This window comes from Electrona antarctica (genome assembly GCF_951216825.1).
Source record: "Electrona antarctica genome assembly, chromosome: 9".
NCBI classification, from domain to species: domain Eukaryota; kingdom Metazoa; phylum Chordata; class Actinopteri; order Myctophiformes; family Myctophidae; genus Electrona; species Electrona antarctica.
The window spans coordinates 6,718,799-6,790,887 of NC_136790.1; the positions used below are offsets into that span (position 1 = coordinate 6,718,799).

The 72,089-nt window shown below is 42.1% G+C and overlaps 2 protein-coding genes and 3 long non-coding RNA genes across 5 annotated transcripts; 4 read left to right on the forward strand and 1 right to left on the reverse strand.

Annotated features, from left to right (window-relative positions):
• The first annotated feature begins 4,307 nt into the window (after positions 1-4,307).
• Positions 4,308-6,279, forward strand: LOC306929447 (E3 ubiquitin-protein ligase TRIM35-like). Its single transcript, XM_079509988.1, has one exon. It carries the CDS (start codon positions 4,521-4,523, stop codon positions 5,511-5,513), a length of 993 nt encoding a protein of 330 aa, XP_079366114.1. The 5' UTR covers positions 4,308-4,520; the 3' UTR covers positions 5,514-6,279.
• A 14,800-nt stretch (positions 6,280-21,079) lies between these two features.
• On the forward strand, positions 21,080-22,007 carry LOC306929144. Its single transcript, XR_013790752.1, has 3 exons — positions 21,080-21,155; positions 21,379-21,488; positions 21,916-22,007. It is a non-coding gene; the product is annotated as an uncharacterized lncRNA (long non-coding RNA).
• A 12,905-nt stretch (positions 22,008-34,912) lies between these two features.
• Positions 34,913-36,017, forward strand: LOC306929677. The gene is made up of 3 exons (XR_013790827.1): positions 34,913-35,520; positions 35,679-35,724; positions 35,979-36,017. It is a non-coding gene; the product is annotated as an uncharacterized lncRNA (long non-coding RNA).
• An 817-nt stretch (positions 36,018-36,834) lies between these two features.
• LOC306929678 lies at positions 36,835-37,904 on the forward strand. The gene is made up of 3 exons (XR_013790828.1): positions 36,835-36,923; positions 37,024-37,309; positions 37,755-37,904. It is a non-coding gene; the product is annotated as an uncharacterized lncRNA (long non-coding RNA).
• Positions 37,905-42,099: 4,195 nt separating this feature from the next.
• On the reverse strand, positions 42,100-59,768 carry LOC306929080 (FYVE, RhoGEF and PH domain-containing protein 4-like). Its single transcript, XM_079509470.1, has 13 exons — positions 59,683-59,768; positions 59,063-59,208; positions 58,314-58,470; positions 52,435-52,573; positions 51,897-51,955; positions 50,820-50,966; positions 50,320-50,492; positions 49,065-49,095; positions 48,627-48,689; positions 46,584-46,709; positions 45,714-45,851; positions 45,161-45,304; positions 42,100-44,590 (listed from the first exon to the last, which is right to left on the reverse strand). The coding sequence occupies exons 2-13, from the start codon at positions 59,188-59,190 to the stop codon at positions 44,306-44,308; spliced, it is 1,590 nt and encodes a 529-aa protein (XP_079365596.1). The 5' UTR covers positions 59,191-59,208; positions 59,683-59,768; the 3' UTR covers positions 42,100-44,305.
• Between the last annotated feature and the right edge of the window lie 12,321 nt (positions 59,769-72,089).

Consider the following 72,089-nt stretch of genomic DNA (forward strand, 5'->3'; position numbering starts at 1 on the left):
TCTGAATATTTTTTTTTTGCTATTTTTGAGGGGCGCTAGCCCCTCCTATATACAGGTTTTGTCACTGTTTGTTTTACATCACCTAATCAACATGAGTTAGACTTTAATATATTAGCACCCCCCCCTCCCGCATTTAGTTATAGTTATGTTAACTTTATGAACTAAATACAAATATATTGGACATAAAAAAGACAATAACATTTTAATACTAGTACTCAGCTGAAATCAATAATATATCAATGTTCGGATATTAGCCTGCAGGCCGCATTAAAGGGGAATTCCACTCATTTTCAACATTTTACTATGTCATTAATATACCTTAGAGCTGTTGTGTGGAAATAATACAAAACATCCCCCCATTCTGTGTTTCCTAGAACACAGAAAAAAGAAGAAATATTAACATGGTGAATCACATCTTGATGACATCATCAAGATGTGATTCACCATGTTAATGATTTTTTTCAGCCCTCCAGTTCTAGGAAACACAGAATGGGGGGACCTTTTTATTATTTCCACACAACAGCTCTAAGGTATAATTAATGACATAGTAAAATGTTGAAAATGAGTGGAATGCCCCTTTAAGTGATGGTGCGGCCCATGTGGTCCCCAGTTGCCCATGCATGGCATTCCATAGATAGACGTACGGTTGTTAAAGTCATCAATGGTGCAAAAGTATATATATATATGTGATGGCCCCTGGCCATATTTATTATTATTAGAGTTCTACTTTTGGTAGTAAGAGGTGATATTAGTAGGAGGGTATTGTGTTGGTCTTGTCTTCAGTCCAGGTGGTGAGCTGCAGTGTTCTGTGAAAGAGGCTTGGGTGGTGGCTTCATTGCCAATCAGCACAAATTATTGATGCTCTGGTCACGGAGGCGTGGCCAGGTTTCTTCTCACCTGTGATGAACTGATCACCCTCCCAGGATTGGTGGCTGCTCTCGTCTCCATGGCAACGCTGAGGTGGCAGGCTCAGCCCTCACTATAAAAGCCAGTCTGAGCCTGACCGTGACGGTAGCTGGAGAAGGAGGCAATCCTCCTTCCCCAACCAACTACCTTAACCAGTGACTTTGATTATGATTTGATCCCTTCGGAAAGGATCCCTTTTGGGTTTAGTCGTAGTGTTACAGTGTTGTTTGTTAGCCTAAGTTTTGTTGTTTTGCCAATTCAATTAATTGATTCGTGTTATGTAAATATTCATTCATTTATCCACATTTTTGTTAATAAATTCTATTTTTGCACAAGCTGCTCATTTTCAACATGTTGCTGGTCTTTGCCCCCTAGACACTAAGGGTCGTAACAATATATTTCATTTACGAGATACTGATAAATGCTAACTTCTGTCAGCGGCAGTAGCAGATCAAAACACTGAGTTGGCGTCACAGTCAGCCACTCTGTGTTCTGGATCGAATCAGCTCAGTTGACTCGTTTTCTCCAGGTAGCGTGCCTTTGCGTCTGTGTTTAGCTTCTCTGTGTGGTATTTCTCTGCCATGCACTGCCCAATCCATCTTTCCACCCATCTTTACCGATAACCGATATACCCTAGATACATTTTTGACATTTGAAAATATCAGATCTACATTGTAGATCTGCTATTGTCAACAAAAAATATATATATATTATATATATATATATATATATATACCTGACTGTTAGAAATAGTTAACAACCGCCGGGAGAACAACGCTCCACGCGTCCTAAACTCTTCTCCCTCCCAATCTTCCACCGTAGTCTGAAAACTAACCTTGAGACTCCATCTTAGCCCGTAGCACTTGCCCTAGCCTCTGTGTTTGTCCCATTTTTCGAGTTCTTAGTTGTCAGGCAGACCTCAAATCTCGCAGCCATAGAGAAATTGGTTCTATAACAGAGTTTAAATGTCTATCAATCACACATTGGCAACATACTCAAATGAAAACAAAATAAAACTAGAAAAGGTGACCCACAGGGCACAGGTCTCCACCAGGATAATAGTGTTTGTGATGTTTGGACAAAATGTGTAGGAGTAATATATGAAAAATCAAACAGAACTGTGTTGAACACATGACTATAGAGATAGTGTATACCAATTTGTGTGATGTATGGCTAAAATCTGTAAAGAAATGTGTTTAGTAAAAATTGGCGTCATGATGGCGATATAACAGGCAGATGTGGAAAATGTTTTTTTCCTTGGCCTCTGGGGAGTGCGCATACAAAGTTGTACACAGATCAGTTATAGGTAAAAACATGAATTGACCTGTTATAGCGCCACCATGAGGCTGCTTTGAAATTTTTTAAGTGACATTTCTTCCTCGGCCAAGTGGAAATCATGCTGTGTTCATGATTTGAGGCATTTTATTCAAATCTGACCAATCCTGCAAACTTTGAAAGGCAATCTTAGCCCATGGGGATGGAATATGGGGAAGCGGAGAGGTCTGTGTCGATCACATGACTATAGAGATAGTGTATACCGATTTGCGTGATGTATTGATAAAATGTGTATGAATAATATAAAGAAATGTGTTTTGCAAAAATCACCCTCATGGTGGCACTATAACTGGGCATTGTGGATAAATTGGGGCAGAGTTTCGTTGTTGGCATCCAGGGAGTGTGTGTGCACAGTTTGGTATCGACCGGGCCAACGGTGCCGGAGATTAGCTGTACACAGACGGACGGACGGACGCACACACAGACAAGTGTGTGCCGTAAACAGTGCAAAACATACTCTCTCCCCATGCCTTTGGCCTGGTGAAGACAATAAAAATAAATATATTAAAATTCATAAAAGGCATCAGATTTTGGGTAAATTATCTTGATTCCAAATATAGGCAATTCTAATTGCATGGTCTATATGCATTCCACTGATGCAGGTAACTGTTTGTACTGTGAAACAGTCCATATCTCTATGGTCCATATTTAGCATACACTGCATAAGTTTGCATAAGACAATTGAGAAGATATACATTTGTAGGCTAATTTAAAAGATGGCACTGTATTGAGGTGAATTATTTTAAGTCAGTGATGTGATGTTTTCATTTAAGACCATACAAAATGCATGCGCTTTAACATAATCCAGCACTGATCTGTTTCAAGTATTGGCCTTTCTCTCACTTAAAGTCAGTACCAGTATGGCCCTCTGGACTGAAATACTGCCCACCTGTGGACAGCATAAAATGCCCTTCTTGCCTTGCCTCTCAGGTCGTTCACAGCTTTGTTGAGGTTACCTGTGTTGCTGATGTTCCATTGTGTCAATGAAGGCGCTTCTTCACACCAATGACACCATAGATACTGTATTCATTTCATAGACATATAAAAGCAATGAGCCACCTCTGTAGAAAGCTCACGACCATTGAGTGTTTTTACCCGCTAATGTGCTGCCATTCAAATGGAAACAGCTGGTTTCAGTGTAGATTTCCAAATGTGTTCTCAATGTGAATGTGGGGTTTGGGGGTCTCCAACATGACACGATACAAATACAATGTTGTTAATGGGTGTGTCAGAATTTGTACACTCTCGGGCAAGGCAAGAAAAGCTTTTATACCATCAAACATCAGCTAGATGGGTGGGTGTGGGCATTTCACTCCAGAGACCCATCCTGACTTTGATAAAGCGAGCGAAAGGCTGAAACTTGACACATAGTGCTGAATTATGTTAAAACTGCATGGATTTTGTACAGTCCCAATGAAAACAACACAGACATGATCCACCTCAATGCAGTATCAACTTTTAAATTAGCCTACTAATTTCTACCTTGCCACTTGCAAAACTTCACAGGTCACTGATATGGCCATTGCAGTATGCTAACTATGGACTCAAGTCAGACATTTGTTATTTACCATTTTCTCGGAAATCGGTGACTGATCAAAAACAGCCAGTTTTTCATAGTTGCAATGTGACATAGCTCGATGCTGTAGTGGCCCCACCAAGTCCAACTACATGCTTTCCCCAGTTTTAGTTTTTTGCAGTGAAACACAGTAGAAGCTGTGCCTGTGACAAACCCTGGCAACCTTTCTATTTATTCTCTTTTTGTTCTATATACCCAGGCGGTTTGATTTCATTATACAAATCTTTAACGGTTATTTTGTTAGGGGGGTATTGTACTCACACCGGAGGACAACAATTTGATTCAATCACGACTGCTCAAGTGCTCATTCTTTTATTCCATAACTTCCAATCTCACTTGTTTATCCTGTATGAGTTGTATCTCTGTGTGTGTGTGTGTGTGTGTGTGTGTGTGTGATTTGCATGTTAAAGAACAGCTCCGCCCTCCAGACTCATCTGAGACAATAAAAGTTTCACCCAATCACCCTCAGTTCAGCAGACCAAACACAACTTCCAGTGAGGGACTGTCTTTCCACAGCTACAGGAGGGAATACTAACCAGGAGACTGCTGCTGACTCTGTCAGATGAATGATTTAACAAGAACCAGGATACACTGTGAAAGTCAACTTCAGGGAACATTGTATCTGGAGCAGGGGGTGTTTCTACCATTGACTGGCTGATTTTCTGTCTTGATCAGAGTGATTGTAGCTTCACAGAGAGACGCAATGGCATCTCAGTCGTGTCTTTCAGAAAAAGATTTTTACTGTACTGTGTGTTTGGACATTTTCAAAGATCCTGTTGTCCTGTTATGCAGCCACAGCTTCTGCAAAAGCTGCCTGCAGTGGGGAGAGAAGAAAATCAAGGAATGTCCAGTTTGTAAGAAAATATCTTCAATCAATCATCCACCCCGTAACCTGGCTCTGAAGAAGTTGTGTGAGGCCTTCGTACAGGATAGACGTCAGCATGCTGAGAAATGTACAAACCACAGTTACAGACCTATCGCTGCACTGGACTACAAGAAGGAGGACCTCCAGAAATCTCAGAAGACTTTTCAGAAGAAACTGAAGGTATTTAATGCAGTCAGGCAGAAATGTGTCCAAACAGCAGCATACATTAAAGTTCAGGCCCAGAACACAAAGGGGGAGATCAAGGAACAATTTCAAAAGCTCCATCAGTTTCTACATGAGGAAGAGGAGGCTAGCATCACTGCACTGAGAGAGGAAGAGGAACACAAGAGTCAATTGATGAACAAGATTATTGAGGGCCTGAGCAGAGATATATCATACATTTCAGACGCAAGCAGAGCCATCCAGACACAGCTGAGAGCTGAACACAGCGTATTCCGAGACAGCTCATTCCTACAGGATGACTACAAGATGATGAAGGAAAAATGCGAAGGAATCCAGTGCACAGCTTTTGGCCCCACACATGATCTGCCCTCAGGAGCACTGATAGATGTGGCCAAACACCTGGGCAACCTGGCATACAGAGCCTGGAACAAGATGAAGGACATTGTATTCTGGACTCCTGTCATCCTGGACCCCAAGACTGCTTATCCAGAGCCTGTCATGCTGTCTGATGATCTGACCAGTGTGAATGGGTCCTATCAGCCCGATTATCCATTCATGGAGAAGGTTCCTGACGTCCCAAAGAGGACGCTCTCTCTCTTACGCTACCCTGAAGATCTTACCGAATCTTACCTCTGTACATGTCTCTGAATATAATTGAAGGACCTGTACTTATTGTATTGCAGACTGTGTTGGCATGCAATCTTTCACTTAAACAGGTGTGTAGTAGTTATTTGCCCCACACATGATCTGCCCACAGGAGCACTGATAGATGTGACACCCTATTAAGTCTAATTGTTCATCTACTTCCTCATACAATATAGTCACTACTGTATTTTACCATTTCATCTACCGGTATATACTTTTGAAATATCCTGCCATGCTACAACATAAATTAAGCTATAGGATATGATTTATTTATTTTGATCTTGTGTTATTTGAGTTTAGTTGTTTAGTACTGTTTTAACCAACATTAAATCAATCCGAGGCAATATAGTAAAACACTATTCGTTTAACATTGATGTTTTTCTAAATGCATCAAGTCAGTCTTTAACAAAAAGTTACTGATGGACCAGAGCGAGTGAACAACATGCACACAGAGAGACAGATGCATTCTATCAGCCTTTTGTTCATTCTCACAAACAACACAAATTTGATTCAAATATGAATTAATTGATCTCCACAACAAGCTGCAAGGTGTATTTTAATTTTTGTATTTTAGTTGGACGGTTAATTGGGCTGTTTTTCTACTTACTTTATGAACTTGTAGATTTATATTTTCTCCTCATTTCTGGGCCCACATCTGTTTGATTTATTGATGTATGGATACATTAACACTATATTTTATTTTACTGTGTGGATTGAACAAGATGCTTTTCTGTTTCATTTGATTGAAATAAAAAAATATTGAGCTACAGAGATTGTTTTCCTTCTAGTCTATGAGCCATGTTATATTTCCCATTGTGGTTTTGATTATGAAACAATGAATCCCATCGAATACTGGACAACTCACCCCGGTGAGTTGTCTTCACTTTCTGACATGTCGGGGTGAGTTGTCTGTACTTTCCGCTGGGGTGAGTTGGGCGAGAAAGTACGGACAGCTCACCCCGAAAGTCCAGACAACTCACCCCGGTGGTTGTCTTCACTTTCTGACATTGCGGGGTGAGTTGTCTGTACTTTCCGTGGCACCCATTACAGTAGGCCTAATGCAATTTCGGATCTAACTATCGGTTCCTACAGACGTGCGCACACTGCGCAGTCACGGCTAATTATTTATTTACTTAACACTTTGATTGCTACAAGATCTCGACAGGCCTATTTGGATGTTGCTACCGTTTAACATTGCACAAAGGCCTTGTTCGGGGGCCCACAGCAAAATGTTCTCTTATAGCGAGAATCACACGCATACATCAAAAGAAAGCTGAACTTGTCCACTTCAATTTAAAAAATACATTTTGATTTTACCATGTTCCATTCTGGAGATATTGACCTTTTTGCAACACCTGCATTTGCCTGGAAGTGGTTATCTTGAACAGCGAGCAGAGTTATGGATGGTTTAAAGTCAGAGACATTGACAGGCAGATATAAAATTGAACCCAATAAATATCCTATACATCCTATACACCGAATGAAAGCCCTGAATGTGTACTTTTACGAGGAAAAGAGTAAACATTGATCCCATGTACAGTTAGACAGTAATTGGTTATTGAATGCAGCTTGTGCCCACCAGATAACTTCAGAGAAGACATGGACGTGAACTCCTCAATATTCACAAAATAAGGCCTATAGCGACATATAAATACTATATACCGTATGAAACAGAAGACTCTGCTTTCATAAGAAAAAAACTTCTACTGTAGTAATAATAAAAATCACACCCATGTGAAGTGAGTGGTGCAACTCTGTCCCATATTCTGTTCTCTGCTTATTCAATACAGCTCGCTATATACGGACTGAGGCAGAAAGTCATGTAAACCTTTTATTTACAGTTTGGTCTGTAAACTTCTACTGTAATAATAAAAATCACCCCCCTGTGAAGTGAGCGTTGCAACTGTTCTGTACTTATTCACTACAGCTCGCTATATACGGACTGAGACAGAAAGTCATGTAAACCTTTTATTTACAGTTTGGTCTGTAAACTTCTACTGTAATAATAAAAATCACACCCCTGTGAAGTGAGCGGTGCAACTGTTCTCTACAGTTGCACCGCTCACTTCACAGGGGTGTGATTTTTATTATAAAACGTTTGTTTTAAAAACACCATTAACAATGAAGGGAACATTTATCATCTCATCACATCATATTGTCCCTCATTACATCATTAACACCTGTCCCCTGTCAAAAACTAAAAAATAATAATTCAAAAACAAATTAACTAAGCATAAACTGCTATTTGAATTCCAATCTGGCTTCAGAACATCCACTCCACTGACACATACATACTACTGTATGAAAACATCAGGGAAGCCTTGCTCCTGTGTTTGAAACAGTTAGACTAATTTATCTCATGCACTGTTGTTGCACTATGGCAAATGCTATATATATATATATATATATATATATATATATATATATACACACTCTATTGGTAAAACAATGTTTGCAGATGGTACACAAATAGTAGGTCCTACCATAAGCAGTATTCAAACCTATATGAGATATGGATTAAAAGTCAAGTCAACTACACCACTATGCCACATGGCAATTGGTGAGACTGCTTCATCCCGCACCTGATTTCCCATTCATTCTCTATGGTATTACTGAACCACTACTGATGTAATAACATTCTATTATGCTTCTACAGAACTGATCTGCGTTGAACAGCAAAATGGTATTATAAATATGCATACTACTTTAATGATTTACTCATATATTTATAAATGGATCAAAGCTGAAATTAGGCAAATCAGTAACATTCATTCAGAACATGTGTCCAAAATTGAATTCAGATTTTTGTGCAATGGAAAGGAAAAGATATATAACTACAACCATTATTTATAAAGCATTATTGTTTGATATAGCCTACATGAAACCTTTCTCCCCAGACAGTCAGAAGATCAAGTCATCTTTATAGCACATATAACCCAAAGTACTTTCCAATGGGTCATGACAAAAATGATAGGCCTATTATACTGTAGGCCAGGGCCGGTTCTAGGGGAGGGCAGGGGTGGGCATAGCTCACCCAAACGTGCGTCTTGCTCACCAATGTGGGTTTGACACCCCACCCGCCCCAGCGGAGTCGCCCCCCCTTACAATTCTGTCTGCCCACCTGAGTGGGGCTGGCTAAATCCCCCTGCTGTAGGCCTACATAATAGCACACAAAGAAACATGTGACACAGATAAAATACAATAATATAGCCCATAGGCTATATTTGAACAATCTAAATTGTGATTATACTAATATTGACTTATTCTTCTTATTACATTATTGATATATATTATAATATGTAACAGGCAGCAATGGTGATTTTCACTGTGTAGCATTATTTGGATGATCAAACCAGGCCAGCCTAAACGGCTATAAGTGAACATGTGCCCAAAGACGTTGCTCACCCGATTTAATTTGATTTATGATTAATTTGGAGCAGACAGCAGCAGAGCTTTTCCAGTTATCACTGGAAACATAGCGTTCTGACTACAGTCTTTGGAATCACCACTAGATGGCAGAAGCGGCAGCGCTGCCGCCATCTTGGTGTGATTACGTCAAGTCATCGCACCAGCGTCGCCTCTTTATATAGAATCTCTTCTTTGGTGCTGATGTTAGTCTAGCCACAACGTAGAAGTCAATGTGCTGTTCTAAATGTCACTGCCAACTGAGGAAACTGTGTTTTCTTTTTTTTCTCTGACTGCTAGGGCAGAGTAATCTAGTAAGAGAGTGGCGACACGCTTTGATCTCGCCGCAAAGCGGGTGCCTATGGGCTATAGTTCCAAACGTTGGAACTATCCTATTGCGGTAGGACTTCCGCATTCCATTGTTACAGTGGGAATCAACACTATTGTCGCCACTCTCTTACTCTGTGTTACACCGTCTCCACACCTTAGCGCAAAACGGTCTTAAGCTGCGCACTTCTTAAGCTGCGCGCAGCTTAAATTCTGAGTTTTTAGACAGCTGGTGGATGGAAAAGAAGCTCCACCTTCGCTGACTTTTTGGGCGGAGGAGAGCGTTTCCGGGAATCTGGCCGTCGCGCAAGTATTCCGCGGAGGTGGAGCTTAATTTCCATCCACCAGCTGTCTAAAAACTCAAGCTTTAAGCTGCGCGCAGCCGAGAACGTGCGCAGCTCTTTCGACCGTGTGGCAGCACCTTGTGTGGTCGTATTTTTTTCATCTGCTGTTCATCATCACCTTTTTGTTTCTTTATCACAACGAACAATTAAATCAAGGTCTTTGAAATACTTTGTAATGATTGTTGACTATCTTGCAATTTCGGCGGTTGTGCCAAACGAGTCACGAGTTACATAAACCACGTGACAGAGGTGTTTTCTGCTCCATCAATGTCGTAACTCTGTTTTACTCTATGACACTGGTTAGCATATAGTCATCATTTGGGCTCCATCTTTTTGGCAAATCTAGAACTTGAGAGCTAGCAAATTTAGGACATCCGGTTGCTTTCAGAATAAAAGTGCCATTAATTAAATAATTATTACATTACATTATTAGTATTATTATTACAGTTATTGTAAAGACACACATTATGTTTCTGTGTAAAAATAAGTAATTAAATAACGTAAAAAAGGTATCTAAATGCTAAAATCTAAATCTAAATAAAAATGCTATTCACTGGAGTGCATGGACTTTATAAAGTGGACACTGGACAAAAGACGGCTCCGCGAGGCAACTGTTGTGACATATGCACGCGTTCAGGGAGATGTCCTCTACCACACCCCACTCTCCGCTAAGCGGGAGAGGTGTAAAATTCCGAGCAGCAGACCTTCTACTGCTGTCAAATGTAAAAAATGTGCCGTTTCCAGACCCAGAGTGGACACTGGACAAAAGACGGCTCCGCGAGGCAACTGTTGTGACATATGCAATGTGCATATGCATGTGCATGACAGAAACACCCAGGGACAGGCTACAGACCATAGTCAGATAACAGAAACACCCAGAGACAGGCTACAGACCATAGTCAGATAACAGAAACACCCAGGGACAGGCTACAGACCATAGTCAGATAACAGAAACACCCAGAGACAGGCTACAGACCATAGTCAGATAACAGAAACACCCAGACAGGCTACAGACCATAGTCAGATAACAGAAACACCCAGAGACAGGCTACAGACCATAGTCAGATAACAGAAACACCCATAGACAGGCTACAGACCATAGTCAGATAACAGAAACACCCAGAGACAGGCTACAGACCATAGTCAGATAACAGAAACACCCAGAGACAGGCTACAGACCATAGTCAGATAACAGAAACACCCAGAGACAGGCTACAGACCATAGTCAGATAACAGAAACACCCATAGACAGGCTACAGACCATAGTCAGATAACAGAAACACCCAGAGACAGGCTACAGACCATAGTCAGATAACAGAAACACCCAGAGACAGGCTACAGACCATAGTCAGATAACAGAAACACCCAGAGACAGGCTACAGACCATAGTCAGATAACAGAAACACCCATAGACAGGCTACAGACCATAGTCAGATAACAGAAACACCCAGAGACAGGCTACAGACCATAGTCAGATAACAGAAACACCCATAGACAGGCTACAGACCATAGTCAGATAACAGAAACACCCAGAGACAGGCTACAGACCATAGTCAGATAACAGAAACACCCATAGACAGGCTACAGACCATAGTCAGATAACAGAAACACCCAGAGACAGGCTACAGACCATAGTCAGATAACAGAAACACCCAGAGACAGGCTACAGACCATAGTCAGATAACAGAAACACCCATAGACAGGCTACAGACCATAGTCAGATAACAGAAACACCCAGAGACAGGCTACAGACCATAGTCAGATAACAGAAACACCCATAGACAGGCTACAGACCATAGTCAGATAACAGAAACACCCAGAGACAGGCTACAGACCATAGTCAGATAACAGAAACACCCATAGACAGGCTACAGACCATAGTCAGATAACAGAAACACCCAGGGACAGGCTACAGACCATAGTCAGATAACAGAAACACCCATAGACAGGCTACAGACCATAGTCAGATAACAGAAACACCCAGAGACAGGCTACAGACCATAGTCAGATAACAGAAACACCCATAGACAGGCTACAGACCATAGTCAGATAACAGAAACACCCAGGGACAGGCTACAGACCATAGTCAGATAACAGAAACACCCATAGACAGGCTACAGACCATAGTCAGATAACAGAAACACCCAGGGACAGGCTACAGACCATAGTCAGATAACAGAAACACCCAGAGACAGGCTACAGACCATAGTCAGATAACAGAAACACCCAGAGACAGGCTACAGACCATAGTCAGATAACAGAAACACCCATAGACAGGCTACAGACCATAGTCAGATAACAGAAACACCCAGAGACAGGCTACAGACCATAGTCAGATAACAGAAACACCCAGAGACAGGCTACAGACCATAGTCAGATAACAGAAACACCCAGAGACAGGCTACAGACCATAGTCAGATAACAGAAACACCCAGGGACAGGCTACAGACCATAGTCAGATAACAGAAACACCCAGAGACAGGCTACAGACCATAGTCAGATAACAGAAACACCCATAGACAGGCTACAGACCATAGTCAGATAACAGAAACACCCAGAGACAGGCTACAGACCATAGTCAGATAACAGAAACACCCAGAGACAGGCTACAGACCATAGTCAGATAACAGAAACACCCAGAGACAGGCTACAGACCATAGTCAGATAACAGAAACACCCAGAGACAGGCTACAGACCATAGTCAGATAACAGAAACACCCAGGGACAGGCTACAGACCATAGTCAGATAACAGAAACACCCAGAGACAGGCTACAGACCATAGTCAGATAACAGAAACACCCAGAGACAGGCTACAGACCATAGTCAGATAACAGAAACACCCAGAGACAGGCTACAGACCATAGTCAGATAACAGAAACACCCAGAGACAGGCTACAGACCATAGTCAGATAACAGAAACACCCATAGACAGGCTACAGACCATAGTCAGATAACAGAAACACCCATAGACAGGCTACAGACCATAGTCAGATAACAGAAACACCCAGGGACAGGCTACAGACCATAGTCAGATAACAGAAACACCCATAGACAGGCTACAGACCATAGTCAGATAACAGAAACACCCAGAGACAGGCTACAGACCATAGTCAGATAACAGAAACACCCAGAGACAGGCTACAGACCATAGTCAGATAACAGAAACACCCAGAGACAGGCTACAGACCATAGTCAGATAACAGAAACACCCAGAGACAGGCTACAGACCATAGTCAGATAACAGAAACACCCATAGACAGGCTACAGACCATAGTCAGATAACAGAAACACCCATAGACAGGCTACAGACCATAGTCAGATAACAGAAACACCCAGGGACAGGCTACAGACCATAGTCAGATAACAGAAACACCCATAGACAGGCTACAGACCATAGTCAGATAACAGAAACACCCAGAGACAGGCTACAGACCATAGTCAGATAACAGAAACACCCAGAGACAGGCTACAGACCATAGTCAGATAACAGAAACACCCAGAGACAGGCTACAGACCATAGTCAGATAACAGAAACACCCAGAGACAGGCTACAGACCATAGTCAGATAACAGAAACACCCAGAGACAGGCTACAGACCATAGTCAGATAACAGAAAAACCCATAGACAGGCTACAGACCATAGTCAGATAACAGAAACACCCAGAGACAGGCTACAGACCATAGTCAGATAACAGAAACACCCAGGGACAGGCTACAGACCATAGTCAGATAACAGAAACACCCATAGACAGGCTACAGACCATAGTCAGATAACAGAAACACCCATAGACAGGCTACAGACCATAGTCAGATAACAGAAACACCCAGGGACAGGCTACAGACCATAGTCAGATAACAGAAACACCCAGACAGGCTACAGACCATAGTCAGATAACAGAAACACCCAGGGACAGGCTACAGACCATAGTCAGATAACAGAAACACCCAGACAGGCTACAGACCATAGTCAGATAACAGAAACACCCAGGGACAGGCTACAGACCATAGTCAGAATACAGAAACACCCATAGACAGGCTACAGACCATAGTCAGATAACAGAAACACCCAGAGACAGGCTACAGACCATAGTCAGATAACAGAAACACCCATAGACAGGCTACAGACCATAGTCAGATAACAGAAACACCCAGAGACAGGCTACAGACCATAGTCAGATAACAGAAACACCCAGGGACAGGCTACAGACCATAGTCAGATAACAGAAACACCCAGAGACAGGCTACAGACCATAGTCAGATAACAGAAACACCCATAGACAGGCTACAGACCATAGTCAGATAACAGAAACACCCAGAGACAGGCTACAGACCATAGTCAGATAACAGAAACACCCAGAGACAGGCTACAGACCATAGTCAGATAACAGAAACACCCAGACAGGCTACAGACCATAGTCAGATAACAGAAAAACCCATAGACAGGCTACAGACCATAGTCAGATAACAGAAACACCCAGAGACAGGCTACAGACCATAGTCAGATAACAGAAACACCCAGAGACAGGCTACAGACCATAGTCAGATAACAGAAACACCCAGAGACAGGCTACAGACCATAGTCAGATAACAGAAACACCCAGAGACAGGCTACAGACCATAGTCAGATAACAGAAAAACCCATAGACAGGCTACAGACCATAGTCAGATAACAGAAACACCCAGGGACAGGCTACAGACCATAGTCAGATAACAGAAACACCCATAGACAGGCTACAGACCATAGTCAGATAACAGAAAAACCCATAGACAGGCTACAGACCATAGTCAGATAACAGAAACACCCAGGGACAGGCTACAGACCATAGTCAGATAACAGAAACACCCAGGGACAGGCTACAGACCATAGTCAGAATACAGAAACACCCATAGACAGGCTACAGACCATAGTCAGATAACAGAAACACCCAGGGACAGGCTACAGACCATAGTCAGATAACAGAAACACCCATAGACAGGCTACAGACCATAGTCAGATAACAGAAACACCCATAGACAGGCTACAGACCATAGTCAGATAACAGAAACACCCATAGACAGGCTACAGACCATAGTCAGATAACAGAAACACCCAGAGACAGGCTACAGACCATAGTCAGATAACAGAAACACCCAGAGACAGGCTACAGACCATAGTCAGAATACAGAAACACCCATAGACAGGCTACAGACCATAGTCAGATAACAGAAACACCCAGAGACAGGCTACAGACCATAGTCAGATAACAGAAACACCCATAGACAGGCTACAGACCATAGTCAGATAACAGAAACACCCATAGACAGGCTACAGACCATAGTCAGATAACAGAAACACCCAGAGACAGGCTACAGACCATAGTCAGATAACAGAAACACCCAGAGACAGGCTACAGACCATAGTCAGATAACAGAAACACCCATAGACAGGCTACAGACCATAGTCAGATATACGGCAGGAGCCAAAATGTTTGTTTCACAATGAAAAGTCCCTCAGTATTTTCAGACACCACAAGATCAAAATCTGCCCAAAACTTAAAATACCAATTTTTTATTACAGACATATTTTTCCCTCATAGGAATGTTTTTGAAGCTTTTGACCACTTTTTGAAGCTTCCCTCAAGGCAACATTTCTCTAACCCATTCTGGGCGGGAACCCCTTTTGGTGTTTTAAAGCATTATGTTATACTTTTAGCTATTGAAAAATAGCAGATCTACAAGCTCATAGCGCGGCACCGAGTGCCGCGCTACGAGCTTGTAGATCTGCTATTTTTGAAAAATCGTCAAAATGTGCCTCAAATCTTTGAATATATATTGGTCCCTGGAACAACATATTTTCAGATGGGGATCGGCAGCCAATTTCATATATTTTTGAAATATTACCCAGCCATAACATGAACACAGCATGCACACACAGTACAAAGAGGCCAATATAGCAATGACTTTTACATGCATTGACCCTTTTAGACCTGAGGACGATTCTACAAATGCTAGTTCTAAATCCTGACAAGTTTTTTGAAAATCCTGTGTTTCTGTGTCCGTCGTTCTCAAACATTTTAATGTCAAGGACACCCAAAAATATATGTAATTGGCCGCCGACCCCCCCATCTGAAAAAGATGTTGTTCCAGAGACTTCCCCAGAAGCAAAGATTTGAGTTAAAAACATTCAAAGATTTGCGCCACATTTTCACGATTTTTCAAAAAGAGCAGACCTACAAGCTCGTAGCGCAGCACTCGGTGCCGCGCTATGAGCTTGTAGATTTGCTATTTTTCAACAGCTAAAGCATTTCAACATAATGCTTAAAACACCAAAAGGGGTTCCTGCCCAGAATGGATTAAACACCACTGTTGTAAGGAGATGTATAGAGCAGTAAACCACTGTTGTAAGGAGATGTATAGAGCAGTAAACCACTGTTGTAAGGAGATGTATAGAGCAGTAAACCACTGTTGTAAGGAGATGTATAGAGCAGCTGAGGGAGTATACAGCAGATGCATGTCTCTCAGTGCAGTGACATTCTGTGAATTTTTGCCATAATCATATTAAAATATGTATCATTTTCGGCCAAATTTGAGACTTGGGGGGTGCGTCAGCTAGGTCAGGAGGTAACAGGGTGTATGGCCAAACAAGTTTAGGGACCGCTGGCCTAGAAGAATATGCCATAAATGATGCATATTTGAGGGTATTTAAAGTCTGTCTGCGTTTTACAGTGGTCTCCCTCGTCATCTGTTTTTACTTTGGACCTTTGGACCTTTGCCTGGTTGGAAATCCCAGAATTCTACACTTTCATGTTGTAAGGAGATGTATAGAGTCAGTAAAACACTGTTGTAAGGAGATAGTCAGTAAAACACTGTTGTAAGGAGATGTATAGAGTCAGTAAAACACTGTTGTAAGGAGATAGTCAGTAAAACACTGTTGTAAGGAGATGTATAGAGTCAGTAAAACACTGTTGTAAGGAGATAGTCAGTAAAACACTGTTGTAAGGAGATGTATAGAGTCAGTAAAACACTGTTGTAAGGAGATAGTCAGTAAAACACTGTTGTAAGGAGATGTATAGAGTCAGTAAAACACTGTTGTAAGGAGATAGTCAGTAAAACACTGTTGTAAGGAGATGTATAGAGTCAGTAAAACACTGTTGTAAGGAGATAGTCAGTAAAACACTGTTGTAAGGAGATGTATAGAGTCAGTAAAACACTGTTGTAAGGAGATAGTCAGTAAAACACTGTTGTAAGGAGATGTATAGAGTCAGTAAAACACTGTTGTAAGGAGATAGTCAGTAAAACACTGTTGTAAGGAGATGTATAGAGTCAGTAAAACACTGTTGTAAGGAGATAGTCAGTAAAACACTGTTGTAAGGAGATGTATAGAGTCAGTAAAACACTGTTGTAAGGAGATAGTCAGTAAAACACTGTTGTAAGGAGATATAGTCAGTAAAACACTGTTGTAAGGAGATAGTCAGTAAAACACTGATGTGTGGTGACTCTCCTATTGGCCTTCACTGATGTGTGGAGACTCTCCTATTGGCCTTCACTGATGTGTGGAGACTCTCCTATTGGCCTTCACTGATGTGTGAATCAGGATGGTGACTCTCCTATTGGCCTTCACTGATGTGTGACTCTCCTATTGGCCTTCACTGATGTGTGACTCTCCTATTGGCCTTCACTGATGTGTGGAGACTCTCCTATTGGCCTTCACTGATGTGTGGAGACTCTCCTATTGGCCTTCACTGATGTGTGACTCTCCTATTGGCCTTCACTGATGTGTGACTCTCCTATTGGCCTTCACTGATGTGTGACTCTCCTATTGGCCTTCACTGATGTGTGACTCTCCTATTGGCCTTCACTGATGTGTGGTGACTCTCCTATTGGCCTTCACTGATGTGTGGTGACTTTCCTATTGGCCTTCACTGATGTGTGCCTAGGATTACTATACAATATCCATATTGATTTCCATAAAAATATGATAGCTAAGACATCACATCACAAATTATTAAAATAGTCAATCCCTCTAATCACTCACCAGTGGATCTCTCTCTCTCTCTCTCTCTCTCCCCCTGATGTGTTGCGTACGTGTGAATTGGGTCAGTATGTGTGTCTCACAGACAGTTAGCAGTGCTGCAATTGACAACGTCTCCCCTGTGGGTTCCTGTCTCTCCCTTGATTCTGACAGTAAGACTCTCTCAATAATGCCACAATATCAACTTCTCTATTCTTCTCTCTCTCACAGACATGTCTTCATCAATAATGCCACTATGCCAACTTCTCTATTCTCTCTCTCACACAAGAAACTATAAAGGTCATTGACCCTTTCAGTTCAACTAGGCCTTTCTGAAGGGTTCTATCTGGTGCAGCTGTCCTTCAGAGGGTCACCACTTATACAAACTACCCTGACCTCGACCTTGACCTCGACCCTGACCTCGACCTTGACCCCGACCTTGACCCCAACAGCCTACAGTCCAATAAATTGTCTTAGTATAAAAGTGTGAAAAGAGACTATTCAAATACTTCAATACAATTAAAACAGCCTTTCTTTCACACCATCAGAATTAAACAATACAAGGAAGAATCATTTAGGAATCCTTAAACATTCTGCTGAGAAATAGCCTTCCTGCCCAGGTTCAAATCACTCGGAAACATCAAAGTATGAAATTCAAATGACTATAGTTGGGACTTCTTTAAAGTGACTGACGTTTGGAGTCCAATGCTCTTCCTCAGTGTCTGTTATAGTCACTCAACATCACAATGTTCTTCCTCAGTGTCTGTTATAGTCACTCAACACCACAATGCTCTTCCTCAGTGTCTGTTATAGTCACTCAACATCACAATGTTCTTCCTCAGTGTCTGTTATAGTCACTCAACACCACAATGCTCTTCCTCAGTGTCTGTTATAGTCGCTCAACACCTGCCCAAGTTTGGGTTGGGGATGTGCATGCATGTCTTGTTGTGAATTTCCTCAGCAATGATGCCGGTGGTGGATTGACTCATATTATGGGTCAATCCACCGGCATCATTGCTGAGGAAATTCACACCACAGTAGCTGCTTTCTGATTGGCTAGAAGCAGTGCAATTTTACCACATCGCTGTTCTCTCAAAGAGTCCATCATCAACGTCCTCTCTTGTGACTTCTGTTCCATCAAGCTGTACAAGGAGAGCAGTCTGAAAACCCACTACAATATCTGAAGACGTGTACACCTCAACTGGAGTCAATTCAACTCAGAAACTCAACTCAACTCAATTCAACTCAGAAATTCAACTGAACTCAACCTAAAATGTCTGAAGACATCTACACCACACCAGAGCCGACCGACGACACTTATGAAACCCTCAGTGTTTCTGACCCTGAGAACACAGCACGGCATGGAGGTATAGAACTAACCGTCTACGAAAACCTCCGAGGTTCTGACCCTGGGAACACAGCACAGCATGGAGGTAAAAACAAAGAATACTATTACTACTACTACTACTACTACTAATAATAATAATACAATGATTTAAGTAACACATCTATCGATCTTACGCAATAGCAGTTGTATAGTGTCGGCGAAGCCAAATCACAGTGCCTCTCTTTAATATCAATGCTTTATTGGATGTGTTTAATGGTACACTAACATGTATTCACATGCAATCATATCACTGTAGCAACACAATACATGTGCTCTGCCTTAATGTATACAATAATAGTGAAAATGTGTCTGATGTTTACATTCAGGATTTAAGAAGAATGTCTTCAAAGCTGTTGCAGCGTGTGTGGGGCTGCTCCTATTGGCTGGCATCATTGTCCTGGTCATACTCAGTGAGTAGCATTTTATAAACACTACTGTATCATTATGTCTCATATTTGAGTCAGGAATAGTTTGATTGATTGATTGAATGAATACTTTAACAGTTTGCCAAAAAGAACACATGCGGGAAAGTTCAATACAAAGTCTGATATTTGAAGATTTGGTGTGTGTGTGTGTGTGTGTGTGTGTGCGCGCGTGTGTGCGTGCGTGCAATAAGTCAAAACATGAGCTTTAGGAGTGCATTGACGCAGAGAATATACCGCCCAAATTATAGACATTTGTCCGACAACACCAAAATAAATGACTGCAGTGTGGACCTTTAGGACCTGGTCCTGTCTGTCCTTGTGGACACATAGATACTTTACAATGACAAACGCTACATGCAGGCACGGAGATACTGGGGGGGAAGGGGGGTTGGTCTCCCCCCGGCCTGGACCTCTTGGGGGCCCGGGCTGTCAGATGATCGATGGATGATTTTTTACACAGTCACTCACGACAGATAAAACCAGCGGGCCCCCGCGAATCCCGCATCCTCCCGCAATTAACCAGATACAGAGATTATAGCTATAGCCTATAATAGCCTATAATAGCAAAATATGAATGTCTGATGAGAATGTATAATTTCCCTACTGCGCTGGACAAGCACTGTGGAGTCTGTCTCACTCTCTCCAACAGACATCCTCAGCCACGCTCCCAAAGTGGCAGCACCTGTCAATCATTAGTAGGCTAATCACTCTCTGTGAGAAGTGCAGACTTTTTCGCTTCTAAACCACTTGTTGCTCTGTGTGCGTCACTCAGCAATAAGGTGAAACAGAGAACACAAGGCTATTTGTTTTTTTTAACACGCAGCACCTCTCTCTCTCTCTCTCTCTCTCTGTGATTGTGAGACTATGGTTTAGCGTATATGAAACGATAAAATTGCGGGATGGTGCAGGACTAAATGGGACTTATTTTTTTGTTGCGGACGGGAGCGGCGGACAGGTGCTTGCAAAGTTGCACAGCAGCAGCAGCATAAAAATAAATATTATTTGTATTAGCTTGTCCGACACCTTGTCTGACAAGGTTCGGCAAGGCCCGGTCGTGTGGTCAACCCCATGGCCCGGTACCGGGTTGTTCCGCCTCTGGCTACATGACAGATTAAAATCTGAAAATCTAAAACTAGAACTTCAACCGGACACCTATTTGTCTCATTGTCAAATGCAATAAAGTTGGATGTAAAACTAATCAGTGTGTTGATTATCCTTCTTGCAGATTTGGACCTGACTGAACAGAGAGGCCAGTGGAAGACCAGTTATGATGAGTTAGAGACCAGACTTAACAACATGACTGACCAGAGAGGCCAGTTACTGACCAGACTTAACAACATGACTGACCAGAGAGGCCAGTTACTGACCAGACTTAACAACATGACTGAACAGAGAGGCCAGTTACTGACCAGACTTAACAACATGACTGAACAGAGAGACCAGTGGAAAACCAGTTTTGACAAGTTACTGACCAGACTTAACGACATGACTGACAAACCAGATGACCTGAAGATACGTTGTGGTCAGTGAGACAATGTTTTTTATTCATTCTAATACCATGTAGAATGTAGATCATCATGTCATTAATCTGAGCACATGAAAACAGTGTCTAACATTATATTTTGTGGTTAGAATCACATGGATTTACATTTGGTGGTGATGGGTGTTACTACATCTCTACTGCGACGACGAACTGGGAGGACAGCAGAGCATTCTGTACAGCCAGACAATCTGACCTGATGACCATAAAGAGCAAAGAGAAGCAGGTGCAGTGTGTGTGTGTGTGTGTGTGTGTGTGTGTGTGTGTGTGTGTGTGTGTGTGTGTGTGTGTGTGTGTGTGTGTGTGTGTGTGTGTGTGTGTGTGTGTGTGTGTGTGTGTGTGTGTACGCGCGCGCGCGCGTGCGTGCTGTATTAAATGTACATCTAGTTGAGACACACATCTAGTATTGTACACATTGTACTTCAGTAACCAGCTGCTTGTCTGTCCAGGACTTTGTTGACAGACTCGTTGGCAAAAACAAGTGGGTGTGGCTTGGATTGACCGACAGCGAGACAGAAGGAGTGTGGAAGTGGGTGGATGGAACACCACTGACCACAACGTAAGACTTTACCTTCATTATTCTACTGAGGCCGATTCTAAAAACGCCTTCTAAATACTGACCTAAGTTTCCTGAAAAACTTCAAATATTTATATAGCAGCATCACATTTCTTTAATACTGTACATACTGTACAGAACCCCAAAAGGGATTCCCGTCCAGAACGGGTTAAAGAAAACATTTTAACTACATTTATTTTCAGCAAACTACATTTCACATTATTTCCTCTTCATATTTATTTCTAAATTGAACTCTATAATAAAACACAATTACTCTGTATCCGTTGTTTATTTCATTGTCCAGTTAATTTGTACCTAAATATATAATGTAATATAGTCATAATAAGTCATGATTAAAAAAAAACTAAACATTCAGATAAAATCCTTGTTGTGAAGGTATTGTAATGTATTAATGTTTCTACTTCTACAGGTACTGGGGGTCTGGTGAGCCTAATGACGGCCGTGACGGAGAAGACTGTGGTGCGTTTCGTAATGGAGGATGGTACGACTATACATGTTGGTTCACATGCTATTTGATTTGTGAAATAGTTTTCTAGAGCAGAGGTTCCCAACCACCAGTAAGTCTGGTCTCTAACTTGTCAAAATGGACCTACCGGTATTTACTTTGTCTCTGAGGTCTCAGAGCTCTTCGGTAAAACGTTGAGATTTGAAATGGTCATTGTTCGCTCAATTCTCAACCTTTTTTTAAAAATTAAAACATCTCCATAACCCTTGGGGAGTTTGCTTTCATTCGCTGTATCACACCCGATTCAATTCTTATTCAATAAAATGCTACGAGCGAAGACCATAACATCGGGGGCCGCAGCATTACACATGGCGCACGTAGTAGGTGCCGGTGGCATTTCAACTCATTCCTTCGTGGTGACTCGAATGAAATAAAATACAATAAACGTTATTTTACTGGTGTTTTTCAATAGAAACAAATAAAGAGGGTGTGTGCAACAGTGCATGCATGCGTGCAGCAATATCTGTCCTGAGTGTCGGGATGTAGTGGTATGGTCTCACATAAAAATGTTGAGATTTGAAACGCCCATGATTCGGTGATTTCTCAACCTTTTTTTAAAATGTAAAATTCTCCATAATCATTATGGAAAAGTTTGCTTTCATTCGCTGTATGATACATTATGCTATTCTCATCGAGTCAAACATAGCAAGCGAAGACCATAACATCGGGGATCCCCCGATGTCATGCCATTACGCACTGCAGTGACTGCAGGTGAAGCTTATTCTTACATGAATCGAATGAAATAAAATAAAATAAAATAAACTACAGCTGTTTTTCCATAGAAACAAATAAGAGCGTGTGTGCAACAGTGCATATACATCATGTATGATGTATATGCACGGATTTCGGATGTCGGATTGCCGTCTTGTCTTTCATTAAAAAAAGTTGAGATTTAGAATGTCCATAATTCTCTCATTTCTCAACCGTTTTTTAAAATGTAAAAATCTCCATATTCCTTAGGAATCTTGCTTCCATTCGCTGTATAGTACATGGTTCTATTATTATCGAATTAAACAATATCAAACGAACTTGTATGTTCGGGGGTTAGACGATTCTGGGAACATTACGCATGGATCGCCAATTTGCCAGCCTATGCTGCGGATCTACTCGCAGTTCTATTCCGATCCGAAAGGTAGGTTTAGTTATTCATTTATGAATAACTAAATGAACTAGAATAAAGATTTTTACAGCTGTTTTTCATGCTTAGAACAGAAACGGCTGAAGTGATGTGCGTATATCCCACCAAGTTTAAAATTAGTAAAAAGAATTGAATGCACAGAATATCAATACGAAGCACCTGAAAAACACCTTATTTCAATGGTGGTGGATGGAGAGAGAGAGGATTTTTGTCCAACCACGAAACGGCAACCAATGGGTGCGAAGAGGGGCACAACCACGGAGGCGGGACTTGACAAAGGGTGAATTGAGCGAGTGGGACCAACGCGCCGTCGGAAATAATGTCGCTGACCCGCCGCCACACACAGCGATGACATCACAGTGATGTCACAGTGCAGTGGTCCTTCCTTACCGTTGCCGGAGACGTCGGTGTGCGGTCTGGACTGACCGACGGGTGACTGGACCAGCAGCACGCACAGCAGCCACATGAGCAGCAGGGGGCAGCAGAGAGACACAGAGCAGGACGTTCTGGAACACATCATGATGTCCACGATCACTGCAGGGAACACATGCACGCACGCACGCACGCACGCACACACACACACATGCACGCACACACACACACACACACACACACACACACACACACACACACACACACACACACACACACACACACACACACACACACACACAATAAATATTTAACCAAGGAAAAGTACTAAAAAGAGAGCGTGTCACTAAATACGGTAATAGATCGACTGTCTGTCTGGAACACTGAGGCTAATTTTTCCGTTTCCTGAAAAGTAAACGTTTTGGATAAATAATGTGTGTAGAAATATTAAACACCCACAGGGGAAAAACAGAAAATAGGTGGTGGTGGTGGTGGGAGCAAACACCACATGCAAACCAACCTCCAGCGACACTGAGAGAAAGAGGAAGAGAAGTGAACGAGAAGAGTTTAACTCATTTAGGCCTGAAATTTAAAAGTCTTCTAAATCCTGTTCCAGTTTTCTGAAATACCTCATGTTTCTATATCAGTGGTTCTCAATATTTCATGTCAAGGACCCCAAAAATGATATGCAATTGGCTTCCGAGCCCCCATCTGAAAATACGTTGTTCCAGGAACCCCTCGGAAGCAAAGACTCGAGTTAAAAACGCTCTGAAAGAATATATAGATTTGTGCCACATGTTGTGCCACGATTTTTCTAAAATAGCAGATCTACAAGCTCGTATGTGAGCTTGTAGATCTGCTAGTTTTTCAACAGCTAAATGCATAACATAATTCTTAAAACACCAAAAGGGGTTCCCGCCCAGAATGGATTAAATAGACTGCCAGATAGGTCGACTGCTCAACACATCATACACCCACATAGTGAGTGACGCACACGCAAGCAAACCTAGTCTCCAGTGTATCTGAACATACATGTATGATGAATATGAGTCCAAGTTGCGTACTCCCCTGCATGTCCAGGGGTCATGCCGGAAGGCAGCATTCAGTAGAATTGCTTTTTCTCCAAAGTCTCCTGAACTTGGAACGCAGCATTTTGCATTGAACAAATTTGTTTAGAAATTCCATGTCGTTACACACCGCATCTCCACTAGCTAAAGAGTGCTGGGTTGCGCCCCGAAAATAGCTGATCTACAAGCTTTCGCTATTTTTGTCCAAAAGTGCCCTCTTACGGGATTTCAGCCCCTGACATGACGAAGGACAGGCCAGTTGGAAGGAAGTTGAACAGCACGTGCGTGCGTGCGTGCGTGCGTGCGTGCGTGCGAAAGTAGGCCAGCATAGTTCCTCTCAGTTATTTTCAACATATGTGATATTAATTTGATAACATGTGGCATCACGAGGGGCCAGGTGTGGTACTATAGGGGTGTTACGTTCCCACACAAACAGTGGCAGCCACAATACAACACCACCACGGATGCTGTGCCTGCCCTGCGCCACACATTACATCAGGGTTTCTCAAAGTGGGGTGGGGTGTAGCACCCTACGGGTGGCAGCATGACTCAAGGCCTGGGGGGGGGGGGGGGGGGGTGGGGGTGCTCCTTTCCATTCCATGCCAGAAGGCAGCATTCAGGAGAATTTATTTTTTTCTCCAAAGTCTCCTGAACACCGCATCTCCACTAGCTAAAGAGTGCTGGGTTGCGCCCCGAAAATAGCTGATCTACAAGCTTTCGCTATTTTTGTCCAAAAGTGCCCTCTTACGGGATTTCAGCCCCTGCCTCTCCAACACTCTCTGCACGTGCCTGGATATTAATAATATTTACGTGGGGGAATGAGAAAACTAAAGGAAAATTGAAGTCCTTAAACCAGAAAGCTAACCTCACAGACTGTGTCGCGGTCTAAAACTTCACTTTATCGGCGAAAATAAAACAAAAGGTTGTTTGTGGATGGCACAAAAATTGTGGCACAAGCAGGATTCAAACCAGGGAGGTAATGAAAGTCTTATTAGATATTAAAGGGGTGATAATATCACCCCCCCCCCCCCCCCCTCCCATAATCCACCTCAGCAAATCCAACCCTGATGTTAGTGTCAAAAGTAACATACCTGTGATATATAATTTTTGCTTTCACCACAAAAAACACACACACACACACACACACACACACACACACACACACACACACACACACACACACACACACACACACACACACAGCAGAACACACTGCCTGTATGCTGGCCTCCATGGTCAGTGTGAAAAGGCAACTGCCTATAAACGATACATTATAGTAGGGGCTGAAAGCATGATGCAGCTACACCAGCTGGTTGTCACTGAGAACCACAGAGCTATAAGGGATGATTCCTCACCCTAGAGCATGGGTTCCCAAAGTGGGGTCCGGGGACCCCTGGGGGTACTTGAGGGAGTTCCAGGGGGTACCATGTGCATATGCATATTGCATATGCATGTGCATATGCATATGCAATGTAATGTCAGGGAGATGTCCTCTACCACACCCCTGATTGTGATGATCATTATTTTGCAGAGTGAATTTTTCTTCTTCTGTGTAACAGTGAATGAGAAACACCGTAAGCAAACTGTATGCCTTTTTCTTTCCATTGAAATTGATTGATTGAATGATTAATTAAAAGGTATTTTTTTGTAACTTTCAAAGCCTTGTCTGTATTCTTTTATAACTTTAATGCTATGGAGAGGGCCACTATATTTCCACATTCACTCCATATTTTTCACCTTACACCTCACTGTATGGCGTGCCATTTTTTTTTTACACCTCTCCCGCTTAGCGGAGAGTGGGGTGTGGTAGAGGACATCTCCCTGAACGCGTGCGTATGTCACAACAGTTGCCTCGCGGAGGCGTCTTTTGTCCAGTGTCCACTCTGGGTCTGGACACGGCACAATTTTTACATTTGACAGCAGTAGAAGGTCTGCTGCTCGGAATTTTACACCTCTCCCGCTTAGCGGAGAGTGGGGTGTGGTAGAGGACATCTCCCTGAACGCGTGCGTATGTCACAACAGTTGCCTCGCGGAGCCGTCTTTTGTCCAGTGTCCACTTTGGGTCTGGAAACGGCACAATTTTTACATTTGACAGCAGTAGAAGGTCTGCTGCTCGGAATTTTACACCTCTCCCGCTTAGCGGAGAGTGGGGTGTGGTAGAGGACATCTCCCTGAACGCGTGCGTATATCACAACAGTTGCCTCGCGGAGCCGTCTTTTGTCCAGTGTCCACTCTGGGTCTGGAAACGGCACAATTTTTACATTTGACAGCAGTAGAAGGTCTGCTGCTCTGAATTTTACACCTCTCCCGCTTAGCGGAGAGTGGGGTGTGGTAGAGGACATCTCCCTGAACGCGTGCATATGTCACAACAGTTGCCTCGCGGAGCCGTCTTTTGTCCAGTGTCCACTTTATAAAGTCCATTCACTCCAGTGAATAGCATTTATCCATTTAGATAACTTTTTTACGTTATTGAATTACTTATTTTTACACAGAAACATAATGTGTGTCTTATAGCATCATATAGCATCATTTAAATGCTTCATTTGTAGTTTTAATGTGCAAATGAATCTTTTTTTCAATACTCTAGAGGGTACTCTTATTTTGAAGAGATCGTCCACCGGAAGTCTTATATTTGCTCCCTTAGATTTGCCAAAAAAACAGTGCCCATCATTTGACAAGGGGCGTGCATGATCAGCCGACTCGGGCCAATTAAAAAAACGATCAAACCGCTAAAACTGGGTCAATTAGAATATTTTGTTTACAAGAGGTTATATATTATATAGGCTATATTGTATAACATGCATATAAAGACACCCTGAACACAAGAAGCGACAAAACCCAACTGCACAACACGACAAGATCAAAACTTATATTAGGCCTATTTCAAAATCGAGTTCAAACAAAGTCTAACTAGATCCAACTCCATTCTCAGTGCAATTAGCCATACAGTGCTTGCACTCACCATTCTTTAGGCTACAACATAATCCATTTAATGAGTCCGCACAAAATTCTCCATAGTATGTCATCCAAACCTCTGGTCCATAACTCTAAAGTTAGAATGGACAAGAGCGATGGACAGGAGTCAACATCGAATCCAGACCAGATATTGTCCACAAGTAGGAATCATGTCATTTGTTTTCCACAAACGAGGAACACATGAGTTAATTGTTGCCATCAACACAGGTCTCCTCCTATATATATATATATATATATATATATATATATATATATAACAAGGACACAATATACACATGCTTAGAATCATATAAATACAAGAATAGAATGTCCACATGTCATTTAAAAACACGTGATTCCGAAAATCACTGAATTTGAATATGTTCCCCTATAAATACCACCAATTAAGAAACAAACAGCTACTCGAACATTGAGTAATCTACACAGCAAAATGCAAGGATGGCTTCCGCTCCAAAGCAAGCCAGATACGACACCGACGACACATCAGCCACCGGATTCAATACAACGGACATCAAAATATCAAAAACCAACAGCAAGTACTTTAATTTCATACTACAAATTGGACCAGAAGAATACATGGATTGTGTTTCATTTTCACCAACTCATCACGGCAATATACTGGCATGTCAAGAACAGGAGTCTCCGACAACATTCACCAACATTAAAAAAGCCACCAACCAATGTAAGTTTAATTATCTTCATTTAACATTTGCTATTTGATATGCCTGTATAGACCTACACTAAAATAACTATCAAATACTGCCATAATAAAGAAATGTGTGCATTTAATTTAACCCTGGAACAAGTCAAACATCTTTCAGACCGGCAAAAAGTAAGTATTATATGAATATATTTTTCATTCTTAAACTACCGCACAATAGAATACATTCACATAATTAATTTTGAAGGTGGATTCTAACAATAGTTTTTAAAGAGAATACAAAGGGTTTTTTGTAGTTGATCAAATTATGTTTGGCTGGTTAGAAGCATTGTTTACAATGGCGCAAGCAGTGGCGCAACTCTCACCGAACGCTAGGGGGGATATAGAGCGGCGCCGCCGAAAAATCCGTCCCCCCATCCCCTAGGTGGATCGAGGCGCTGGGGGATCCAGCGCCTCGAACATGGTCAAAACTCACTGACCATCTGTAAGTAGCCTATTCTATATAAAATGTACAACACCATCACCTCCTGGGCAGTTTTCAGGAGAGGAGAGGGTTCGCATGTTTTAAACATGTATAGTTTTGTGCTGCAAAACCCATGCACCTCAGAGAAAAAAACCCTGCAGCTTACCAGTTGACAGTTGTGGAGCTTTCATTAGCAACGCTTCGACCTCCTCCTTTCCCCATAAATCCAAAAATAGTGTAATAATTGTCAGAAAGCCTGTCAGTGCCGCCTAGTGGCCTGACCTGGTATTGGCTAGTAATTTTCCACAGGCAGTCAAATTAGGCAGTTTGGACAGTTTAGCGTTTGGCATCAGCATGGTCAGTCAGTCCGACCTGTTGAGAGCTGTGTATTTGTTTTCTCCTGTGTAATGTGCGTTCTTTAATCAAAGTAAGTACTATGTTTGGGTCATAAGTGTTACTTTAGTAGTTGAATAATACCTGTGACTTTGTATTTTATGTTTTGTGGGTTTGTTTGGTTAAATTGATAGCACATGGTTGTATGTTAATATGTCTGTTAGCTTGTCTACTGCCTGTAGTGCGTTTGTATGCCGTTTGTGTTGCTCTGTGTTACAGTGTTTGATTTGTTTATGTGTTTGTCAACATTTGGACCTTTTTGGCCTTGATAATTACAATTTACAATTTAGGCATTTAGCAGACGCTCTTAATCCAGAGCGACTTACATTAAGCAATAACAAAAGCATGGCATACATCACATATATAAAAAGTAGTTATCATGAATCATGCGTAGACTAAGAACGTAACAGTGGAGTATCTATGTAAACTATACATACTATACTATATAATATATTATACATGTGTACTATAAAGTGCTATGACTACATAAAGTGCAATTCTAGAGCTGTCTACGTAACAAGCTATAAGTCTGTTTAAAATACTATCTAAGTCTACATAATGTGCTATCTAAGGGGCTAGGCTAGGGCAAGTGCTACGGGCCATGGTGGAGTCTGAAGAGGTGGGTTTTCAGACTACGGCGGAAGATTGGGAGTGAGGCTGCAGTTCTGACTGTGATGGGAAGTGCATTCCATAGTTTTGGAGCCAGAAGGGAGAAGAGTTTGGGACGTGTGGAGCGTTGTCCCGGCGTTTTTAGTGAAGGTACCTCCAGCTTCCCTGCGTTGGCTGATCTGAGTGCGCGGGAGGGTTTGTAGGGTACGATCATACTTGTGAGATATGGGGGGGCCATGCCTTTGGTTGCTTTGAATGTTGTATACAATATGGAGTGTTTGATTTCATTGGATACTATGCAGATAATCTGTATTTCTAGTGTCTGCATACTGCTGTGGATATTTCAGTTAATATTCAAGTTCATGTTACTGATACTATTCTTTATTTCTGTTTATTGTTTATTCCAGACCACACACACACATTATCACATCGTTGTACATTATATTGGGTACAATAAATCTGCTGAAGAAATCCTCCAGAACCAGATTCTTTGACCGGAGTCCAGTCCATGTTGTCCGCCTCAATCAGCATTTCATTTAAGTAACCGGAGGTGTCCCCCTCAGTTACAATAATAATAATATAATTCCCAAAGTGGGGTCCAGGGACCCCCAGGGGTCCTTGAGCGAGTTCCAGGGGGTACCCATGGCTACATGATAGTTATGTCATGTGGACACATGAGTCTCAGAGTTAAATTAACATTGATTTTACATTATTATCAATTGGAGTCCGACAGGTAGAAATGGCAGAATGTCCGTAGCCTAATGGCATTAATGCTCGTCAAACTGGGGGTCCTTGAAATGAAACGGGTTGAGAATCACTGCTAGAGCTGTATAAATCTTCTCTTGACTTATGGGGTCCCTGGCATATCTCTTCAAATGGGGGTCCGCGGGATAATAAGTGTCCATTTGGGGGTCCTTGACACGAAAAAGTTTGGCAACCACTGTACTAGACGATAAAGTATATGATCCATTCATCTCCTGATCTAAGTTAATACACGTGTTAAGCAGTTGAAACTGTGTGGGTTGAATTAATTTTCAAAAAGGCTAAATCAGTATTAGTGGGCACCGTCTACAGACCGCCTGACCAACATGGGTTCTATGATATACTTGAGGGGTGCTTAGCTGAGGAGGAATGTGTAGAGAAAATCCTGATTGGCGACTACAATACAGACATGCAACGTAAGGAAGCACCTGTGTTTAAGTCATTCAGTAAGTTCTGTGATCTACATAGTGTCAGTCAGCTAATTACCCAACCCACTAGAGTGTGTGATTCTACTCAAACTGTCATTGATCTCATTCTGTCCTCGGACAAATCCAGAATCTCCAAGAAAGGGGTTATTGTATGTGGGCTTAGTGATCATTTTATGATATTCTGTACCCGCAAAATACAAAAACTTAAAACCGGCTGCCACAAAACAGTCATATCAAGGGACCTCAAAACCTACACTAGTGAGGTCTTTAACCAAGTATTGGAGAGTCTGGATTGGTCCGATGAGCTTAAAAGCACACTTGTCGAAGAAGCTTGGCTTGGCTTCAAAACCAAATTTACATCAGTACTGAACAACATGGCTCCTTTGAGAACCACCAGGGGCAAAACCCGCTCGGAACCATGGATGAATTCGGACATACTGGCTGCAATGAAAGCCAGAGACAAAAAATGCTCTGAAGTTCTAAAATGCAAGTCAAAGCTAGCCAAGCGCTTCGACAGTGTTCGCCAAGCTCGTTTGAACAACCTAAATACACAACGAATCAAACTACGAAACAGTGTAACTGCCATGACCAAATCAGCTAAAAGTAACTTCATTAATGATAAAGCTCAGGAAAACAAAAACAATCCTCATGAGCTCTGGAAGCTACTAAACAATCAACTAAGCTATGGTCAGAAACTAAAAACCAGATTTTCGAACATAAACATCAAATCTGACAACACTCTCATCACTGACAACCTTGATGTGGCCAACTACTTGAATATCTTCTTTACAAACATAGCAACAACTCTGGTTAACAAACTGCCCTCCCACTCTGGGCTCTTTGGTGTAGAGCACATTACAACCTTCTACAAAAACCTAGGTGTTTGTAAAGACGATTTTAAACTAGTTATGGTAACAACTGATGAGATAATTAAGAAACTGAGTGCCCTCCAACCCCACAAGGCCACAGGCCATGACAACATTCCCTCCAAATTTCTCAGAGACTCAGCCATCTCTATAGCTCCAATCATCACCCACATAGTAAACCTCTCCATCAAACAGGGACAGGTCCCCCAAGATTTCAAACTGGCCAAAGTAACCCCCTTGCACAAGAAAGGGAGTAAATTAGACCCCGGCAACTACCGCCCTATTTCTATTCTTAGTTCCATCTCGAAAGTGATGGAAAAAATAGTCTATGAACAGGTTGAAAAGTATCTTGCCACTAATAAATTATTGTACGAGTTCCAATCTGGCTTCAGAACATCCCACTCCACTGACACATGCCTTCTCTATTTGAGCGACCACATCAAACAAGAGGTGGACGCTGGCAAATACTGCGGCATGGTCATGCTGGATCTCCAAAAGGCTTTTGACACCGTGAACCACTCCATACTGGTTAACAAGCTAAAAGCAATTGGTTTCGATAGCACATCAGTGAGCTGGATGCAATCCTACCTGGAGGGGAGAGAACAGATGGTGGAAGTGAACGGAACACTGTCCCCCCCCCTCCCAGTGAGCTGTGGCGTTCCACAAGGAAGCATACTAGGGCCTCTACTGTTCCTAATATATGTAAACGACATGACTTCAGCCTGTGACTGCAACTTGTTCCTGTTCGCAGATGACTCAGCACTGCTGGTCTCGGACAGGGACAAACTGCAGGTTGAAAATGCCCTCAGCTCTGAACTCGGTAGAATCTGCACCTGGCTCGCTGATAACAAACTATCTTTACACCTGGGAAAAACTGAATCCATTCTCTTTGGCTCTATTAGTAATCTCAGCAAGGCAAATGGCTTCTTGGTTAGAGTGGGTGACAATGTTATCACACGTAAAGATGAAATTACCTACCTAGGTTCCATCCTGGAGGCTAATCTTTCCGGTGATAAAATGGCCACCAACGTAATCAAAAAAGTCAACCATAGAACAAGATTCCTCTACAGGATCTCCTCACTGGTCAACAAAAACACCTTGAAGACCTTAACAGGAGCCCTTGTACAGGGTTTCTTTGACTATGCATGCACCTCCTGGTACCACAGCACCTCAAAGGCCCTTAAAACCAGGCTCCAGACTTCCCAAAACAAACTGGTCAGGCTCCTACTTGATCTAGCCCCCCGAACCCACCTCACCCCTGCCCACTTCGACAGGCTGGAATGGCTTAGGGTCGACGACAGAGTACAGCAACTTGCAATGGGTCTGGTCCACAAGATTCGATACACCACCAAGATACCCATGTACCTGTCTAGATACTTCCTTAATGTTAACGAAGTCCACACCCACAACACCAGAGGGAGTGCAACGAACCATGTACAACCCAGATTCGGCACAAACAAGGGACTAAATTCTTTTCGCTCCTATGCCACCAAAATGTGGAACGCCCTACCAACAGTCATTAAGACATGCGAATCCCTTGACTCCTTCAAAACCGCTCTCAAAGGGCACCTACGGATGGCTGCAATTCGAAACTGGCCCCCGTAAAATCTGAATCCCCCCCCCCCGCCCCCCCTTTTTTCCCCTCACTGTATATATTTCTTTTCCCTTTTTACCTCCTTTTTGATGAATTCCTGTTCTGTCTATAGAAGTGTCTATTTGTACGTCTCTAAATGTTTTGATGATTTGAACATGGTGGACCCTGTTGGAAACAAGTGTAATGCTTAATTGGGTCGTCCACTCACAGTTAACAGCCTTTGTATTGAGTTTGTGCTTGAAATGTACTGTAATTCTGCAAACTGTTAATAAATTCTTCAATCAATCAAAGTCAAAAACAGTGCGTGACACCAAAAGTGGTGACCTATTGAATCCTGTTCCTGTATTTTTAGAATCATTACGCAATCACCACAGAGTGAAAAGAACAATGGGTCACTGATGGCGGTGTAACAACCAAACTGAGCCGGGCGAACGGCTGAAAGGCAGAACGGGCCAAACCATTTTGGGATTTACACGGGGGTGGACCAAATACATCCTTCAAAATATATCGTGTTTATGAACGCAAGATTTAGTATTACTCCTAAGATCCTAACTTTGGAGCCAGGGGGGGACATGTGACGTTGCAGGGGACCAATGTGACGTTGGCAGGGGACGTGACCCCCCCCGTCCCCCACCCAATTGCGCCCCTGGGCGCAAGCACCAGTATAGGTGCTGCCACACTATGGAAAGAGCCGCGCACGTTCTCGGCTGCGCGCAGTTTTTAGACAGCTGGTGGTTGGAAAAGAAGCTCCACCTCCGCGGACTTTTTGCGCGACGGCCAGATTCCCGGAAACGCTCTCCTCCGCGCAAAAAGTCTGCGGAGGTGGAGCTTCTTTTCCATCCACCAGCTGTCTAAAAACTCGGAATTTAAGCTGCGCAGAGCTTAAGAAGTGCGTGGCTGTCGACCGTTTTGCGCTTAGGTGTGGAAAGGGCTTATATGCCGGTACCACAGTTCAGGTAATACTACTACTACTACTACTACTACTAGGCATAATAATAATAATAATTATTACTCTGATAATAATTACTGGGACAAACGTTACCATTGGGCAGACGGTCAATGCAAAGCGACATTTACACTTGGTTCATGTACTGTATCGCGCATCTTCATTAACGACCCTTATGAGCATGTTAGCAATGTTTGAAAGTAACTGTGTGTGTGTGCGTGTGCGTGTGTGTGTGTGCGCGCGCACGCATACTGTCAACTGTATGTAGGCCTATGTATGTATTTATTTATCACGACAAGCCTTAGGCCTTAGTTTACACAAGAAGTCAATATTATAACTATGATGAAGGGAAAATGCACCAGTTGCAGCCCTTATATGTCTTGCTGGAAATAGGGCTTAGACTATTTCTATTGTTGCCCACTAGACAATGTTAATGTTAAATTGCATACTGTTTGTTTGTTAAATCATGTACAGTATGTGTGACTTAAACAAAATTAATGTAGGCTATTATTGAAGCCAGTACACTAATGTGAATTTCTGTTTGATTGTTCTAGGACCAACTGAAAAGAGACTTTCTGCAGAGGCTACTCACCAAAGTTTCCCAGATAATGCAAAGACTGCCTCTAGATGTGGATTACTTGAGATGTGCAGTCAACCAAGAGATGGTTATTTTTAGATCATTGTTAGGCCAGGTTGAGATGCCACAGGATGTCATCAATACGTTCACTGAACTGTCAAGGCTTCTTAATATACAGGACAACACTAATCAGACCGAGAGTCAGGTGCCACTGCCAGCAGTGTTACAAGGAGAAATAGGACGGCCAAAATATGTTGTGTGTCCTCAGGAACTACAAAGCCTGATAGAAATGGCCCTACCAGTGTCATGCATTGCAAGAACTCTAGGTGTATCTGAAAGGACAGTGAACCGGCGCATGCATGATAATGGTCTTTCCATAACCCAGTGCTACAGTAACGTAAGTGATGAACAACTAGATAATTTGGTGAGATCAGTGAAGGCCAGAACCCCACACGTGGGATACAGAATGATGAAAGGAATCCTGCAGTCCATGGGACACCGTGTCCAGTGGAAGAGAGTGTCTTCATCTATGCATCGTGTAGACCCAGTTGGTGTAGTCTCACGATTGACAGCGATGGGGTGTGTTGCAAGGAGGACATATTCTGTTCCGGGTCCTCTTCACTTGGTACATATCGACACAAACCACAAACTCATCAGGTAGGCCATACATAATGTAAGCTTACATGCTATTTTAGATGTGCAGTATTTTTGCTAAATATTTCTATTCCATATATGCTATTTTAACACCCTTGTTTTGCATCAAATTAATCTAAAGTGATTCTATTCTCGCCCCACCCCACCCTCGTCCCTAAAAGATATGGCCTTGTTGTCTTTGGAGGGATTGATGGCTTTTCACGAAAGGTAATTTATTTAATTATCATTAATCATACATTCATTGAGATGACAGTTGAAAATTATAGGTCTACTGCTAAACTTGCTATGGGTAGGACATTCTAAAAGGAATGATCCTATAGGCTACTATACCTGTATACGGTTCTCTGTATGCATGTTATACCACAATAATAACTGGTGCATAAAAGCATGGATTGACTAGATTCACTGGTCTTAAAATGCTTTTATTGCTTTCCACTGAATTATGATATCGTCTGCTCTAGATCATGTACCTGGGTGCAGCAGCCAACAATAAAGCATCCACTGCAATTGATTTCTTCTTGGAGGCAGTGCAAAAGTATGGCTTTCCATTAAGGTAATCCCAACCAATATGTGTGGTCCACCATGCTAGGCATGCTCAATTGTCAACAAAGTTCACACCCACAACACCAGAGGGAGTTCAACAAACCATGTTCAACCCAGATTCAGCACAAACAAGGGACTAAATTAATTTCGCTCCTATGCCACTAAAATGTGGAATGCCCTACCAACAGCCATTCAGACATGCAAATCCCTTGACTCCTTCAACACCGCTCTGAAAGGGCACCTACGGACTGCTGCAATTCAAAACTGAATCTGAATCCCCAGCCACCCCCTTACTGTTTCTTTTCCCTTTTTACCTCCTTGGTAATGATTTCCTATATTTTTTAATACGTCGTCTCTAATGTTCTGATGAATTGAAAAAGGTGGACCCTGTTGTAAACAAGTGTAATGCTTTCAGTGCGTCGTCCACAGTAACAGTCTTTGTATTGAGTTGTGCTTTCATGTGAAATGTAGCCATTCTGCATGCAAACTGCTGCTAAACTGTCAATCAATCATTTGAGTTAGCATTTTTGTAAGTTGATAAATTGCCAAATTAAACAAATCCTATAAAATCACTATATGTCTAAGGTAATGTTGCGCAGTATACAATACTTAATCACTCCAGCTATTCTGGTAAATAATTAGCATGATTTGGATTATATTATTACTTTTAATGACTATGTATTTGGAAAGTTGTTAAAGTTGAGTGTTTAAAGTTAATGTATCATGTATCTTTTGTGTGATATATCTTTTAGAGTAAGAGCTGACCAAGGAGTAGAAAATGTTGGCATAGCACGATGTATGTTCACCGTCAGGGGCTGCGGCAGAGGCAGTTTCATGTCAGGAAAGAGTGTGCATAATCAAAGGTATATATAATATTCAGATGTTGCCTCAGTCAACCGGTGTCATAATTTGTAAAAATGATATTGTATAAAATTGAGGCAATTTGATGATTTTTTTTTACAGAATAGAGCGTTTGTGGCGAGATGTTTGGAACGGCGTTACAAACGTGTACTATGACATTCTTCACAGCCTTGAGGATGAAGGTGTGCTTGATCCTGATGACAGCATCCACCTGTACTGCGCCCAGTATGTATTTCTACCACGTCTGCAGAAGGATCTAGATGTCTTCAGGGTGGGTTGGGATCATCACCCTCTGAGGACAGAGCACAACAGGTCTCCACAACAACTGTGGACAATGGGCCTCCTCCACAATCCACTCTGAATCCAGTATTCTCCACAACTGGCAGAGGTACCAATAAAACATTGTTTTGGTTGAAACCCAAACCATTAAAATGAAATGTATTCACAGGCCTGTGTAAGCAAAGCAAAGTTACTATATTTACCCAGGGTAACTGGACTAAGCATCAGATACTTGTTTACAGCCAGGCCCTGCTCATAGAACATTTCATGGTAGTGGTTCAATGCCTTGCTCAAGGGCACTTCAGCGGTGGTAATTTTAACGTGCCGTTCCGGGGATACGAACTGGCGACCTTCCGGTATCAAGACCGCTCCGCAAACCGTTTGGCCACCGCTGCCACACGTGTATAAGACTTATAACACTGTATGAGACTTATTCCTTTGGACACATTGAAGAAAAAGTGGACCGGATACTATAGAATAGATACTTTCAGTGTAGTATGTTACATGTTGATCTGACTGTGCTTTCCTTTTGAAATGTGATTGTTTAAATTTAGGGAATGGAGGATCCAACTCTTGCTGTCGACACTGCCAGGGAGATGGATGTGACCAGCTCTGGAGTGATTCTTTCTTCCACGTGTTGAATGTCCCCTCTGTGAACAGGATTTGGCCGGCCTCACGGCCACTATTGATGTTACAAGACCATCAGAGTCCTTCGGCAAAGACATTTATTTAGCTGTACTGAACTATGTACTGAATCATGTACCTTAAATGTAAACCAGAACTCAAGTAAACAAGTTTACAACATGTATTCCACATTTGCATTTATTGTGACTAACAAAACAGTGCAGCCAGCCACATGGTAAAGTGCCTGTTGGTTCTTTGTAGAACAATGTAAACAAGTTATGTAAAACCAACATTTAATTGTTGTGACTGACAACAGTGCAGCCACATGGTAAAGTGCTAGCCTGGCTAATAAGCCAGACTAATATCACACAACACTGGCAGGCAATTTTTTTTTGCCAACGGCTGATTCGGTCTGGTTTATTAACCAGGCTACTATTAATGTAGAGTGGTGGTCCGTGGCTCAAATACTGAATGAATAATAAACCTCGACTAGATGCAAAAACAATTGTTTGTTTGGTAAGAAGGAAACGCACTCTCAGTCCTCGACGGGGTCGAGATCCCGGGCCCTGATGATAACAAACCAAAGACAGTACCCACTCTGCTACTGGGATACAGTTTTAAAAAGTAGTAGTAACATATATAAACATTATAAGCGATAACATGTTTGAACAAAAACAACAGCGTTAAGCATTAAATAACATTTCCTTATTTACCTGCTGCCTGCAGACGACGACGGACACGGTGTGTGACGTGGCACTCTCAAACAAACACTGACCAAACCTACCTCAACGCTTCTGCGCCGTATTTGAGGGGGGCGTCACTTCCTTCCGGTGTGAGGCCACGCCCGCGAGTTTTTTCCCGCGAGTTTCTTGTAGTCATATTGTAGTCCTCCTACGTTACATACGGGTACTAGTAGGCACCAGCTCCGGTCCGCTTCTCATTGTAAACAGCAACGCTTGAATCTTTTTACAATGACGTAATTTTTCAGAATGGAAGCCATTGAGGGTTAAAATGGGCCTTAATGCTTCCAACTCGAGTAGAATTATTAACGTAACTGTACAAGTGTCTATGACAAAGAAAATATATGAAGTGGAAGCTTCCTTAAGAAAGACCCGGAAGTGGCTCTGGAAAAGCGGGTTACGTCACGGCTTAAAATTTAAGCCGTGACGTAACCCGCTTTTCCAGACCAGACCACTGAGGACACTGTAAGGATGGGGATCAGTGTCGTATTGACTATTTAAGCCTTAAATAGTCAATACAGACACTGATCCCCGTCCTTACAGTGTCCTCAGTGGTCTAGTGGGCTAGATATCCAACTTTGAGTCCTAACTTAATTGGTTCGAACCATTCTAATGTTTTTCCAACAACCACGGATTACTTGTTTTTGTGAGGTTACGGTTAGGGCGAATTTGACATGAATTAGTCCACGGAGCCCCATTTAATGGCATTTCTATCTCTGGGACCCCCAATTTATATTGTGAAATCAAGGTTAATTTAATTCTGAGGGTGTACAAATGGAACATTCTGGCGGATTCTTTAGCTCAACGGCTCAACTGCTGATGAACCACTACTGATCGAGGTAATGATATTTCTCAACGCGCTGTGGCGCTGTTCTGAATTTCACTGCCAACTGACTTTTGTGTTTTTTTCCTCTGCTGTTCTTCTTCGTCACCTTTTAGTTCTTTCCTTTTAGTAGTTTAGCCAACAATCAAACCATTAAATGCATTAACTGACTTTAAACAACATTGATTGATTGATTAATTGATTGATTTATTTATTAACAGTTTGCAGAATTACAGTACATTTCAAGCACAAACTCAATACAAAGACTGTTAACTGTGAGTGGACGACCCAATTAAGCATTACACTTGTTTACAAAAGGGTCCACCTTGTTCAATTCATCAAAACATTTAGAGACGTACAAATAGACACTTCTATATAGTCAGACTGCTTGCTCCATAGTCAGACTGCTTGCCTGTGTAGGTATAGTAGTGAGTGAGAGGCTGTTTAGCTCTGTGGGTTTTTAGTTGTGCATCACAAGTTCACAACAGATAGCGGTCAAACAAGAGAACAAACAAACTCTGCAGTTGATGACTCGATACACATGTCTGGGGCCATCACTGCGAGCTATTCAAAATCCACATTCTGTGTATTGGTAGTGATGGCTGGCTGCCTGTCAGTCTGACACCAGCTCACTCCGGGATCTACTTGAAAGGCTCGTGCGAGCTACTGGTAGCTCCCGAACCCCTGGTTGGTTACCCCTGCTCTATACAGACATAGATGCATGTTATGGCAGTGATTTCAGTGGCCTAGTAGACTGAGCATTAGCCTTGAAAACCATACTAGATACCAGTCCAGTTCAAGTCCTGCTCATATGAATGTTTTTTTTCCCAAACAACTCCAGATTACTTTTTTGTGAGATTTAGGGTTAGGGTTAGTTTGACATTTATTCTATACGGACTCCCCATTTAATGGCATTTCTGTTTCTGGGGACCCCCAATTAATATTGTAAAATCAATGTTAATTTAACTCAGAGGGTACAAAGAGTGTACAAATGGAACAGATCAAGAAATGGAACAAATGGTACAAATTGAGAGTGTACAAATGGAACCCTAACGGGTCCATTTGGTTCCATTTGTACACTCAGAGTTACAGACCCATAAGGGTCCATTTGGTTCCCAACTATCAGTTAGCTGGGGACCCCCTGGAACTCCCGGCCTAAATGCACATTTTGGTTGATTTTATATTGAATCAACCTGTAACCATCTAATGGTAATTTACATCATGTACATTTTACATTAAAATATCCAACTTTTCTAAGCACATTTATTACTATGAGAAGTCCACTAGAAAAGGTTAGTTTTTCCACCAATGAGTTTCTGCTGATATACTGTAGGTCAGGGGCGCCCACACTTTGATATACTGTAGGTCAGGGGCGCCCACACTTTGATATACTGTAGGTCAGGGGCGCCCACACTTTGATATACTGTAGGTCAGGGGCGCCCACACTTTGATATACTGTAGGTCAGGGGCGCCCACACTTTGATATACTGTAGGTCAGGGGCCCCCACACTTTGATATACTGTAGGTCAGGGGCGCCCACACTTTGATATACTGTAGGTCAGGGGCACCCACACTTTTTTGACTTGAGAGCTACCTTCAAAATGCCCAGCTAAATGAGATCTTGCTGAAAATAGATTAAAACAAAATGTACCTTTGGAATAGTTGCGTGGCGTTGATGTCACATATAATAGAAGGGTGAAAATGGAATTGGTTGATTTTTAGTAGGCCTATATAACTTTGTAATGCTACTGAGGTAATGCTACAGGCCCTTTTTGATGTCAAAAGTCAAGTCGCCTTAATTCAAGTGGCAGATGCCTATTTTAAAGTAAAATTATATATTTTTAGGGGCATCATGTGATCTACCTGCACAGCCTTTGTGATCTACTACCTTTTGGGCACCCCTTCTGTAGGTCTACGCCTAACATCATCTTAGCATTATTACAAGTTTCTTGATTCAGTTCCGATTCTGTTAAAACACACCACCAAATTATTGTTGACAGACGATTGGTATTAGCTGTTCAAAATTATTCCATCTTCAACCGCTTATCCGTAGTCTGGTCACGGGGGCAACAGCTCCACCAGAGTGTTCCAGAGCAAAATCATGAAAAACCGACATACTAAAGTTCATGGTTTCGGATGGCATACTATAGCATGTCGTTTTTCGTGATTTTTGAGGATTTGAAAAATCATGAAAAAACGACATAGGCCTACTATAGTTCATGCTGTTGTATGACATATGTATGTCGTTTTTCACGATTTTGCCAGCAGTCTGCAGTCACCCAGGCGGGTGTGAAGGGCGAGGTCGCTTCTCGCCCTCAGGGCGTCTTACTGGTTATACTAACTATATTATTGCACACTTGGCCTTCCCTTCAGTAAGTACTCCTTGCTGTGATGCAAAATATGTCACAATTTTGATAAACAGATCTACTGGGTTTTAAACAGCACCTCAAAACCAACCATGTGGGCACCTGTCTAGGCACCTGGACGACTGGGCACCTAGGGACATGTGGGCATGCCAATCAATCTGCATGTAACCAGTCTTGTAACTAATACACAAAAATAAACAGGAAGAATCATTTTTTTAACCATAATATTTAATCTTGGTTTCTTTTCTTACAAGGTACACTTTATATAAGACTTTAAAGTGCATGGATTTTCAAACCTTCGTGTGGGATTGGGGTAGCATACGTATGTACAAATTTTACATTCAGATCTTACAGATGATGTAGGTTGTTTTGTTTTGTAGTTAATACTGAGGCGCAGGGGAGTGGGGACAACAGAACAAGGGAAGACTTGAGTGACAGTCGCTGCATCAAAACGAGAATTCAAAATGTCAATGAACACACAAAGGGATATACTAATAGGCGCATTACATCCACGTTCATACAGTTTGTGTTGTCATATACTGCTGTGTACTGACAGGGGGAGTTTGAGATATAGCAATGAAACCTACATAACTGTTTGACTATCATGAACTGACTGAGTATAAAGGAACAAACTGAGGCATAGATTTATTTGTGCTAGCTATTCTTTCACTGTCATGCTCGTTATATTCTATAAATTACTTTAAATAATTACAGCATTAAAAAAAAACGTATTTACATTTCACACATCACCTTGCTATGTTTCCATCTGATTGTTCTGCTTGGTGGGGGTGTGTGTGTGTGGGGGGGACCCTTCTTTCTTCATCACTCATGAGAAATCTACAGAGAAAAGTCTGCAACATGAATAATACTAATAATTCTAGTCTATTCTGTCTGTTACTGTTTTTTCTGTACCGGCCTTATTGCTGAAATGTTGTTGTGTATGTTAATACACAGGATTGCCATGTGCCATTTTATTAAAGTTTGAATCCACTCTGAGAATTCAATTTTATTATAATGCTATGACATAGTTTGTGTATGTTTAAAATAGTTTGTCTATCACGTCCACTAGCCTAACTTAAAAGATGAGTGTGATTAGACTGAGTCAGCATCATGATCTGAGACTACTGGACATGATTATGTCCAGTATTATATTATTATTATTTATTCCCCACATCTAGAATCATACTCCACCATGACAGAAACTGTAACTTATATTAAACACTGTCTCCTTTCATCCATCATATAAAAAAAAGGTTGCAAAAGGATTCTTTCTGTACATTTAAAACACAATGCTCTCTTTTAAAGGACAAAATAAAAAAACTAACACTTTCTACACAAAGTTGAGTTATTCCAAATTTATGCTCTGGCGCATGACGGCGTCGAATGCTGAAAAAAGCCGACCTAAAATCACGTTAGCACATGAGCTGTATATATGGCGTTTTCGACATTCGCCGCTATCGTAGCGCCGAATATGAATCAGGCTTTATGGTATAGCACAGGCAAACATAGACAGTTGTTTTGATGCCCTTAACATACTGTAGGCAGCTGAATCTGCAGTTACAGGCTGTGTCCACCAATACATTTTTCTTCCTGAGTGCTGATTTCAACAGGAGCGCAGCGTATTTATGCTATGCTGGAAACAACAGCTACGTGTGTTTTTTTATCTGGCCGCTCAGAGTTAAACTATTTTCAACTCTAGGCGTTAGGGGGTGCATTTTCAGTTGGGAGGAAAAAATGCTTTTTAGCAGAACCGGTCCTGAGGGGTCACCCATGTCCTAGTGTTGATTGTACCAGAACCCATTGATTTCAGCACAGCTTTATTGGTGGGGCCAACTTTAACACTTCACACGTGATTAGTACAGATCCAGGCCAAGGCAGCTTATCATCCAGCACTGATTCTCCACTCTGTCCCTGAACACGATGAGCTCCATCATCAGCACAGCTATCAGGAGAGTCAATGTTTATTCAACCTGTTCTCACTCTCAACAAGTTGGGGCAACATCTGACGGCGTGTCACCTTGTTTGACGGAACGGGAATCCTGCATAGTCATTTTTCAACACTCGGAGTGTGCCGTTCTCACTCCCAACTTGTAATAGGCAACTTGTAATAGTTTGAGACCGCTAAAAACAAGAAAAATAAGTCAGAAGCAGACTTTAGCCCTGTGAGGCGGCGCAGAGCGAGCCGTTAGGTGACTGACTGAGTGGCCACTCGCTCACTTAAGGCTCTCTCTGTGCTGCCTCGCAAGTCCGCTTCTGCAGACTCAGCACTGTTCAAGTTGCATACCAATATAGGTAAAATAATCACTAATCATCCGTCCTCGACAACATGTGACAGGTCCCGTCTCGTCAACGTTTGAAGCAGGGGAGTCCCGCCGCGTGAGAGGGTTGCCGCAATCGGTCAAATCCTGCCCCAACTCGTCGCCCGTTTGACACAACGGCTGTGAGAACGCGTTGCCATAACCAGCAGGTCAGCATAGGGAGTGTGATGGTCTGTTTTGTAGTAGTAAATCATCTGCACACAGCAGTCTCTCGGCACACACGAGCCATCCGTCCTATGTGCCGTCCGTGGGGGCCTCCTGTGCTGCGTCGTTGATGTTGTCCGTGGGGGGGTTGCTGCCGTTGGGCTGCGGCGGCGGGCATTCTGGCATTTCGCCTGTCACCGCCACCCGGATCACCTTCAGCCAGCGCTGCTTGAGCTCCTCGCTTTCGGCGGCAAAGTTGTGAATGGATTTGGACTGGGACAGGCGGAATGGGAAGGCGGCCTGGGGTTCGGTGGGTCGCAGGCTGTCGTCCACGTTGTAGCCCAGCAGAGGGACGGTGCACTGGGCCTTCACATCCTGCAGACACAAATAGTTAAGTACGTTTGATGTTATTTATGAAATTGCTGTGGAATAAACCACAATATAAAACCATAAAGTAAAAACGGAACATCAAAAAGAGTAAAACATTGACCGGCACAGATAAAACAAGTGAAGCTTCATAAAACAAATGTGTCAAAAGTGTTTAGCCTGCCAGTTAATTCAGGCTGGAACATTCTGTATAAAATATCAATAAATATTAATAACTTTTAAGCACTAGTTTCAAAGCATCAACGCTTTAGTAATTCACTTTGCGGATGGTGGGTTTTCAAACTCCACTTTTACTAATCATTTTTCATGTAGAATGTCCCAAAGAAGCTGTTTTTAGACTGAGGATTTGTCACGTCGTCTGTCAGGTTTGGAGTCCAAGGGTTGCATGGTCCAGTTTATTTTTTTTGATTGATTGATTCTTTATTTAAGTGTCATGCTTCCGAAGAAGCCCCGCCCATATGGACTTACAGGACACTTTTTACAGTTTACATGAACAATTACAATAAACCGACATGACGGTTTGCAAACAATGATCAATTGAATACCAAACTGAATTACCTGTGGAGCTCCATAGACGTAGAGCACCAGGCATTGGTTCTTGGGGATGACACACCAGACATTCTGCCACTGCTTGGTCTTCTCACAGTACTGCCGGAGGAAGCTGAACATGACGCTGCTGCCCGTGAACTGGGCCGCCTCGATCTGCATAGAGGGGAGAAGCATGTGATACTGTACTGTATACACGTGAGCACCAAATGTCGAATATGAGAGGACCATTGTTGTTTTATGGTTGAAAAAAAAATGTTTAGAGATAAGTTTACTATTAGAAAAAGATTCAGGTTGTGGTTAGGCCTTTGGAATTAAGAGTTAAACAATTTATACTTAGTTGTGTGCACTGCTGCGACGAGGTGTGAGCTGATATAGATCGGCTATTTTTCGGCTTCAGGATTATTAGTTAAAATTCCATCAAATTGTAAAAATGGCATTCATAATATCACTGTCCTAAAATGTCGATGTCCTCCTCACAAGTGTGTGTGTGTGTGTGTGTGTGTGTGTGTGTGTGTGTGTGTGTGTTTGTGTTTGTGTTGCATAAGGCCATAGTGCTCCTCACCTCTAGAATTCCCTTCTTTTTCCCCTCTGCTCTCTCTTCTCCAATCAGGATGGAGTAGCAGTCTTTACACACTTTGTTGAGCTTGTTGCCGTCATACTCCAGCGCCACCTTATTGTCGGAGCATTTCCAGCACACCACCTGATCACAAGAACAAACGTTAGAGAATAATACTATAACTATTCACTAGACAGCGCCTCTCCTCAGCACTGAGGTATCAAACATTCATCTCCCACTACTGAGAAGTTGAAGGGTACATTTTTATGTCTGATAATGATGTTCAGACAGTGCATGTTCAAATCATGTATACTTTACATTACTAAATAATACAATTTTCCAAATTCTTTTTTCCCCCCTACATTTTGGCAAAAGACAAAAGGTGCCCACTGTTCCTGCATCCTCTTTGAGGCCCTACATCAGGTGCGCCCACACTTTTTTTTTTTTTTAGAGCTACTTTCAAAATGCCCAGCTAAACGTGATCTACCCCTGCCCTACATTGTTCTCTCTGCACTCTACTTGTGACTAGATCTTATGTACTTTGCTCTGATTTTGTACTTTGTCAGTCACTCACTGGATAACAAGAGCATCTCATCTCTGTCGGGTGCAAAGGAATCTCATTATGTCCAAAACTGTTACTGTTGAGGATTCAAATTCAAAAACAGCAAAAGTAGCAGATCAACAAAGCTCAAAACCCTTCGGCTGTGGATGTGCTACTTTTGATACTTTTGTCAAGTTAAGGCACACATTTACAAACACAAGAAAACACACACACACAAAAAGTTAAGAATATGGAGATAAGAGGTTTCTGCCCTACAGCAACGATCTTCTAAAACTGTCTGAAGTCTAAAAGCGAGTAAGACGGAGGTGACTCACATAACCGCAGGCTCGACAGTGGTGTCTCCGTCTGGTCAGAGCATTGAAGGACTCCTTGCATTTCATACACATGGTCACCTCATTGCCTCTGATCCACCGAGGTGCACGTTTACCCAGCTCCGCCTTCTGTTGGCACACACAACACACAGCTTGTAGATCTCATGTTTTTGAATAAACGTTCACATGTGGGCGAGTGCATGTCAATTTGGGGGTCCTTGACATGAATATGTTTGAGAACCACCGATCTATAATCATAATGAATAATAAGAGGGGAAAAGGGTCACTTCCGTTGTTCTATGAACAGAGTGAACGAGAGTAAAGTGAATACAGATTATACAACAGGTCGTTTCGAGGAAGCAATCTGATTGGTTGAAACAGCTTCTAGTCGTTCCTTAAACCAGCGCAAAGGAACACCTAATCAAAACAAAGATTTGAAAGATTTCAGCTGTGTTTTTTCCCAGAGCGCAGCAGATTCGGTGGCTAGGCTAGCTAGTTTCTTGGGACATTTGTGGTCGTAGTGACTACATCTGTCATTAAAAAATCACACCCGTGTGAACTGAGTGGTGTAAGGTATAGCCTGTCTGACGTAATGAAATCATGTCTGACGTAATGAAATCACACCCGGGTGAACAGGGTGAACATAGCAACCATGCTCATTTTTTCTGCACTAATGTCTGACGTAATGAAATCACAGTGACCCGGGTGAACATAGCAACCATGCTCATTTTTTCTGCACAACAAAGCCAGTTGTAGGAGTGGTTTACACCACTCAAAAAATAAAAAATGTCGGCGTTTATCTCAGTTTTAAGGGAAACTGTTGTATAATTGCAATATTATGAAAATTAATGTATGCCTGCGATACCTTCGTAACTTGCCCTGCGGGTGTGTTCCTACGGCACCGCAGGCGTGCATTAATGACCATAAAGAACACCCTCTTGTGTAATAGCGCTTAATTATAGAATATACTGTAGAACATTGGTTCCCAACCTTTTTATACTGAAGTACCACCTCAGAAAATATTTGGCTCTCCAAGTACCACCATAATAACTGATGTTAAAATACAGGAGCCCATTTTTGTTCCATTCCTATAAGACAATAATGCTGCTGCTCTGACAAAGCTCTGTCTAATAATCACTAATCAGCACAACTGATATTTCTAATGTGATTAATCCGTTCTCAAATCTTCTATTAACGGCTAGGTGTGTTGTCATGCTCATTTCAGCACGGCTGGAGAGCCTATAGAACTACCTGTAGTAATATAAATATTTCATTCCACTGTTTTTCCCCTTTTTTGGGGGGACTCCTCTGAGTACCACCAGAGGGGGCTCAAGTACCACCAGTGGTACTAGTACCAGTGGTTGGGAACATAGACATATATACATAGACGCCCCTTCCGGCTCTGAGGCGTGTGTCAAAATTGAAGGCACTATTTTCCCGACATTCCTTGCGAAGAATAGCGGAAGCAAAGCGGAAGCTTGTCAAGCTTCCGCGTGCGTAACATAAGTCCCGGAAAAGACGCGCTGTGATTGGCCAGTCACTTGAGTGACAGCGAGAGACATGGAGGAGTCACATGAGTGATTGGGCAGCGACGCAGGCGCCTTCAGCAAATGCCTTCAGCACTTCTAAATAATAAAGCTGCGGAAAACTGTTGCTTTGTGTTCACTCTTTAATGTTTTCTGTTAGTAATCTAATCCCCCTGGCTCTGATGTTGTATTGTTAATAACTTGTTGTTGTTTGTGTTTGTTTGTTTGTCTTGTTTTGTATTGTAATGTATACGGTCATGACTGTTATAAAGATTTGTTAAAAAAAAAAAAAAAAAGCCTTCAGCACTGCACTTCCGCCTTCATTGGGATACACGTCGCTCCAATGAACTGCAGCGGCAAATGAGGCATCTATTTCTTAATATCTATGGTTGGGAACCTCTGCTGTAGAGTGTAGAATACAGAATACAGAATTTAGCAGAATGGATTATAGAGTAATACAATGTACTGTATAGATTAATAGATGATAGAATATCACTGTGATTTTTTAACTGGCACGTACTGATACTTCGTCCACCTCTGTCTCGTTTTTCTGCTGAAAGATCTCAATGGTCTCCTGGAACACCTGTAGGACACACACATCATCAGAACGCACTACATAACCGCATAAGACACATAGCCTACTGTGCTGCAAATTGTAAATTAATTAATATATTGTTGCTGTTGGGCAGAAACCTCTTATTTCCATAATTATTTTAACCATTTGTGGGTTTTTTTTAAAATAAATGAATGCCCTAGTTACATACTATAGCTTTGCCCAAAAGTATCAAAAATAGCAAATAGCAGATCAAGATGCAAGCTATTTATTAATTTGAAAATTGAAAAGTAACAGTTTTGGACATATCATATGAGGTTTCCACCTGACAGACACCTACAGTAAATACACACACATAAAATGCATGCATACTGTACTGTAATAATAAATAACACACTCATGTACCTTTATCCAGTCTGCCTTGTCCTGTTCAGAGCTGAGGGAGAAACAAACAAAGGTTTTCATACGGCTTGTGAAAAGGTTATACATGTGATAAATCACCACACTCCCTCTCCTGTCTCATGGCCCTTCAGATGGCCAGCGACTGACGCGGCTAGTAATTAATTTTCAATGAGAGGCCTGAGTATTTTTTTGTACGCACAGAGAACTTGAGAGGCGACAACGCAAGAGTATATACGTGGGTGCGGTCCCGTGAAAATGTGCTTGTTTCGTGCATACACCCACGACTGACTAGACCTGAATTGTGTTGAGCTTTTTTTACGCTTGCGTTGTCGCGCCCCTCATGAGCAGACCTCTGAAAGGACTTTTATCGCTTTGTTAATTACACTATGTGTGGTTTATTTTATTTATTTTGCTAGAAGAGTTGCAGCAACTCGTTTTCAAGGGGGTTGTTTGTATTAGCTAGTCACACTATAGATTAATCCACGGAGGGCTGCCCTGTAGGCCAGGTGTAGGCAGTAAATACTGAGGTGACAAGCTGCACTTGATGTGACACCTCAGCTATGGCTGCGCCCAGGGCACCCCTCCGTGGATTTGTCCACGGAGGGAGCCTTGTGGTCATGTTGTGAGCGTATAGACCCTCCCCGTAGGGATACTGAGGTTCAAGTGGTTAAACTTAAACACTTTCAGTCTGTCCTCATGGAAATGGATATTCTTTCAAGTTTTCCTCCGTGACATACTGTATCTTAGTGGGAAAGATTTGCACATGAGATTCTAAGAAATAACAGAATAATTCAGGGCTGCTGTTTAAAAAAAAGTTATTTACAGAATTATTCATTCTATGAGAACTAGTTTACATAGTAATAGCACTAGTTCCATAGTTATGAACGGGTTGGTGGTTTGAGTGTGCATTTTAAGAATTCAGTCAGTAAAGTGGTGTATAAAAATGTAATTATGCAAGCACCATACAGTACATACACTTGGATGGGGATGACATCCAACTAGTCTATCCTTTTGTCTGTGTTTACCATATGTACCTTTATTTGTCACTGTCACATTTGTCCACCAGAGGGTGCTGGAAACAGCTAAATAAACAGGGGCTGAAGCTGCACACATCTAGGTTGCCTCCTTTTAAATGCTATTCACCCAAAGCAGTGGTTGTCAAAGTGGGGCCCGGAGGCCTCCACCAGTTTAACCACTTTAACCCTATTTTATACTTGGCTACTTGAAAATGGAATGTTGCGTTGGTGTCATCATGTACCTGGCATGCAGTTCCAGGGTCCTCTCCTTGCCAGACACTTGGAAGGTGTGAGGGTAGTCATCATTGTGCGTGGCCAGGATCTTCATGCCATCGATGCCGATGCGCGTCCTCACCGTGTACTTGGCCGCGCCCAGGCTGAACTTAGGCACGCAGTATAGCAGCATGTTGTTGAACTGATGACACACAGACAACATACAGTATATGCTGTTAAATGTGGTAGCTTCCACGCAGAAACCTACAAAATGTAAACTTTTTTGTGTTTTCATAAACTAATGACCCATCATGTCGTTGCATTTTTTTGGGGGCTTCTCTTTAGGGCTTGCTTCCTTTTTAAATAGTCGATAGATAATCTATTTTCAAAAAGCCGTAGCCTATAGTCGCTTCTTTTGGGCTTGTTTTCATAGAACTGGTTGCTTATTTATCTTGCATGAGTAGGGTCTGACCCTACTCATCAGAACATGGCTGTGTAGTGCAGAGTAGAGCAATGTGTTTAGTCTCACCAGGAACAGGTATCTCTCCATGGCGTTGGTGTTCCTGGCAGCCAGCTTCAGGATGTGACCCTCCTTGATGAACTCGTTGGAGGCGTTAACGATGTCCTCCTCCTCGCCCAGCATCTCATAGATCTCCAGCAGTTTCTTCAGATTATCCTGAAAACAACCAGGAACACGGAATGTTCACACAAAACTGCAATGGGGCTACAGATGTAGCATTGCTTGCCAGACATTACAAGCACCACCAGATTCATATGCACTAGGCCACGGACCCCCATTTGAGCCAATCTACAATAAGGCTAAAGTAAGGCGTGTGTGGGTTCTATCCACAAGAAGAGAGACACTGGATGTGGCACTAGGTCAAACACCAGAGGGACTGTGTGGTCCACTGTAGGCAGACCACTTTTAGACAGAATGTCCTCTCCATCAAGGGAAGCCTATGATGGAATAGCCTCCTAGTCACTCTAAAGGAAAGCCCCACCTTTATAAACACAACTAAAAGAATGGTCAGAATATCAATAGGTTTTGGCTGGGTATTAGACTATATACAGTAGGTACTTAGGTTGTTAGTTGGGCATTAGGTATGGCATTTTTATTTATTATTTTTGTAGGCAGGGCCGGACCCGGGCTCACGCGCCGTTATATTCATTTTCCCGATGTGAATTTCACCCAGGCTGGACACGTTGCTTCTGTATGCTTCTCTGTCCGCTCCACACTGACGTGACACAATTTAAACACTACAGGAGAATGGCCACCTACCAAACGTGCCATTTTGTTTTGTACAGTGCAATGTAAGTGTTCTTGACTTATTATTATTGTGGGTTTGTTTTTTATCATGCAGCGCGAGAGTGGAGCGCTGCTGATTGACAATGCCAGGGCCAGGGCCAGGGCCCATTGACAATGCCAGGGCCCATGTTACAGCACCAATGCCAGGGCCCATGTTACAGCACCAATGCCAGGGCCCATGTTACAGCACCAATGCCAGGGCCCATGTTACAGCACCGTAAAGGACTTGACATTGAGAACCAGTGCATTATTAACCTACGCCTACGGTGACAGATGATGACCAATAGCGTCACTACTTACGGATCTTCGAATGGCGCTGTTGGAATGAGTGGCTGCCATGGCGATCATGTCTAAGGACTCTAGGGAGGACACGAGAGGTAAACATTGGATCATTATCTTTTAGATTCGATTATACATGACAGACAATAATAGAAATAACTAGTGGTGGAAAAAGTTTAAAAAAAAGAAAATACTCTAGTAAAAGTATCAATACTGCAATATATAAATACTATTGTTACAAGTAAAAGTCTGGAATTCAAAATTTACTTGAGTAAAAGTACAAAAGTATTGGTATCAAAATGTATGTCAGTACCAAAAGTAGAAAGTACTCTTTATGCAGAATGTCCCATTTCACAAGTTTTCAAATGCATACAATGCATGAAAGTCTTTTGAAAATAGCAGTAGATTGGCTCTTTTCAAATGGCTGAAATGTACTGTCGTTTCAACATTCAAGCGTTGTTTGAACGTCATTTGAATGCCGTTCGAACGTCGTTCAAGCGTCTAAAAAATGTTTATGTATGTGGACATGAATAGATTGTTAAAATGTGTGTGTACGTACTCTCTGCGTCTCTGCGGTCGGGGTCCTCCTGGGGTAGTTTCTTCAGGTAGTCTTTGAGCAGCATCTCGTAAATTGGAACTCTCTGCACCGGCCCCAACATGTGGTGCTGCAGGGTCAGACTCCTACACACCTCCTGGCTCTGATTAACGACAACATCCAATGTACACATGTGACTAATTAAAAACAAAACAAAACAAAAAAAGAAGGGAACATTTTCTTAACCCTACTCACTTCATCATACAACAATTAGTTAAAATAGCCGATCTACAAGCTCACAAGATGTCGCATCACGCCCCATTGTGAGCTTGTAGATCAGCTGGGGGGGTGTATCAATAGCAGAGGCATACATGACCCTCATCCCCACCAGTAAATCCAAACCTGATAGGGTTGTATCAACATTGGTAGTATTGATTAATAGTATTGATTAAGCTCAGTCGGTCACAAGGTAAGTACTGGGAGCTGATGGTAATGATAATGATAATGAATTTTATTTATATAGCACCTTTTTAAAACAATGTTCCAAAGTGCTGCACAGAGCAGGGTGAAGACAAAACAAAGGAAAAAATACATCAAGTCAAAAAACAAAAACAACAACAAACAAAAGCAAATACAGCAAAATTACAGGAAATACAGTAACAAACTTTAAATATGTACAGTCGCGTAACATTTGGTGTAGAGGTACGTTTTTAATTTCGACTTAAAAACAGGCACGGAGGGGGCTAGCCTTAGCTGTGTCGGCAGTGCATTCCACAACGTAGGTGCACGGGCAGAAAATGCCCGATCACCACGAGTAATTAAATTAGTCCTAGGGACATCAAGGAGGGCCTTATTTGACGATCTAAGGGTGCGATCTGGTTTGTGCGGGGAGAGCATATCAAGGATATATTCAGGGGCCATTCCGTTTAAGGCTTTGTATGTGATAAGAAGAATTTTAAAATCGCACCTGGAGCCCACAGGCAACCAGTGAAGGCCAGCTAATATGGGTGTGATATGGTCTCGTTTTCTCGTGTTTGTGAGTAGTCGGGCGGCAGAGTTCTGTATGAGTTGTAGACGGGAAATTGCTTTTTTGTTAAGGCCGGAGTAAATGGAGTTGCAGTAGTCAAGGCGTGATGAAATGAGGGCGTGAATTACTTTTTCAAGGTCAGGGGGTGAGAGGAATGATTTAATTTTTGCAATGTTTCTCAACTGAAAATAGCATGATTGCACAACTGTGGTTATTTGTTTATTGAATGATAGGTCGGAGTCAAAGATCACACCCAGGTTGCGGGCTGCAGGTGTGATATTTGTGGACAGGGAACCAAATTGAGGGTGGAGGGAGAGGGTTGAATTAGAAGGGCCAAATAAGATAATTTCAGATTTGGACTGGTTGAGCTGGAGGACATTTTGTGACATCCAGTCCTTGATGTCGGATAGACAGGCTATGAGGCATGATATATGATCTGAACCGGGTTTGAGTGGGATGTATAGCTGAGTATCATCGGCATAGCAGTGAAAGTTGATGTTGTGTGAGCGAATGATGTTACCAATGGGGAGCATGTAAATAGAAAATAGCAGTGGACCTAGAATTGATCCCTGAGGGACCCCACATGTGAAAGGGGCCTGAGTGGAGGAGGCCTCTCCTATGCTGACGGACAGGGTCCGGCCTGAAAGGTACGAGCTGAGCCAGTCCAGTGCCACCCCTTTAATACCCACCCAGTGCTCAAGTCTGTGAATTAAAATGGAGTGATCTACCGTGTCAAAAGCGGAGCTAAGATCCAGGAGAAATAGCACTGAGCAGTCCCCGGAGTCAGCGGCAAGGAGTAAATCGTTTGTGACTTTTAAAAGAGTTGTCTCTGTGCTATGGAGGGTGCGGAAACCTGATTGAAATTTTTCAAAAATGCTGTTAAAATTTAAAAATGAAATCAGTTGATTAGAAACAACTTTCTCTAAAACTTTGGATAAAAATGAAAGTTTGGAAATAGGTCTAAAATGATTAAGAACGAGGGGGTCAAGAGATGGTTTCTTCAAAAGGGGCTGTACAAGGGCCTTTTTAAGGCTGGAAGGGAAAGCACCAGAGGACAGGGAACAGTTTAAAATAGATAAAATGGATGGGCCAACAGTCTCTATAACCTCCTTCAGGAATGTGGTCGGGATGGTGTCTAGTTGGCAGGAGGATGATTTCATATGAGATATTATCTCCAGGAGTGTAGTCAGTGAGATTTGCTGAAATGTAGTGAGGTGAGATGGTGGTGCTGGGTGAGTTTCAGGGGCTCTAGGTACAGAGTGGAGTTGCTGCCTAATTCCTTCAACTTTGCTGATGAAGTGGTGGAGGAACTCCTCACATCTTTCTGGCGAGGCATCCAGAGGCTGACAGGGCAGTGGGCTAATTACTGAATCAATTGCTTTAAATAGTGTTCTGGAGTTATGAGAGTGTGAGGCAACGAGGTGAGAGAAATAGCTGTTTCTGGCATTCCTGACTGCAGACTGATAACCTGCCATCAGTTCCCTGAGATGGTCATGTGAGGGGGTGAGTTTGTCTTTCTTCCATTTCCTTTCGGCTTTCCTGCATTGTCTTTTAATTTCCCTGGTCTGATCGTTTAACCAGGGTATGGTTTTAGGTTTGGCCAGTTTAATTTTGAAAGGTGCAATGGAGTTGAGTATATGGGAACACGTGCTGTTAAAATCATCAACTAAGTCATCCACTGATAATGGCGGGTGCAAAGTGGAGTTGATTGGAGTAGCAGAGAATGCTTGTTGAAATTTTTGACTAGAATTGGCATTAAATGATCTAGAACGGAATGAAGTACGTGGCATGGGATCATGAGTAGGGAGCATAGTGTGGAAGAGTACGGCTTTATGGTCAGAGGGGGGGAATTCTATAATATTGAGGTTCTCCAGGGAGACACCATAGGAGAGCACTAAGTCGAGGGTGTGACCCAATTTATGTGTGGGACCATTTACATGCTGAGTTAAATTAAAAGATTCATAGAGTCCAATAAAATCTGTTGCAAATGTAGATGAAGGGCAGTCAACATGTATATTGTAGTCGCCTGCCAGAATAACGCTGTTGTGCTGGGCCATGATAATAGATAGAAGCTCAGAGAACTCTTCAAGAAAGCCGGCTAGGTAGGTAGGTGTTGCAATCCACCTCCCAGGAGTCTAGCGCACAGAAATAAGGATAGAATCCCGCATTCTAGCTGATACCGACAATAAAATAACCCTCCCCGACCTGAAAGTGAAGGTCAGCAGCATAACAGTAAACTCTGATGTCTATTTGTGTCCACTGTTTCACAAGACAAATCGCTGACATAATACTCTGTTCAGAGACAAATGAAAGGAACCACTCAGCTCACATGGGACAGAATTAAAAACCGAGCTGACTGGACAGCATTGCGTAGGAGTGCTGGTCATTGGTCAACCTAGAGGTCAGGGACACACAGACAATGTTTACTCCCACACTGTCCTCGTGTGCAAAGCTCTACATTACAAGCTTTCCTCTTTGCTATTTGTCACACTCAGTCACACATCCTACTATAAATGCGCCATGTCTCTGTGTGTCTGCGTGCGTGTGTGTACGGTTGAAATGCACGTAACTCGACAACCGTTTGCCCCACCGACTTCACATTCGACCCACGCGGTCCACACCCCCGCAGGGAGTGCAGTGCCCGGTATCGAGTCGGGCGGACCCACGGTTCTCCAGAACCACCACAAAAGGCTCTTAAAGGCTCTGATCAGGCTCTGCCAGTGGGAATCCCCTCACCTGTGCAATTGGCAGCCTCTACCTCAGCCAATTGAGGCTCAGGCAATTGAGGCTGCTCTGGGAATCCCCTCAGTGGGAATCCCCTGGCCTGAGTCGGTCGGACCCGGTTCTCCAAAACCACCACAAAAGGCTCTGGTCAGGCTCTACCAGTGAGCCTAATCAGCCTAAATCCCCTCACCTGTGAAATTGCCAGCCTCTGCCTCAGCCAATTGATTGCCATGGCAACCACACACCTGCCAATTGATTACTTAACCAGACTACTTTTCACAGTCAGTTTGCACTCTTCACACACAGGCAGACAGACAGATAGATAGATACAGAGATCTCCATGTGGGACACAGACAGACAGTAAAAATGGGTGCTATGACAACAGGTATTGCATACTACAGATATCTCCATACAGTATGGGCACAAAAGGGACACAGACAGATAGTTAAAATGGGTGCTATGACAAGACGGGTATTATTAGGTTCCCAAGTTGCATCGTTCCCAAGTAGGCCGGTGGCCAACGGGCACGTCCAAGTCTAGTCCACTTAAAAAGCCAAAAAGTCGACAGCACCAATTCACTGAGCAGCAACACTAGAGATGACAGCACAAATTCACTGAGCAACTATAGTACTATAGCTTTTCTTCATTCATTACAATGAGAAAACGGTGCATTACTAATGATAGTAGGCTTGTTTACTGTGATATACTCCACCAAGATACCCATGTACCTGTCTAGATACTTCCTTAATGTTAACGAAGTCCACACCCACAACACCAGAGGGAGTGCAACGAACCATGTACAACCCAGATTCGGCACAAACAATTCGAAACTGGCCCCCGTAAAATATGAATCCCCCCCACCGCTGCAGGGTCAGACTCCTACACACCTCCTGGCTCTGATTAACGACAACATCCAATGTACACATGTGACTAATTAGTCATAGTTAGATTGAACTCTATTCTAGTTTGAACATTAGGCCAAAATAAACCTGATTCATACTTGGAGAATGCAGATCTACAACACACACACAAAGTTGAAATATGAAGATAAGAGTTTCTGGCCGACAGCAATGATATTATGCAATGCGTTGTGAGCTTGTAGGTCTGATAAGTTCAGCGCACAATGCAGAATGAATTAGGCATTACTGTCCAGTCCAGTGTCCATGTGCTCTCACTGCTCTGTGCTTGTGGAGCAGCCTGCGGTTAGGTTACAGGAGTCACACACACACACTTCCGTTGAAGTCAGTGTTCTTTTTGGCAGCAACTTTAGATTTTAGTTTTAGTCATAGTCTCTTGAATAGTTTTCATTTAGTTTTAGTCACATTTTAGTCACCTAGAATGTTTTAGTGTTAGTCTAGTTTTAGACTAAATATCATAAGATTTTAGTCGACTAAATCTACAGTTGATTTAGTCGAACAAAATGTATTTTGGCGGGCCTTGATGCCGTCGTAATGACTGTTTTTTCACTTGCTGAAAATAGCTGATCTACAAGCCCACAACTCATCGCAGCTCGACGCGTTGTGAGCTTGTAGATCAGCTATTTTCAGCATGCAACTAATTGTAAAATGACTTATACTGGATCTCTTGTACACTAGTCCATCCCTAACATTTTAGTCTACTAATTTGTTGACGAAATTGTCGGTAATATATTTAGTCTTGGTTTTAGTCATCGTAGCTTAGTTTTCATTTAGTTTCCATTTAGTTTTCGTCAGTGAAAAAAGGTAGTCGACGAACATTTCGTCTTAGTTTTAGTCGACGAAATCAACACTGGTTGTGAGCGTGTAGGTCTGCTAAGTTCTTTTTTTAAATATAATTTTTATCCCACGATTTTGCAACCCAGTTTTTCCACCCAGTGCCAATTATCTAATGTAATCCTGGGCGCTACACTTCCTCTGCCAACCTGGGGGGGCAGCGGCACTGATGACGCGGAGGAGGGAACACGCCCCCAGCATCCCCAGCGGGAATCGAACCCAGGACCTTCTAGCTGTGAGGCGACAGCACTACCAACTGTGCCACCGTGCCCCTTAGGTCTGCTAAGTTCAGCGCACAATGCAGAATGAATCAGGCATTAATTACTGTCCAGTGTCCATGTGCTCTCACTGCTCTGTGCTTGTGGAGCAGCCTGTTAGGTTACAGGAGTCACACACAGTACCTGGATCTCCAGGATGATGGCCTTGAAGCTTGGCGAGCGCTCCGGCCACTGCTTCAGCAGCTCCATGGCCTTCTCAAAGTTCTTCACGTACTCTGCGTACATCTTCAGGAAGGGAGTGATAGTCAGCAAGATGTCCCCGATGCGAGGCGTCGTCTCCCTGAACACATGAGAGAGAGAGAGACACAGACATACATACATCACTCAATATTTTGTTAGGCCATTTGTGAAACAGTGTGAAAGGAGCTACTCCCACCCCCTCCCCTACCCTAGTGCTGTTTCATAAACAACCAAAATATGTTTTGAAGAGATTGGAGATTGAGGCGTTCTTGAAATAGCCAAGATCATTAGGGTTTTCTAGAATATTGGACATTTATTCTATCGCTAGTTTGACCACTTAAAATACTCTTGAATCTTTTTTTTTCTTCTTTTTTTTCACAATTTTGTAACCCATTTTACACCTGTGTCAATTATATAATGTGATCCTGGGCTCTACACACCCTCCGCCAACCTGGGGAGAGCAACGGACTTGATTATGGGTAATCTTATTACTAAGGACCGCAATGGAACCGCAATGGAACCAGGTAAACTTTTTTTTCCCGTTACCCTTTTCGATTATTGTGGGTCAGATGTATGTTGTTAATGTGACATACGTTTTATAATTTCATGATCAATAAAGACAGCAATCAATCAATAAATCAGACATGACATTTCAATATCATCCCATCCTTAATCAAAGGCGTTGAACTCACCACTCCCCCATGCGTTTCTCCAGGGCTGGGTACAGGAACTGGCTGTGCAAGTTCCAGATGGATGAAATGTTAGAGAAGATGTTTTTCACCACTTCTACTGGGAAGGATCCTTTATTTGCCTCCTCCATCAGCCTGGCACAGAACACCTGCAGACCCACACATGCTGTATATATACCGATCAAAGTGTATTGTTGCTGTCAGGCAGAAACCTCTTAACTCATTGTTTTTTTTTTTAATTAACGTCCTAGTTGATCATACTACAGCATTACCAAAAAAAAACCTCAAAAGTTGAGCTTGTAAATCTACTGCTGTTGATGCTTTTGAATTTTAATCCTGAGAAGTAACAGTTTTGAACATATGAGGTTTCCACCCGACAGGGAGGATGTATAGTTTGCTGCATAGCAGAATTGGAAATTCCAACCGGTATCTTTAAGATATTTTAAAATATATATTTTCGTGCACAGAAAAAAGGACGGAACATAAGTAACTAACTGAATGAATAACTGCTTCCGTTTCCCGCCTTTCAATCAGGGGGGTGTATAGTAAAGAGGTTGTCTGGCTCTGCGAGACTTAATTGAACTGCAGCGTTTCTCTGTGTGGGGGCGGGGCTTCTTCCTTACCTGCTCCAGAAGGTCGAGACGTTCCACGTACGCTTTCTCCGTCTGCAGGAGCTTGTTGGCGATCTTATACAGCTTCTGCTCGTTGGTCTCCTGGAATGCAAGGACATGAGGATATATTGTAAATATAAAAACAAAACAAAACAAAAAAAGAAGGGAACATTTTCTTAACCCTACTCACTTCATCGTACAACAATTAGTTAAAATAGCCGATCTACAAGCTCACAAGATGTCGCATCACGCCCCATTGTGATCTTGTAGATCAGCTGGGGGGGTGTATCAATAGCAGAGGCATACATGACCCTCATCCCCACCAGTAAATCCAAACCTGATAGGGTTGTATCAATATTGGTAGTATTGATTGATAGTATTGATTAAGCTCAGTCGGTCACAAGGTAAGTACTGGGAGCTGATGGTAGGTGTTGCAATCCACCTCCCAGGAGTCTAGCGCACAGAAATAAGGATAGAATCCCGCATTCTAGCTGATACCGACAATAAAATAACCCTCCCCGACCTGAAAGTGAAGGTCAGCAGCATAACAGTAAACTCTGATGTCTATTTGTGTCCACTGTTTCACAAGACAAATCGCTGACATAATGCTCTGTTCAGAGACAAATGAAAGGAACCACTCAGCTCACATGGGACAGAATTAAAAACCGAGCTGACTGGACAGCATTGCGTAGGAGTGCTGGTCAACCTAGAGGTCAGGGACACACAGACAATGTTTACTCCCACACTGTCCTCGTGTGTCCTCAATGTATATGTTTCTTTTCCCTTTTTACCTCCATTATGATGAATTCCTGTTCTGTTCTTTGTCTATATAGAAGTCTATTTGTACGTCTCTAATTGTTTTGATGAATTGAACATGGTGGACCCTGTTGTAAACAAGTGTAATGCTTAATTGGGTCGTCCACTCACAGTTAACAGCCTTTGTATTGAGTTTGTGCTTGAAATGTACTGTAATTCTGCAAACTGTTAATACAATTTTCAATCAATCAATCAATATGCATAATAATGAATAAATAATTGTTTAGCCACTTAAGCCCTTGGCGCTTATTCACTATTTCAGGAATAAATAGCCTTGTTTCACATGTTACCAATACATACACATTGGCCTCGGTTACATGCACAAAAATGAATTGTCTATTCTGTAGACTGTACGGCTCTGCGTTCAGAGTTCCAGTGATCCAGCTGTGTGACACTGTATTGTTCCACCACTTTTGCTTTGGCAATGTAAACGTATGTTTTCCCATGCCAATAAAGCCCTTTGAATTGAATTGAATTGATTCACGTCATAAGTGATCGCGGAATGTGCCGTCGCTTTGAAATGACAGCGGAGTACATTCCGATTCTAGAGGCAAATCCACTCCACCACGGCACTGTTTTTCTGGCAAATCTAAGCTAGCAAATATAAGACTTCCGGGGGACGATCTCTTCAAAATAAGAGTGTCACACTAGTCGATACATAGCAGGGATTTTTGTCCAGTGTCCACTTTAGTTCACTTTAGTCTGGAAATGGGATGGTGTTTGACCTTTCACCTCGCTGTATGGTGTGCCAATTTAATTTTTACACCTCTGCTGCTTAGCGGACAGTGTGGTGTTGTAGAGGAGGTCTCCCGGACATGTGCGTATGTCACACTAGTCGATACATAGCAGGGATTTTTGTCCAGTGTCCACTTTAGTTCACTTTAGTCTGGAAATGGGATGGTTTTTGACCTTTCACCTCGCTGTACGGCATGCCAATTTTTGTTTTACACCTCTGCTGCTTAGCGGACAGTGTGGTGTTGTAGAGGAGGTCTCCCCGGACATGTGCGTATGTTACACTAGTCGATACATAGCAGGGATTTTTGTCCAGCGTCCATTTTAGTTCATTTTGGTCTGGAAATGGGATATTTTTTTACCTGACCTCATGCCATAATTTTTTTTACACCTCTGCTGCTTAGCGGACGGTGTGGTGTTGTAGAGGAGGTCTCCCCGGACATGTGCATATGTCACACTAGTCGATACATAGAAGGGATTTTTGTCCAGCATCCACTTTATAAAGTCCATGCACTCCAGTGAATGGACTTGGGCATTCCAGTGCATGGACTTGGGCATTTATCCATTTAGATAACTTTTTTACGTTATTTCATTACTTATTTTTACACAGAAACATAATGTGTGTCTTCACAATAACTGTAATGTAATAATAATACTAATAATGTAATGTAATAATTATTTCATTAACTACGCTTTTATTCTGAAAGCAACCGGATGTCTTAAATTTGCTAGCTCTCAAACAGGAAGTTCTAGATTTGCCAAAAAGACGGAGCCCTCCACCACTCTGTCCTCGCATCGAATCCTCTCCTCCTCCACTCCTCCTCGCTGGGGGCGGAGCCGAGGAGCGAGTGGAGGACGCGAGGGGAGTGAGAAAGTTGCGGTATTTCCACACACATCATAGAAACACAGAACACCTGCTGGGGGATCTACATACACCCCCACCCTGTGGCTCCCCCCTGTGGAGGGAACAGGTCCTGACACTTCAGTCTCAATGAAGTTGTGATGGAACCTGTAGCCTTTAGAACCATAGACATATATACATAGACGCCTCATTTGCCGCTGCAGTTCATTGGAGCGACGTGTATCCCAATGAAGGCGGAAGTGCAGTGCTGAAGGCTTTTTTTTTTTTTTTAACAAATCTTTATAACAGTCATGACAATATACATTACAAAACAAGACAAACAAACAAACACAAACAACAAAGTTATTAACAATACAACATCAGAGCCAGGGGGGATTAGATTACTAACAGAAAACATTAAAAGAGTGAACACAAAGCAACAGTTCTCCGCAGCTTTCTTATTTAGAAGTGCTGAAGGCATTTGCTGAATGCGACTGCGTCGCTGCCCGAGTGACGTCACTCATGTGAATCCTCCATGTCTCTCGCTGTCACTCAAGTGACTACTGGCCAATCACAGCGCGTCTTTTCCGGGACTTATGTTACGCACGCGGAAGCTTGACAAGCTTCCGCTTTGCTTCCGCTATTCTTCGCAAGGAATGTCGGGAAAATAGTGCCTTCAATTTTGACACACGCCTCAGAGCCGGAAGGGGCGTCTATGTATATATGTCTATGTTTAGAACTATCAGAGTACCATAACATCCATGACTGAGGATTGGATCCAAAGACTGATAGACCCCAATTCTTTGTTGACGTCATCCTGACAGACCGCTATACCAACATACTCTCCACTCCATTCCACTTCATAGTAAAGCAGGTCAGATATACATTCTTTACTCAACACACTAGGCCAACAGGTGAATCTGAGAGGATGATCTGCATAAGGTTGGTCTACATCCCTGTAAGTCACCTTGCTGTAGTTCTCTGACAGGAGGAGGTCCAACGACAGAGGAGAGGAATCTGTTGGAGGAAACACAGTAAAACACACATGATGAAATGGACTGACACGCGCGCGCACGTTTCTACGTCACAACAAAACTTTACAGTCTCTCCGTCAGTCTCTGCGTGTACGTGTACAGCGGCGGTAGGCAAGGGTCTGTGTTTACGTCTTGCGCGTCCGTCCGTCCGTTCTCTCTCTCTCTCTCTCTCTCTCTCTCTCTCTCGCTCTCTCTCTCTCTCTCGTTTACATTGCCGAAGTGGAACAAGACAATCAAAACAGAACAATGTATTTACAAATACATATTGGATATAAATAGGAATTAAATAAAGGTGTAAACAGAGCTGTGTTATATTAGCACTTTGGGTCTTTTTGGCCTATCTTGTGAAACTATAAAAAGCATTTTCTGTCAGAGATAGTTATACCTCCCTTATGATGAATTCCTGTTCTGTTCTTTGACTATATAGAAGTGTCTATTTGTACGTCTCTAAATGTTTTGATGAATTGAACAAGGTGGACCCTCTTGTAAACAAGTGTAATGCTTAATTGGGTCGTCCACTCACAGTTAACAGTCTTTGTATTGAGTTTGTGCTTGAAATGTACTGTAATTCTGCAAACTGTTAATAAAAACTGTCTAAAAACCAGGAAGAGACTCCTGCTCTGGGCGGAAAATTGCCGCGCCTAGACGCCCAGAAATGTGCTTACACTGTAAAAGAAGCCAACTATGATTATCTTGGCAATTTTGTGTGCCTTGTGATGATTGGGTCCAGTATATAGTTCAGTGTCCATGGAGCAGGGCCAAATTAGCCTTGGGCCAGTGGGGCCGTAGCTCTCAGGGGCCCTTCAAGGAAATTGGACCGTGTGGTCCTGGGTTTGAGGCCCTGAAATGGGCTCCTGTGGTAATTGATTTTGTTACATTTAGGTCAAAAAGATGATAAAAACACGAAGATTCCGCGCGCACGAGCACTATATGGGGGCCCCGCAAAAGATTACCGGCCCAGGAGCCCTCGTGGGGGTTAATCCGTCCCTGCCATGGAGTTAATGAATGGTTTATAAGCTGTGTTCATGTTCACTCTCCCATTGGAAATGAATAGGCTACACTCCTAATAATAATAATAATAATAATAATGAATGGTTCATAAGCTGTGTTCATGTTCACTCTCCCATTGGAAAGGAATAGGCTACACTCCTAATAATAATAATAATAATAATAATAATAATAATGAATGGTTCATAAGCTGTGTTCATGTTCACTCTCCCATTGGAAATGAATAGGCTACACTCCTAATAATAATAATAATAATAATAATAATAATAATAATAATGAATGGTTCATAAGCTGTGTTCATGTTCACTCTCCCATTGGAAATGAATAGGCTACACTCCTAATAATAATAATAATAATAATAATAATAATAATAATAATAATGAATGGTTCATAAGCTGTGTTCATGTTCACTCTCCCATTGGAAATGAATAGGCTACACTCCTAATAATAATAATAATAATAATAATAATAATAATAATAATAATAATAATAATAATGAATGGTTTATAAGCTGTGTTCATGTTCACTCTCCCATTGGAAATGAATAGGCTACACTCCTAATAATAATAATAATAATAATAATAATAATACTGAATGGTTTATAAGCTGTGTTCATGTTCACTCTCCCATTGGAAATGAATAGGCTACACTCCTAATAATAATAATAATAATAATAATAATAATAATGAATGGTTCATAAGCTGTGTTCATGTTCACTCTCCCATTGGAAATGAATAGGCTACACTCCTAATAATAATAATAATAATAATAATAATAATGAATGGTTCATAAGCTGTGTTCATGTTCACTCTCCCATTGGAAATGAATAGGCTACACTCCTAATAATAATAATAATAATACTAATAATAATAATAATAATAATAATGAATGGTTCATAAGCTGTGTTCATGTTCACTCTCCCATTGGAAATGAATAGGCTACACTCCTAATAATAATAATAATAATAATAATAATAATAATAATAATAATAATAATGAATGGTTCATAAGCTGTGTTCATGTTCACTCTCCCATTGGAAATGAATAGGCTACACTCCTAATAATAATAATAATAATAATAATAATAATACTGAATGGTTCATAAGCTGTGTTCATGTTCACTCTCCCATTGGAAATGAATAGGCTACACTCCTAATAATAATAATAATAATACTAATAATAATAATAATAATAATAATGAATGGTTCATAAGCTGTGTTCATGTTCACTCTCCCATTGGAAATGAATAGGCTACACTCCTAATAATAATAATAATAATAATAATAATAATAATAATGAATGGTTCATAAGCTGTGTTCATGTTCACTCTCCCATTGGAAATGAATAGGCTACACTCCTAATAATAATAATAATAATAATAATAATAATAATAATAATAATAATAATGAATGGTTCATAAGCTGTGTTCATGTTCACTCTCCCATTGGAAATGAATAGGCTACACTCCTAATAATAATAATAATAATAATAATAATAATAATAATAATAATGAATGGTTCATAAGCTGTGTTCATGTTCACTCTCCCATTGGAAATGAATAGGCTACACTCCTAATAATAATAATAATAATAATAATAATAATAATAATAATAATAATAATAATAATAATAATAATAATAATGAATGGTTCATAAGCTGTGTTCATGTTCACTCTCCCATTGGAAATGAATAGGCTACACTCCTAATAATAATAATAATAATAATAATAATAATAATAATAATAATAATAATGAATGGTTCATAAGCTGTGTTCATGTTCACTCTCCCATTGGAAATGAATAGGCTACACTCCTAATAATAATAATAATAATAATAATAATAATAATAATGAATGGTTCATAAGCTGTGTTCATGTTCACTCTCCCATTGGAAATGAATAGGCTACACTCCTAATAATAATAATAATAATAATAATAATAATGAATGGTTCATAAGCTGTGTTCATGTTCACTCTCCCATTGGAAATGAATAGGCTACACTCCTAATAATAATAATAATAATAATAATAATAATAATAATGAATGGTTCATAAGCTGTGTTCATGTTCACTCTCCCATTGGAAATGAATAGGCTACACTCCTAATAATAATAATAATAATAATAATAATAATAATAATACTGAATGGTTTATAAGCTGTGTTCATGTTCACTCTCCCATTGGAAATGAATAGGCTACACTCCTAATAATAATAATAATAATAATAATAATAATAATACTGAATGGTTTATAAGCTGTGTTCATGTTCACTCTCCCATTGGAAATGAATAGGCTACACTCCTAATAATAATAATAATAATAATAATAATAATAATAATGAATGGTTCATAAGCTGTGTTCATGTTCACTCTCCCATTGGAAATGAATAGGCTACACTCCTAATAATAATAATAATAATAATAATAATAATAATAATAATAATAATAATAATAATAATAATAATGAATGGTTCATAAGCTGTGTTCATGTTCACTCTCCCATTGGAAATTAATAGACTCCAACATTCTTCCTGTCTCCTAATAATGTGTCCGCCCACATCACGCAGATACGGGAAGTAAAGCAAAGTTGGGACCTGTTGCTATTGGCATCTTGGTTGTTACTATGGGCAGGACACCCAAATTCACTTTTTCTTAGATTATATACATTATATAAAGATCATAAATGTGTCACTTGTGACAGGGAGCGATGATAATGATATGATACATTCTGCTCACAGGTTTGTGGTTCGAGAGCTTTCTGCTGTTTTTGTAGTTATTTTGGTGTACTTCCAGTTTCCGGATAGAAACTAAATGTTTGGCGCCACTCATTACATATTGCATCACTGTGTACGCACATCTAATTAATATTTATATTTGTTTCATTGTGTTGTGGGGGGCGTGGTACAGTGTGGGGAGGGGGCGGAGTCGAGCGTGCATATCATTATTTTCGGAAACAGAAAGCTGACCGCATCAGCAATTACTTTCCTGCCGTGTGAGAGGGCAGTATCGCCGGAAATGGCTGCATGTAGAGAAACCAGCAGCACCAGATTCCTCTGTGTGTGTGTGTGTGTGTGTGTGTGTGTGTGTGTGTGTGGGGGGGGGGGGGGGCATTTCTACGTATTTCTCATTTAACTGTCTTTAAGGCTGAGCTGGTACTTTACTGAACACATACTATAGAGCGTCGCAGTCCCGCCTCCTACCCTGGACCAGGAAATGAAACCCAATGCATTTTTCCCATAGACATTTCTTAAAGTATTTATTTAAAGACGGTTACGCCGCGGACAAAGCCAACTCGAGTCGTGACAACTCATGACAACACAAACAATATTTTGGACCAAACAAATAATTACAAAGAAGAAAAACAACAAAAAAAGTGTTGTAACCTGCCGTTTTTTTCTTCTTTCTAATTATTTGTTAGGCACAAAAATTGTGTTTGTTGTCATGATTTGTCACGACTCGAGTTGGCTTTGTCCGCGGCGTAAACGTCTTTAAATAAATACTTTCTGAAGTGTCTATGAGGAAAATGAACGGAGAATCATTTCCTGGTCCAGGGTAGGAGGCGGGACTGCGACGCTCTATACTACTATACTAATACTATAGTAGTACTACGATACTGATATCCAATAAAAGTATAAAAGCTGTATCAACATGGACTCACGTTTTAAAAAGGCCTCTCTGTCGGTGCTTCCTGGAGCAGGAGGTGGAGGAGGAACAGGAGGAGGTGGAGGAAACGCAGGAGGTGGAGGGCTCCTCCTCCTCCTGGTGCTAGGAGCTGGAGCACCAGGACGAGCAGGAACAGGAGGAGGGCTCCTCCTCCTCCTGGTGTCACTTCATCACCCGTTCACAATTGCGTAGACTTCTTTAATACGCACAAACACAATGTGGGATGTTCATTACAGTTGGACCCAAATGTTTGGACGGAAATCACAGGATGACACCAAAGATGTGGTGGTGTAGCTGTAGCCCATTCTGCTCACAGGTTTGTGGATCGAGAGCTTTCTGCTGTTTTTGTAGTTATTTTGGTGTACTTCCAGTTTCCGGATAGAAACTAAATGTTTGGCGCCACTCATTACATATTGCATCACTGTGTACGCACATCTAATTAATATTTATATTTGTTTCATTGTGTTGTGGGGGGCGTGGTACAGTGTGGGGAGGGGGCGGAGTCGAGCGTGCATATCATTATTTTCGGAAACAGAAAGCTGACCGCATCAGCAATTACTTTCCTGCCGTGTGAGAGGGCAGAAACTGTGTGGGTTGAATTAATTTTCAAAAAGGCTAAATCGGTATTAGTGGGCACCGTCTACAGACCGCCTGACCAACATGGGTTCTATGATATACTTGAGGGGTGCTTAGCTGAGGAGGAATGTGTAGAGAAAATCCTGATTGGCGACTACAATACAGACATGCAACGTAAGGAAGCACCTGTGTTTAAGTCATTCAGTAAGTTCTGTGATCTAGTGTCAGTCAGCTAATTACCCAACCCACTAGAGTGTGTGATTCTACTCAAACGGTCATTGATCTCATTCTGTCCTCGGACAAATCCAGAATCTCCAAGAAAGGGGTTATTGTATGTGGGCTTAGTGATCATTTTATGATATTCTGTACCCGCAAAATACAAAAACTTAAGACCGGCTGCCACAAAACAGTCATATCAAGGGACCTCAAAACCTACTCTAGTGAGGTCTTTAACCAAGTATTGGAGAGTCTGGATTGGTCCGATGAGCTTAAAAGCACACTTGTCGAAGAAGCTTGGCTTGGCTTCAAAACCAAATATACATCAGTACTGAACAACATGGCTCCTTTGAGAACCACCAGGGGCAAAACCCGCTCGGAACCATGGATGAATTCGGACATACTGGCTGCAATGAAAGCCAGAGACAAAAAATGCTCTGAATTTCTAAAATGCAAGTCAAAGCTAGCCAAGCGCTTCGACAGTGTTCGCCAAGCTCGTTTGAACAACCTAAATACCCAACGAATCAAGCTAAGAAACAGTGTAACTGCCATGACCAAATCAGCTAAAAGTAACTTCATCAATGATAAAGCACAGGAAAACAAAAACAATCCTCATGAGCTCTGGAAGCTACTAAACAATCAACTAGGCTATGGTCAGAAACTAAAAACCAGGTTTTCAAACATAAACATCAAATCAGACAACACTCTCATCACTGACAACCTTGATGTGGCCAACTACTTGAATATCTTCTTTACAAACATAGCAACAACTCTGGTTAACAAACTGCCCTCCCACTCTGGGCTCTTTGGTGTAGAGCACATTACAACCTTCTACAGAAACCTAGGTGTTTGTAAAGACGATTTTAAACTAGTTATGGTAACAACTGATGAGGTAATTAAGAAACTGAGTGCCCTCCAACCCCACAAGGCCACAGGCCATGACAACATTCCCTCCAAATTTCTCAGAGACTCAGCCATCTCTATAGCTCCAATCATCACCCACATAGTAAACCTCTCCATCAAACAGGGACAGGTCCCCCAAGATTTCAAACTGGCCAAAGTAACCCCCTTGCACAAGAAAGGGAGTAAATTAGACCCCGGCAACTACCGCCCTATTTCTATTCTTAGTTCCATCTCGAAAGTGATGGAAAAAATAGTCTATGAACAGGTTGAAAAGTATCTTGCCACTAATAAATTATTGTACGAGTTCCAATCTGGCTTCAGAACATCCCACTCCACTGACACATGCCTTCTCTATTTGAGCGACCACATCAAACAAGAGGTGGACGCTGGCAAATACTGCGGCATGGTCATGCTGGACCTCCAAAAGGCTTTTGACACCGTGAACCACTCCATACTGGTTAACAAGCTAAAAGCAATTGGTTTCGATAGCACATCAGTGAGCTGGATGCAATCCTACCTGGAGGGGAGAGAACAGATGGTGGAAGTGAACGGAACACTGTCCCCCCCCCCCCTCCCAGTGAGCTGTGGCGTTCCACAAGGAAGCATACTAGGGCCTCTACTGTTCCTAATATATGTAAACGACATGACTTCAGCTTGTGACTGCAACTTGTTCCTGTTCGCAGATGACTCAGCACTACTGGTCTCGGACAGGGACAAACTGCAGGTTGAAAATGCCCTCAGCTCTGAACTCGGTTGAATCTGCACCTGGCTCACTGATAACAAACTATCTTTACACCTGGGAAAAACTGAATCCATTCTCTTTGGCTCTATTAGTAATCTCAGCAAGGCAAATGGCTTCTTGGTTAGAGTGGGTGACAATGTTATCACACGTAAAGATGAAATTACCTACCTAGGTTCCATCCTGGAGGCTAATCTTTCCGGTGATAAAATGGCCACCAACGTAATCAAAAAAGTCAACCATAGAACAAGATTCCTCTACAGGATCTCCTCACTGGTCAACAAAAACACCTTGAAGACCTTAACAGGAGCCCTTGTACAGGGTTTCTTTGACTATGCATGCACCTCCTGGTACCACAGCACCTCAAAGGCCCTTAAAACCAGGCTCCAGACTTCCCAAAACAAACTGGTCAGGCTCCTACTTGACCTAGCCCCCCGAACCCACCTCACCCCTGCCCACTTCGACAGGCTGGAATGGCTTAGGGTCGACGACAGAGTACAGCATCTTGCAATGGGTCTGGTCCACAAGATTCGATACACCACCAAGATACCCATGTACCTGTCTAGATACTTCCTTAATGTTAACGAAGTCCACACCCACAACACCAGAGGGAGTGCAACGAACCATGTACAACCCAGATTCGGCACAAACAAGGGACTAAATTATTTTCGCTCCTATGCCACCAAAATGTGGAACGCCCTACCAACTGTCATTAAGACATGCGAATCCCTTGACTCCTTCAAAACCGCTCTCAAAGGGCACCTACGGATGGCTGCAATTCGAAACTGGCTCCCGTAAAATCTGAATCTGAATCCTGGTGCTAGGATCTGGAGCACCAGGAGGAGCAGGAACAGGAGGAGGTGGAGGAGGCCAGAGCCTGGTGCTAGGAGCTGGAGCACCAGGTGGAGGGCTCCTCCTCCTCCTGGTGCTAGGATCTGGAGCACCAGGAGGAGCAGGAACAGGAGGAGGAGGATTCAGGAGGTCACAGGCAGCAGAGATTCCCTCCTCGTGTCTTGAAAAAACACCCCGTGTCACTTCAACGCATTCTGAAATGAAAAAAACACCCCGTGTCACTTCAACGCATTCTGAATGATATTAGAAACTATCGACAAGTATCGACCAATCAGAAGAGGGGGCGGGGCTAATTGAAGTTTGATGCTAAGCCACGGTCACGCCATTTTACGAATACTCACGCTTTTGATAACTTTTCATCGTTAAGGTCTGTTGTGTATGCTGAGCGAGTTTTATTTACAACGGACCATCCTGCTAGGAGGTGTTCGTTAAAGTGCGACCAGGGAAAATGGCATAAATTGCGCGGTCATGGCGCCAAGAGAGTTTTTTGTAAGTCGGGATATGATACAGGTGTGTACCGACTTTCATACATGTATGTGAAACCGTCTTGTGGGGCTTCAAGCACAACGTTTTGTAGGGGGCACTATTGAGCCACCAGGCCACGCCCCTTTTTGAGACGAATGGGTGTGCAAAAAGCTGCACAACTTTTCATGTACGTCTCAAAAACAAAAAAGCTTTTCATTTGTGCAAAGAAAAAGAATAATCTTTGCGATTTCAATATATCTCTGCTGTCGGAGCCTCTGAACTGCCCTAGGGCTTCTCATTTACCTGCAAACAAAGGTCTCTTGTTGGGCTCAGAGTCCCAGCATCTCTGCATGAGCTCCACCAGCTCTTCTAATCCAGCTGCTTTCTGGACATCGATTTTACGAAGATCTGGTCTCTGTCCCCTTGGAATGTGGTACATCAACAAGGTCTGACCCATCCCTACATAAAATACAGGAACATTTACTTAATTGTGTGTGTGTGTGTGTGTGTGTGTGTGTGTGTGTGTGTGTGTGTGTGTGTGTGTGTGTGTGTGTGTGTGTGTGGGCGTGCACGTGCGT

Excerpts from the sequence above, each read along its gene's own strand:
- LOC306929080 (XM_079509470.1), bottom strand. The coding sequence starts at position 59,190 with ATGGAGGAGGCAAATAAAGGATCCTTCCCAGTAGAAGTGGTGAAAAAC. Across the intron at positions 52,574-58,313 it reads CCATCATCCTGGAGATCCAG|AGCCAGGAGGTGTGTAGGAG; the intron begins GTACTGTGTGTG and ends GTCGTTAATCAG. Across the intron at positions 50,493-50,819 it reads TGGAGAGATACCTGTTCCTG|TTCAACAACATGCTGCTATA; the intron begins GTGAGACTAAAC and ends GTGTGTCATCAG.
- LOC306929447 (XM_079509988.1), top strand. The coding sequence starts at position 4,521 with ATGGCATCTCAGTCGTGTCTTTCAGAAAAAGATTTTTACTGTACTGTG.